Source organism: Muscardinus avellanarius (assembly GCF_963383645.1).
Source record: "Muscardinus avellanarius genome assembly, chromosome: 16".
Lineage (NCBI taxonomy): Eukaryota > Metazoa > Chordata > Mammalia > Rodentia > Gliridae > Muscardinus > Muscardinus avellanarius.
The window spans coordinates 1190202-1257233 of NC_137802.1; the positions used below are offsets into that span (position 1 = coordinate 1190202).

General features: G+C 62.1%; 6 protein-coding genes across 6 annotated transcripts in view; 5 read left to right on the forward strand and 1 right to left on the reverse strand.

The window, feature by feature from the left end:
* Window positions 1–9681, forward strand: part of SEMA6B (semaphorin 6B) — a gene marked incomplete at both ends in the record, with an annotated part of 9692 nt that extends 11 nt beyond the window's left edge. The window contains 16 exons of the mRNA XM_080713039.1: window positions 1–131; window positions 208–331; window positions 1703–1763; window positions 1901–1963; window positions 2427–2528; window positions 2776–2866; window positions 3287–3406; window positions 4394–4482; window positions 5427–5644; window positions 6561–6692; window positions 6862–7011; window positions 7577–7759; window positions 7840–7989; window positions 8272–8349; window positions 8468–8526; window positions 9158–9681. The exon at window positions 1–131 is cut by the window's left edge and continues 11 nt beyond it. Of these exons, the coding sequence (XP_080569165.1) occupies window positions 1–131; window positions 208–331; window positions 1703–1763; window positions 1901–1963; window positions 2427–2528; window positions 2776–2866; window positions 3287–3406; window positions 4394–4482; window positions 5427–5644; window positions 6561–6692; window positions 6862–7011; window positions 7577–7759; window positions 7840–7989; window positions 8272–8349; window positions 8468–8526; window positions 9158–9681 (2275 nt within the window). The remainder of the gene's footprint in view (window positions 132–207; window positions 332–1702; window positions 1764–1900; window positions 1964–2426; window positions 2529–2775; window positions 2867–3286; window positions 3407–4393; window positions 4483–5426; window positions 5645–6560; window positions 6693–6861; window positions 7012–7576; window positions 7760–7839; window positions 7990–8271; window positions 8350–8467; window positions 8527–9157) is intronic.
* A 3518-nt stretch (window positions 9682–13199) lies between these two features.
* LRG1 (leucine rich alpha-2-glycoprotein 1) lies at window positions 13200–14351 on the forward strand (the record flags this gene model as incomplete). Its single annotated transcript, XM_080713040.1, has 1 exon — window positions 13200–14351. One exon carries the CDS (start codon window positions 13200–13202, stop codon window positions 14349–14351), a length of 1152 nt encoding a protein of 383 aa, XP_080569166.1.
* A 3255-nt stretch (window positions 14352–17606) lies between these two features.
* Window positions 17607–25769, forward strand: PLIN5 (perilipin 5; the record flags this gene model as incomplete). Its single annotated transcript, XM_080713041.1, has 6 exons — window positions 17607–17666; window positions 18129–18324; window positions 19364–19446; window positions 19961–20141; window positions 21124–21404; window positions 25260–25769. 6 exons carry the CDS (start codon window positions 17607–17609, stop codon window positions 25767–25769), a joined length of 1311 nt encoding a protein of 436 aa, XP_080569167.1.
* A 3753-nt stretch (window positions 25770–29522) lies between these two features.
* PLIN4 (perilipin 4) lies at window positions 29523–37351 on the forward strand (the record flags this gene model as incomplete). Its single annotated transcript, XM_080713042.1, has 8 exons — window positions 29523–29573; window positions 30132–30234; window positions 30474–30536; window positions 30761–30822; window positions 31837–36007; window positions 36106–36293; window positions 36871–36954; window positions 37025–37351. The coding sequence occupies 8 exons, from the start codon at window positions 29523–29525 to the stop codon at window positions 37349–37351; spliced, it is 5049 nt and encodes a 1682-aa protein (XP_080569168.1).
* Window positions 37352–39055: 1704 nt separating this feature from the next.
* Window positions 39056–53266, reverse strand: HDGFL2 (HDGF like 2; the record flags this gene model as incomplete). The annotated part of the gene is made up of 16 exons (XM_080712868.1): window positions 39056–39152; window positions 39307–39433; window positions 39855–40068; window positions 40176–40277; window positions 40442–40512; window positions 40602–40675; window positions 41120–41202; window positions 42922–43216; window positions 43291–43366; window positions 43448–43613; window positions 44890–44961; window positions 45033–45149; window positions 46768–46962; window positions 51162–51300; window positions 51390–51466; window positions 53195–53266. The coding sequence occupies 16 exons, from the start codon at window positions 53264–53266 to the stop codon at window positions 39056–39058; spliced, it is 1977 nt and encodes a 658-aa protein (XP_080568994.1).
* Window positions 53267–58102: 4836 nt separating this feature from the next.
* On the forward strand, window positions 58103–66658 carry UBXN6 (UBX domain protein 6; the record flags this gene model as incomplete). The annotated part of the gene is made up of 11 exons (XM_080712879.1): window positions 58103–58185; window positions 59606–59769; window positions 60358–60422; window positions 61717–61845; window positions 64268–64365; window positions 64725–64800; window positions 65018–65102; window positions 65218–65437; window positions 65648–65778; window positions 65852–66000; window positions 66530–66658. 11 exons carry the CDS (start codon window positions 58103–58105, stop codon window positions 66656–66658), a joined length of 1329 nt encoding a protein of 442 aa, XP_080569005.1.
* Between the last annotated feature and the right edge of the window lie 374 nt (window positions 66659–67032).

A 67032-nucleotide genomic window follows, 5' to 3' on the forward strand; every position in this document is an offset into this window, starting at 1 on the left:
GCGAGCGCCCCCTCCCGGCCCGGCCCTGCCGCTGCTGCTCCTGCCGCTGCTGCTGCTGCTGCTGCTGCTGGGGGGCGCGCACAGCCTCTTCCCCGAGGAGCCGCCGCCGCTCAGCGTGGCGCCCAGGGACTGTGAGTCGGGGGTCCCCGGGGCGGCGCGCCCGGCTCCCCCGGCCCCGCTCACTCGCCGCCCCCTCTGCACCCGCAGACCTGAGCCACTACCCCGTGTTCGTGGGCAGCGGGCCCGGGCGCCCGGCCCCCCCCGAGGGCCCCGGAGACCTGCACATCCAGCGAGTGCTGCGGGTGAACAGGACGCTGTTCGTGGGGGACAGGTAGGTGCGGGCGGGGGTGCGGGGTGCGGGCGCCGCTGCTGGCTCCGGGGGGGGGGGCACATGGACGAGCCTGGGGCGCCGAAGGCTGACTTCATTTTATTTATTTATTCATTCATTATTATTTATTGCGGTACTGAGGATGGAACCCAGGAGCATTCGACCTCCGAGCCACGCCCCCAGCCCTATTTTTTAGTCTTTGTTTATTTTTGCGGGTCTGGGGGATGGGACCCAGGGGCATTCCACCTCCGAGCTACACCCCCTGCCCTATTTTTGATTCTTTATTTGGAAACAGGGTCTCGCTGAGTTGCGGAGGGCCTCACGCAGTAGCTGAGGCTGGCTTCGAACTCCATCCTCCTGTCTCAGCCTCCCAGATGCTGAAATTACAAGCGGCGCCACCTCGCCGGCTAAGCAAGGCTGACTCTAAGGTGTGCCCTGCTCTGGGACCGGAGCCGGCTCCCACGACGGGGTGCTGAGGGGCTGGAGTGCAGTAAGCCAAGAAATAGCTGCGTCCTTGAAGGGAGGCCGGAGGGCCGGGGCAGGGCGTCCAGGGCCAGCCCCAGCGAGGCGGGAGCCTAGGTGGGTGGTGGGCGCCAGGGATGGGGCCTGGCTCACGTGGTCACGCCGCCCTCTGGTGGCTGCAGATGGACTAAGGAATCAACGCTCAGGGGAAACCTTCAGCACTGGGCATTTGTAATCCCAGTCCTCCGAGGCTGAGACAGGGGGATCTCGGTTCGAGGACAGCCTCAGCGACTTAGTGAGGCCCTCTGCAACTCAGTGAGACCCTGTTTCAAAGTAAAGAATAAAAAATAGGGCTGAGGGTGTAGCTCGGAGGTAGAACGCCCCGGGTTCCATCCCCAGTGCCGCAAAATAAATAAGTAAATAAGCCGGGCGTGGTGGCCACGCTTGTAATCCCTGAGCTTGGGAGGCGGAGACCGGAGGATCGAACAGGTTCGAAGCCAGCCGCGCTGGTTTAAGAGACCCTGTTCCCAAATTAAAAAGTATAAAATAGGTCTGGGAGCATAGCCCGGAGGTAGAAGGGCTTCCAGGAACCCCGGTACCACCAAAAATAAATAAGTAAATAAATAAATAAATAAATAAATAAATAAATAAATAAATAAATGGATGGGAGCATAGCTCAGCTTGGGGAAGATGGCGAGGCCCTCCGCGAGCTGGGAGGGCAGGAGCGGTGGGGGCCTGCGTGTGTGCTGGGGTCACCTGAGGTCACCTCGGCCCGCGCCGGGTGTGGCCCTGGGCAGCGGTGTGTGCCACGGCTTGGGGTGGGAGCGACGCGGGCCTCCCTGCGCGTGACCTGCTGGACGCCACGCTCGTAGGGATGGGGGAGCCGACCTCACTGCCCACGCCCCTCCACAGGGACAACCTGTACCGCGTGGAGCTGGACCCCCCCACGTCCACGGAGCTGCGGTACCAGCGGGTGAGGCGGGAGCCGAGGGGCGGGACCGGGGCGCCCATCGGGGGAAGCTGGGGGCCAGGTGGGCTCGGCCTTGCCCGGAGCGGGGGAGCCCGAGGACCCCTGGGGACCCCGCGCCCTCACCAGGTCTCTGCCCGCAGAAGCTGACCTGGCGTTCAAACCCCAACGACATCGACGTGTGTCGGATGAAGGGCAAGCAGGAGGTGAGCCTTCCCCGGCCCCGCCCACCGCGGCCAGGCCCCGCCCTCCTGGGGTAGAACACTGCTGTTGCCATGGTTATGCTGTCTGGCCAGGCCCTAGCCCCTCCCCCTTTGTTCATCCTGGCCACGCCCAAGAGGAATCTTCCTCCTCCGTTCCAGGCTAGGATACTGGTTGCTATGGTTATGCTCCGAGCCTGGCCACGCCCCCCAGTGGTCCTCAACCACGGCCACGCCCACGTTGTATCAGCCAATAGCGCCGATACGACGCATTTCCCGGTCTTGGGTACTCGGTTCGTGACCGCCCATTGGGCGGCCCCCGTGGTGGCCACGCCCCCGCCTCGGTCCCGCATTCCTGCCCCCTCCTTGCTCCTCTCTCTCAAGGCCCTGGACCGGCCCAGGCCCCGCCCACCACCACGCCCCGCCCACCGCCGGCCACGCCCACAGCGCTTCCTCCTCCCCACCTCAGGGCGAGTGTCGGAACTTCGTCAAGGTGCTGCTGCTGCGGGACCAGTCCACGCTCTTCGTGTGCGGCTCCAACGCCTTCAACCCGGTGTGCGCCAATTACAGCGTGAGTCGCCCTTCGAGCCCGCGCCCCATCTTGGCACGATCTGCCCGTCCTAGCCCCTCACCCCAGCTCAGGAGGGCTAGGGGTGCCCCCAGGAGGCTCGCATCTTAGGCTGCTCGGTAAACTGAGGCCCAGAGAGGTCGAGTAACCGGCCAAGCTTGCACAGCAATGCAGCTGTGCGGAGTGGGGAGGGGGCAGGGCCTCCAGGCACTGGCCGGAGACCTGCCCCTCAGGCCCCACCCTCCCGCAGATGGACACGCTTCAGCCTCTGGGGGACAACATCAGCGGCATGGCCCGCTGCCCGTATGACCCCAAACACGCCAACGTGGCCCTCTTCTCAGGTGAGCGTCCCCGCCCGGGCCGGCACCAGTGCGGCGACCATTTGTCCAGCCGTAGAGTGGGCAGGACCTCAGCACACGCAGGGGCTTGGAGGCGCTGAGGTGTGGATGGGTCTGAGCGGAGCAGGCTCAGGGACCAGCCTGGGACCCAGGCTCAGCTGGGCGTGGTGCCCATCCCGTGTCGGGGATCAGCCTGGGACCCAGGCTCAGCTGGGCGTGGTGCCCATCCCGTGTCGGGGATCAGCCTGGGACCCAGGCTCAGCTGGGCGTGGTACCCATCCCGTGTCGGGGATCAGCCTGGACTCGGGGTTCCTCCTGTCCTCGGTCTTTCCCGTGCTCCGGGCTCAGCGGCCCCCTGGGCTCAGGGTTCCATGTCTGAGAGTCTGTGGTCCAAGCTCCGGCCTTTCCCTACCCCATGTGCAGAAGGGATGCTCTTCACAGCTACTGTGACCGACTTCCTGGCCATCGACGCCGTCATCTATCGAAGCCTTGGGGACCGGCCCACCCTGCGCACTGTAAAACATGACTCCAAGTGGTTCAAAGGTGAGGCCTGGAGGGGCCAGGGACCCAGGACTGGCGGGGCTAACATTCATGGAAACCTCCCCACCAAAATAAAAATCCCAGAGGCACTGAGTACGTGTCTGGAGAATCTACTGACCTTTCGTACTTGTATATTTTCGGTGCTGGGGGATGAACCCAGGGCCTGTGTTTCACAGCTGAGTCATACCCCAGCCTTCTGTTGGCCTTTTGGAATTCAGAGCAGAAGGAAAGGTTGGAATCCAAGTCAGAACTTGCTAGAAGTGGGTGGCAGGAGATGGAGACGGACATGTGGGACGGGTATTGTAGGAGCTCAGCTCCCAAGCACAGGAGGGAGGCCGGGCGTGGTGGGCACGCTTGTCATCCCCGCACTTGGAAGGCCGAGACAGGAGGATCGCGCAGGTTCGAAGCCAGCCGCGCGGACTGGCTTAAGGAGAATCTGTTTCCAAATAAAAAATGTAAAAATAGGTCTGGGAGTGTAGCCCGGAGGTAGAAGGGCTTCCAGGAACCCCAGTACCACACAAAAAAAAATTAAAATAAAATAAAATAAAATAAAAATAAGCCAAGCATGGTGGCGCACGCTTGTCATCCCAGCACTTGGGAGGCTGAGACCGGAGGATTGAGGTTCATGGATAGCCTCAGCTTAGTGAGGCCCTTTGCAGCCCATTTTGAGAACATGTTTCAAAATAAAAAATAAAAAATAGGGCTGGGGGTATAGCTCAGAGGTCGAATGTCCCTGGGGGCTCCATCCTCAGTATTGTAAAAATAAATTTAAAAATAAAATAAAGTAGGGATGAGGGTGTGCCTCAGTAGTAGAATGCCCTGGGTTCCATCCCTAGTACTTAAAAAATAAATAAAATAAAAGTTGCGCCTGGGTTCATTTGGCCTGGGTGACGAGCCTAGCTCTCCCCTTCAACATAAACGTGGCCGCCCAGGCTGCTGTATTTCCCGCTTACGAGGACAGGGCGGGGCCTGACCCCTCCTCTCCTGCAGAGCCCTACTTCGTCCACGCCGTGGAGTGGGGCAGCCATGTCTACTTCTTCTTCCGAGAGATCGCCATGGAGTTCAACTACCTGGAGAAGGTAAGGAATGACTCCTCTCCAGAGACCTGCGCAGCGGCGCGCGGAGCCCGGGGCTCCGGTCGTGGGCTGCAGCGAGCAGAAGCGGGTCCCTGGGTCTCAAAGAGATGTAAGGAGCAGCGTGGGCAAGAGAACACGTGAGCAGTCCACACGGACCCCTAAGCTGTGGCCAGTCCCCTGGCACCACCAGCCACCCGCCACCCGCCTGCCCGTCCACGCCCACCACCCACCCACCTGCCCGTCAGTCTTCAGCCAACCCAGGATTCCGACTTCCTCATCTGTCTGCCCAGACGCTCTCCCACCGACTCCACCATCCCACATCCATCTACCCATGCACTCACCCACCCACCCACCCACTCATCCATCCACCCACCCACTCACCCATCCACCCATCCACCCACCCACCCACCCACTCACCCATCCATCCATCCACCCACCCACCCACCCACCCACTCACCCATCCATCCATCCACCCATCCACCCATCCATTCATCCATCCATCCATCCATCCATCCATCCATCCACCCATCCATTCATCCATCCGTCCATCCATCTATCCATTTACCCACTCATCCATCTATCCATCCACCCATCCACCCATCCATCCATCCACCCACTCATCCATCCGTCCATCCATCCATCCATCCACCCATCCACCCACCCACCCACCCATCCACCCACCCATCCACCCATCCACCCATTCATCCTCCCACCCACCCACCCACCGTCGCCCAGGCTGCCCAGGCATCCAGAACCACAAAGCCTGGCATCCGCTACTGGCGTGACCCTGGACTGGCCACTTCCCCTTGTCGTGCCTCGGTTTCCCCAGGGCGCCCTGGGGACGTCCGTGGCCCTCGGTGGAGCGCTCTGGAGCTCCGCGTGGCCTGCTGGGGGCTGGCGCGGCCTGCGATGGGCCTCGGAAGACGGCGCCCGTCCGCTCTGCGCAGGTGGTGGTGTCGCGAGTGGCCCGGGTGTGCAAGAATGACGTCGGCGGCTCGCCCCGCGTGCTGGAGAAGCAGTGGACGTCCTTCCTGAAGGCGCGGCTCAACTGCTCCGTGCCCGGGGACGCCCACTTCTACTTCAACGTGCTGCAGGCCGTCACCGGCGTGGTCAGCCTGGGCGGCCGGCCCGCCATCCTCGCTGTCTTCTCCACCCCCAGCAACAGGTCAGCAGACCCAACAGGGGTCAGCGGGGCATCTGCGGGCCCGGGCAGAGGGGCCCGGGCTCACTCATCCAACACGGTGACGCACGCCTGCAATCCAGTGCTTGGGAGCCTGAGACCGGAGGATTGTGGGTCAGAGGCCAGCCTCAGCAACTCAACAAGGCAGGGTCTCAACTTAGTGAGGCCCTGCTTCAAAATTTAAAAAATAAGCCAAGCAGGGAAGGTGGTGCACGCTTGTTACCCCATCACCCCATTGGGAGGCTGAGACAGGAGGATCGCGGTTCGAGGCCAGCCTCAGCTACTTAGTGAGGCCCTCTGCAACTCAGTGAGACCCTGTTTCAAACATAAAAAAGACTAACAATTACGGCTGGGGGTGTAGTTCGGAGTTACAGTGCCCCTGAGTCCCATCCCCAGTACCACAAAAATAAATAAATAAAATAAATAAAAATAGGAAATAGCACAGAGGATATAGCTCGAGGTGGTCACAGGGTCCCGCCGTCCCTTCCTTTTTTTTTTTTTTTTTAATTTTGAGGATGGAGCCCAGGGGCATTCTAAGTCCAAGCTACACCCAGCCTAATTTTTTCTTCTTTACTTTGAAGCAGGGTGTCACTGAGTTGCACAGGGCCTCACCAAGTAGCTGAGGCTGGCCGCGAACCGCGATCCTCCGGTCTCGGCCTCCCGAGTGCTGGGATGACCGGCGTGCAGCCAGATGGGCATCTTTGGGAAGGGCGGGGTGGGGGTGTTGATAAGAATGGTCGCCGGGAGACGGGCCGTCCAGGCGGCACTTGGCTTTGCAGACACGGAGCAGCGGTTCAGTGTGAGGGAGCCAGAAGATGGGGCGGCCGGCGGGGCAGGGGAGAAGAGGCGCGGGGAGCGTCTGCGGGACCAGACGCAGCGCAGCTCTCCGTCTGACCCCCAGCATCCCCGGCTCGGCCGTGTGCGCCTTCGACATGACGCAGGTGGCTGCCGTGTTCGAAGGCCGCTTCCGCGAGCAGAAGTCCCCAGAGTCCATCTGGACGCCGGTGCCGGAGGACCAGGTGCCGCGGCCGCGGTGAGAGCCCCCGGGGCCTGACGCGGGCGCCCAGAGGCCGTCCGGGTCCCGGGCTGGGGCGCGGGGCCTTACGGAGCTGCTGTCCACTCAACGGATGGGGACGCTGAGGCCCCCTGGGGTCCCGTGGTGGGGACGCCATGGCCGCCCTGACCGCCCCTCCCGTCCCCAGGCCTGGGTGCTGCGCGGCCCCCGGAACGCAGTACAACGCCTCCAGCGCGCTGCCCGACGAGATCCTGCACTTCGTCAAGACGCACCCCTTGATGGACGAGGCGGTGCCCTCCCTGGGCCAGGCGCCCTGGATCGTGCGCACCCTGACGCGGTCAGTGCTGGCGGGGGGGACGCGGGGGCACGGAGCCACAGGCACGGGCTGGGTCCTCTGGGGCCACCGGAGGCCAAGGGAGGGAGAGAGAGAATAGACAGACAGCTGCGCGCCGGTAAATCCAGGACTCGGAGGCCGAGACGGGAGGATCGAAGGTTCCAGGCCAGCCTCAGCTCCTTAGTGAGGCCCTTTGCAACTCAGCGAGACCCTGTTTCAAAATAAATAGGGCTGGGGCTGTAGCTCGGAGGTAGAACGCCCCTGGATTCCATCCCCAGTACCACAAATAATAATAATAATAATAATAATAATAATAATAATAATAAATCAGGGCTAACGATGTAGCATAAAGGTAGACCGCCCCTGGGTTCCATCCCTAGCACCATAATAAATAATAAACAAGTAAGTAAATAAATAAAATTTTAAAAAATCTTAAAAAACAAAAACAAAAACCAGAGACAGAGTGGCAGAGACGGCCAGCGCAGCAGCAGAGATGCAGGCCCGGGTGGCGCGGCCCCTCCGCCGGGGCTGTCCCGTGCCCGCCTGACCGCCGCCGCCCCGGCCTCAGGCACCAGCTGACGAGCGTGGCCGTGGACGTGGGCGCCGGCCCCTGGGGCAACCAGACCGTGGTCTTCCTGGGTTCCGAGGCGGGCACCGTCCTCAAGTTCCTCGTCCGGCCCAACGCCAGCGTCTCGGGGGCATCGGGGCCCAGCGTGTTCCTGGAGGAGTTTGAGACCTACCGACCGGACAGGTGAGCCAGCCGGGCCGGGCGGGGCGGGCCGCACCCCAAGGTGGCCGGCCGGCCCCCACTCACTGTCCCGCCCGCCGCAGGTGCGGGCGAGCCGGCGGCGGCGGCGACACGGGGCCGCGGCTGCTGAGCCTGGAGCTGGACGCGGCCTCGGGTGGCCTGCTGGCGGCCTTTCCTCGCTGCGTGGTCCGGGTGCCCGTGGCTCGCTGCAATCAGCACTCAGGGTGTATGAAGTAGGTGCCGGGGCCGGCTGCGGCGGGAAGAAGGGGGAGCCGGGTTCAAGCCAAGCACTCTCAGCACCCTGCTCCCCCCGGTGATAGAAGGAGGGCAGGACGGAGCTGGGGTAGGGAGGCCGGGGACGCTGGGAGCGAGGATGGCCGGTTGCCAGAGCCTGGACGGCTGCAGCGGAGGACTCTGGGCTCCTAGAGAGGGAGGCGGGAGCCCCGGGGACTGGGCAGAGGGCAGCAGGGCGGCGGCACACCGGCCCCTTTGTGACTCTCGCCCGGCCACTCCAGGGACTGCATTGGCAGCCAGGACCCCTACTGCGGGTGGGCCCCCGACGGCTCCTGCGTCTTCCTCAGCCCGGGCACCAGGTAGGGGCGGAGGGCGGGGCGGGGGGCGACTCAGGGGCGCTCACGGTGCCGCCCCGTGGCTGCCGCCGGGAAGACAGGCCCGGCCCGAGGCCCTGACCCCCCCTGTCCCCCGCTCCAGGGCCAGCTTTGAGCAGGACGTGACGGGGGCCAGCACCGCGGGCTTAGGGGACTGCACAGGTAAGAAGGGCCCGGGACCCCGCTAGCCCTGCAGGTGCGCCAAGGGGCCCCGGCCCCAGTCCCGGCCCTCACTAAGGAGCTGAGGCTGTCGGCGAACCGTGACGCAGCCTCCCGAATGCTGGGCTGACAAGTGTGTGTCACCACGCTTGGCTGTCCTCAGAAAAATAGTAATAATAATAATAACTATTATTATTATTATAATAATGATGATGGGGTAGCTCAGAGATAGAATGTGCCCGGTTCCATCCTCAGTATATAGTAATAATAATAATAATAACAATAATAATAATAATAATTGTAGTAGTAGTAGTAGGGATGGGGTGTGGCCCAGAGGCGGAGTGTGCCCCGTCCATCCTCAGTATATAATAATAATAATAATAATAATAATAATAATAATAGTAAGGGTGGGTGTGGCCCAGAGGCGGAGTGTGCCCCGTCCATCCTCAGTATATAATAATAATAATAGTAGGGGTGGGCGTGGCCCAGGGGCCGAGTGTGCCCCGTCCAGCCTCGCCACACAGCGATAATAATCTGGTAACAATCCAGCAGCAGGGGTGGGCTGGCCCGGCGGGCCCCGGGGCGAGCCCCTCGGCCCCCCGGCGGGACCGCGCCCAGCCTCGTCTCCCCGCAGGCCTGCTGCGCGCCAGCCTGGCGGAGGAGCGCGCGCGGCTGGTGTCGGTGCGGCTGCTGGTGAGCTCGTCGGTGGCGGCCTTCGTGGTGGGCGCCGTGGTGTCCGGCTTCAGCGTGGGCTGGCTCGTGGGGCAGCGCGGGCGGCGCGGGCGGCGCGGGCGGGCGGCGCGGGCGGGCGCGGTGCTGAGCGTGAGCCGGCTGGGCGGCGCGGGGGGCGCGGGCCCGGGGGCGCCGCCGGGGGCGCTGCTGGTGCCGGGCGCGCACTGGGGGGCGCACGAGCTGGGCGCGGGGCTGCTGCCCACGCCCGAGCAGACGCCGCAGCCGCGCAAGCGCGCGCCGCCGGGCTGGGGGCCCGAGCCCCCCGCGCCCCCCACGCCGCGCCCCAGCCCCGAGCGCCGCCGCGTGGTGTCCGCGCCGTCGGGGCCGCCGGGGCCGCCGTGCGCCCTGCGCCGCGCGCACACCGTGCACAGCGCGCGCCCCCTCCCCTATGGGGCGGGGGACCGGACTGCGCCCCCCGGGCCCTAGCGCGCGGGCCTTCTGCAGATTTTCTACACAGTTGCACAACTCCGTTCTCGGGGTGGCGGCCCCCTCCCGCGGGAGACCCAGAGAGAGAGAGAGAGAGAGAGAGAGAGAGAGAGGGGAGGGGAGGGGAGGGGGCGCGCTGCAGACCTGAGCCCCCGCCCGCCGGCCCCGCGTGTGTGTGTGCGTGTGCGTGCGTGCGCGTGTGCATGCCTGTCCGTGCGAGGGGCCGGGCGAGCGCGTGGTGTGAGCCGGGACACGCCGTCTAAAGGGCTCGGGGGCCGGGGGCCGGGGGCGGGCGGGGCCCCCCTGTAAATACGGCCCGGGCCGCCCGCGCCCTCTGACCTCCGGCTGACCATGCATGCCACGTGGCCGGCAGCGTCCTGGGCCTTTCTCCGGAGTTTGCCAACCCCAGCTCCTTCCACATCAATAAAACTGTTTACAACCACCGGAGCCGCGCGGGTCGGCTCTGTTCCCCGGGGGCGGCCAGGGACGGGGTGGGGGGCGTCCTGGAAGACCCAGGCCCCGGAGGAAGGGAAGGGGGAGAACCTGCACCCGCGTCCCAGGCCAGCAGCCTCAGCTGCGGAGTGAGGCCCGCACCTCGGGGGCCCCATTCATCATCAACGACAGGGCTGAGCGCAGCTCGGAGCTGCCCCCGGGGGCCATCTCCAGTGCTCAGACAACAAACAAGGAAAGCCACTGCGAAGGCCGGCAGCCTCTCCCGCGGGCCTCCACCTGCCGAGGCTCTGCGGCCCCGTGGTCTGTGCTGAGGCCACTGCGTCTCTGGTTCTGGGCGTCTTCACCCACACCGGTGCCGTCTGGACCTGTGCGTCCAGGCGTGCACCCCGCTGCCTTCCCTTATCTGTACCTACCTAGCAGTCAGGGATGAGTCTGTGTCACACTGAGGCGAATTCTTAGCCAATGGCCATATGACGATTAAAAACAAATTTTTTTTTTTTTTTTGGTGGTACTGGGGTTCCTGGAAGCCCTTCTATCTCCGGACTACACTCCCAGACCTATTTTTACATTTTTATTTGGAAACAGGGTCTCTTAAGCCAGCGTGTGCGGCTGGCTTCGAACCTGCGCGATCCTCCCGTCTCTGCCTCCCAAGCGCGGGGATGACAAGCGTGCGCCACCACGCCCGGCTTAAAAACAAATTTTTAAAATGTATTTTGTGGTACTGAGGATTGAACCCAGGGGATTCTACTTCCAAGCTACCTCCCCGGCCCTGTTTTTTATTTCTTTTGCTGCAAGCTCTCGCTGTTACAGAGGGCCTCGCTAAGTTTCTGAGGCTGGCCAGGAGCCGTAGAGCCTCCTGTCTCCATGTCAGTGCTGGCATTACAAAGGTGCCATTACGCCCGGCTCACCCTGGGACTGAACCCACCAGAGAATGGGCTGGGAGAAGGCACCGTGACGGAAATGTTGGGTACGGATAACGGTAACACCTCACACTTGAAAAGCTAAAACTTGCCGGGCGTGGTGGCGCACGCTTGTAATCCCTGCGCTTGGGAGGCGGAGACAGGAGGATCGCGCAGGTTCAAAGCCAGCCGCGCTGGCGTAAGAGACCCTGTTTCAAAAATATAAAATAGGTCTGGGAGTGTAGCCCGGAGGTAGAAGGGCTTCCAGGAACCCCAGTACCACCAAAAAAAAAAAAAAAAAAAAAGAAAAGCTAAAACTTGGTAAGAATGAAAACGCTACGTAGCCAAGCCTGCGCGGCGCAGCCGAAGCGGTTCCCAGAGGGAAACGTGCTGCCTCCAGATGCGTTGAATAGGAAATCAGAAAAACCCAGCACAATAGCATGTTAACTTCACACACACACACACACACACACACACACACACACACACGGCCAGGCGTGGCGGCGCACGCTTGTCATCCCGGCGCTTGGGAGGCTGAGACAGGAGGATCGCGCAGGTTGGAAGCCAGCCTCAGCTACTTAGTGAGGCCCTCTGCAACTTAGCGAGACCCTGTTTCCAAATAAAATATAAATAGGTCTGGGAGTATAGTCTGGAGGTAGAAAAGCCCCTGGGTTTCACCCCCAGTACCACCAAAAACCAAAAATAAATAAAGAATGGAAGGTAGGGCTGGGGGTGTAGCTTAAAGGTAGAATGCCCCTGGGTTCCACCCCTGGTTCTCCAAAAATAAATAAATAAATAAATAAATAAATAAATAAATATGTGTCTACGTGATAGGGCTTTTTTTTTTCTTTTCAAAACTTCCTGGTTGTTCCCGTAAATTATCTTCCTCAGAGAGCTGCCCCCTGGGCCAGGGATGAGGCCCTGCAACCTTGGCCTTTGAACCGAGGTTGGGGTGTGGGAAGGGGTGCCGGGTGCCCGGGTGCCGGGAGATTCTCGGGTGCCTCCCCCATTAGAAGGGGAAGGAAGGAAAGTGTTTGCAGAAGCCGGATGGGGGCAGGAAGGGGTGGGCAGGAAGCAGTTTAGCAATCCCGGCCCCTCCCCTCCTCTTCTCTGCCCCTACCGGGAACTGGCCCGGGTGGGGCCTCCCCGGGGTTGCCTCCCAGCCCCCAGCCCGCGAAGGTATAAGGCCTGACCCAGGCCGAGGGAAGTCACCAAGACGGACAGAGCCACCATGTCCTCTCAGGGCGGACAACAAAAGCCAAGGTAGGTCGCCCCCCCACGTCCATCCCAGAAGGCGCAGAGACCCATGGCACTGAAGCCACGGGGGCGGGTACGGCCTGCGGCCTGGAATGGATCAGCCCTGGCCACACAGGACTCACTGGCGCCCCCCCAATTCCTTGGGGTTTTTTGGCATTTTTTTGTGTGTGTGTGGTACTGAGGGTGGAACCCAGGGGCATTTAACCTCCAAGCTCCACCCCCAGCCTGATTTTTTATTCTTTATTTTGAAACAGGGTCTCACTGAGTTGCAGAGGGCCTCACTAAGTAGCCGAGGCTGTCTGCGAATCGCGATCCTCCTGTCTCAGCCTCCCGGATGCTGGGATGACAAGCGTGCCCACCGCGCCCGGCTTCCGTCTGCGCAGGATCCCTCAGAGGGAGCAGAGCGCAGATGACTGAGCCCTAGTGGTCAAGGGTGGGCAGGGGGAGCAGGGGCCCTTTGTGGCTTCCTTACTCTGAAGGGTAGAGGAAGCTTCCTAGCAAGGGGGACACTGAGGCTAGGGCTTTGCAGGGTAAGGAGGAGTTAACTGGCTTTGCCATCAAAACACAGAGATAGTGAAGAACTGACCCAGAAAACAAATCTGGTCAGAAGTTGTTACCAGAGCCGGGCGTGGTGGCGCATGGCTGTTATCCCAGCACTCGGGAGGTTGAGACCCGAGGATCGCGGTTCGAGAACAGCCTCAGCTACTCAGTGAGGCCCTCTGCAACTCGGTGAGACCCTGTTTCAAAATAAAGAAGAAAAATACATATATAGGCCTGGGGGTGTAACTCAGGGGTAGAATGCCCCTGGGTTCCATCCCTAGTTCGGCAAAAAAAAAAAAAAGAAGAAGAAGAAGAAAGAAAGAAAGAAAAGAAAAAGAAGGCGTAGGCTAGGCCCCGCGCCCTGGCGAGATGGAAGGAGCCCCGTCCCGGGTGGGGCCGAGTGTATCTGCACTGCCGGTGGCTCCTCGAGCGCCGTGGCCGTGGCTAACGCCCAGGGGCCCTCACTGCTGTCTCTCTAGAACCCTGCTCCTGCTCTGGCTCTCGGTGGCTTCGGCTCGGGGGGTCACCCAGAGCCCCGAAAGCTGCCAGGCTTTCCAGTCGGCCAACGGCAGCTCCATCCTCTGCCACCAGCCTGCCGAATTCCCCGGCCTCCTCCCCGCCGACACCGCGCACCTGGCCGTGGAGTTCTCCAACCTCACGGAGCTGCCGGCCGCCGCCCTCCGCGGCGCCCCCGGCCTGCGCGAGTTACACCTGTCCAGCAACCGGCTGGAGAAGCTGTCCCCCGGCCTGCTGCTGCCCGTGCCCGGGCTGAGGGTGCTGGACCTCACCCGCAACGCCCTGGCGGCGCTGCCCCCCGGGCTCTTCCAGGCCTCGGCCGCCCTCCACACCCTGGTGTTGAAGGAAAACCGGCTGGAGGCGGTGCGGGCCCCGTGGCTGCGCGGACTGGAAGCCCTGGAGATTCTGGACCTGTCGGGGAACCGCCTCCGGGCACTGCCCCCCGGCTTGCTGGCCAACCTGAGCGCCCTGCGCGCCCTCGACCTGGGGGACAACCGGCTGGAGGCCCTGCCGCCGGACCTGCTGAGGGGCCCGCGGGCCCTGCAGCGGCTGCACCTGGAGGGGAACCGGCTGCGGGCGCTGGCCGAGGCCCTGCTCGCGCCCCAGCCGGCCCTGCGCGTCCTCTATCTCAACGACAACAAGCTGGCCGCCCTGCCTGCGGGCGCCTTCCGCGGCCTGAAGGAGCTGGACATGCTAGATCTTTCCAATAACCTGCTGGCCGGCGCGCCCGCAGGGCTCTGGGCGGCCCTCGGAAAGCCCTCCCGCGAAATGGAGCACGGTTTCGACATCTCCAGTAACCCCTGGCTCTGCGACGGGAACCTGGGTGACCTCTGTCACTGGCTGCTGGCCAATAAGGACAGAATGTTCTCCCAGAACGACACCCGCTGTGCCGGGCCCGAGGCTGTGCGGGGTCGGCGTCTCCTGGGGGTGGCGGGTCCCGCCAAGGCCGATGTGGGGGGGCCCAAGCTCCCCGTGGGCGCCGGGCTTCCCGGTTTCTGCAGCTAGGCCTTCAACACCATCCCCGATTTTCTCAATCTCTTGGTGCCATCCTCTGGCTGCGTCCTGGCCACACAGGGGTGAACCTCGGTTTCTAAGGGGGTTCTCCAAGTGCTGGGCTAAGTTCTCGCTGATCCAGCATCTCCCCAAGGATTTGGGGGGGGGGTCTGGGATAGAACCAACGGGCATTCGACCTTTAGCTACACCACCAGCCCTAATTTTTATTCTTTATTTTGAAACAGAATCTCACTAAGTAGCTGAGGCTGTCCGCGAACCGCGATCCTCCCGTCTCAGCCTCCCCGGTGCTGGGATGACGAGCGTGGCCACCACGCCCGGCTCTCCCCAAGGATTTAATAAAATAAATACCTGTGGGGCCGGGCGTGGTGGCGCACACGTTTGTCATCCCAGTACTTGGGAGGCTGAGACAGGAGGACCGCAGGTTTGTGGCCAGCCTCAGCTACTTAGTGAGGCCCTCCCAAGTCAGTGAGACCCAGTTTCAAAATAAAGAATAAAAAATAGGGCTGGGGGTGTCACTTGGAGGTAGAATGCCCCCGGGTTCTGTCCCCAGTACCGTAATAAAGGAATAAATAAATGGATAAAAATAAAAAGCGAATGGGCTTGGAGCGTAGTTCAGAGGTAGAAAGCACCTGAGTTCAATTCCTAGTACCACAAATAAAAACACCTGTGGAACAGATTCCTGAAATCAGCGCTCCTGTCTTCGCTGTTATCGCCCAGGATGACTTCTAGGTCACCGGGACCCAGGAGCCTAGAAGATATGGGAACCAGAGCCGGGGGCAGGACATGGACCCCCAGGCAGATGGCGACTGGGACTGGATGGCCACTGACTCCACTCTCCCTCCCCATCCGGGACGCCAGTGGAAATAAAACCCTGGCTCTCACTGGGTATCACTTTACCGCTGGATGCTGCCAGAGCTTGTGGCCCAGGCTGCCAGCTGTCCAGTGCTGGTCTGTGGCACCTAGTGGGCACCGGCCTGGGGCAGGCTCAAGGGGCCCGGGCGTGGTGGGCACGCTCGTCATCCCAGCATTCGGGAGGCTGAGACCAGAGGATCGCGGTTCGCAGACAGCCCCAGCTACCTAGTGAGGCCCTCTGCAACTCAGTGAGACCCGGTTTCAAAATAAATAAATTAAAAAAAAAAATAGAAGCTGGGCGTGGTGGCACACGCTTGTAATCCCCACGCTTGGGAGGCGGAGACAGGAGGATCGCGCAGGTTCGAAGCCAGCCGTGCTGGCTTAAGAGACCCTGTTTTCAAATAAAAATATAAAATAGTTCTGGGAGTGTAGCCCGGAGGTAGAAGGGTTCCATCCCCAGTACCACCAACAAAACAAAACAAATAGGGCTGGGGGTGTAGCTCAGAGGTAGAATGCCCCTGGGTTCCATCCCCAGTGCCACATAAATAAATAAATGATAGCTAGATAGACAGATAGATAGATAGAATCGGAGCCGGGCGTGCGTGGTGGCGCACGCTTGTCATCCCAGCATTCGGGAGGCTGAGACAGGAGGATCGCCACTCGCGGCCAGCCTCAGCTACTACTTAGTGAGGCCCTCTGCAACTCAGTGAGACCCTGTTTCATAAGAATAAAAAATAGGGCTGGGGGTGTATTTCAGAGGTAGAATGCCCTTGGGTTCCATCCCTATTATCGCAATAAATAAATAAATAAATAAGAATAAAAATTAGGGCTGGGGGTGTCGCTCGGACGTAGAATGCTCCTGGGTTCCAACCCCAGTACTGCAAAACAAATTTTTTTTAATTAAATTAAATAAAAAAAGCCGGGCGTGGTGGTGCACGCTTGTAATCCCTGCGCTTGGGAGGTTGAGACAGGAGGATCGCTCTGGTTCGAAGCCAGCCTCGGCTACTTAGTGAGGCTCTCAGCAACTTAGTGAGACCCTGTTTCCAAATAAAATATAAAAATAGGTCTGGGAGTGTAGCCCGGAGGTAGAAAGCCTCTGGGTTCCACCCCCAGTACCACCAATAAATAAATAAATAAATAAATAAAATAAATAAATAAAAAATAAAAAGGGGGCTGGGGGCATAGCTCAGAGGTAGAAGCCCTTAGTTGAAGCCTCAGTACCACACAGAGGAGGAGGAGGAGGAAGAGGAGGGGGAGGGGGAGGAAGAGGAGGGGGAGGGAGAGGAAGAGGAGGGGGAGGGAGAGGAGGGGAGGGGGAGGAGGAGGAGGAGGGGGAGGAGGGAAGGGGGAGGAGGGGAGGGGGAGATGGAGGTAAAGCAGTCATTGGGGAGTTGCCCGAGGTCACTGCAGAGGCCCGCGGGGCTGTGACTGTCCTGGTCTCGCGGCCCTAGGGTGAGCGAGGGTGCCGGGGACCGAAGCCGCTCAGTCTTGGGTAGCCAGCATCCCTGGTTGCTATGACAACGGTAGTCTGAGGGGAGTCCTATTGGAAGCGGGGGCCACGCCCCTGGACACGCCTCTCCGCGCTCTCTCCCTATTGGCCCGTCCCGGAGGCCCCGCCCCCAGGGCCGCTATAAGAGGGGCGGAGCCGGCAGAGGGCGGGGACTGGAGCCGCGGCTGGGGTCCGCGGAGGCGCGGGCCTGGGGGGCGAGACTGAGCGGGACCCGGTGAGTGGGGCGCGGGGCGTCCAGAAACCCGCCGGGGGCCGGCCCGGGGCCGGCTGGCTGGAGAGGCTGTGGCCGCGCGGAAGGGGCGCGGCGGGCCGGAGCAGGTGGCCGGGACCCTTGACCGACTTGGCCCCAGCTCAGGACCCAGTTGGGAGGGGACCAGGGCCCAGAGGCCACGGGGGGAGAACCGCGGCGGCGAGTCGGAGGCTTGAGGTCGAGCTGTGACCTTGGCGCCACGTGGCCCTGTGGGTGCCTCAGTTTCCCCGTCTGTCAAACAGTCTGGCTGATCGGACGGCAGCGCTCCCTCACACGGCTTGGGAGGGCTGTTCCAGGGAGGGGCAGCAGGGACCTTCCGCTGCTTCACAGAGGAGTGTGTCCGAAGTCACACAGCAGGTGAGGGGATGACGGCCAGGCCCACTGCCGCCACGGTAACCTACCCCGCCCCCAGGGTCTTTATTGTGCACCTACTGTGTGCAGAGCCCTGTGCAGACGTGTCTGTGCCCTGCGCAATGCCCCGGTCCGTAGACGAGTCCCCAGGAGGGAAGGAGACGTCTCCAAGTCACAGAGCCCAGAACGTCGGGGCGCAGGCCTGGACGGGGCGGGAGGGCTGGTATGCAGAGGGCCCCTCACTCTGCCCTCTCCCCCCAGGGTGACCCCGTGTGCTGCAGCCATGGCCGAAGATGAGCCCGCTCAGGCCCCTAGCCCCGATTTAAGTGGGCTGGAGCAGCCGGTGAGGGGCGCTGGGGTGGGGAGGGCGCTCTCCCTGGGGAACCCCGATTCTGAGGGCTTTGCAGAACGCAGGGCTGCGAGGAGACCAGGGGAGACCTCCCGCAGGCCGCCCAGCCCCGCCCAGCACCCCTCTGCGCCCCACGCGCCCCCTTCTGTCTCCGTGTCCACCGGCACCTTTAACTTCCAGGACAGCAAGACACTCATGGCTGAGCGACAGAGGGGGAATCCAGGCAGCACAGGGCAGGAAAATCACCTGCCTGGCGCTCACAGCCCCGAAGGGCCGCCAGGACCCAGGCCATGTTGTCCAGGGCCGAGCTCTTAGCCATTAGACCCTCCCCTGTGCACCCCGAGACCCAGGGCGGCTCTAGGCAGCCACACGCTTCTCCCCAGCTCCCTCCCGACCCCGCCGGGACACCCGGCTGGGGGTGCGGCTCCCCGGGCCCTGACGCCTCCCCTTCCCCAGAATGTGGTGCAGCGCGTGGCCGCCTTGCCCCTGGTCAGGACCACGTGCACGGCCGTCTCGACCGCCTACAACGCGGCCAAGGACCGGCACCCGCTGCTGGGCTCCGCCTGCCGCCTGGCCGAGACCTCCGTGTGCGGCCTGACCGCCTGCGCCCTGGACCGCGCCCAGCCGCTGCTGCACCGCCTGCGGCCCCAGTGTGAGTCCCGGGCCGCTGGGATCGCGCCCTCCTGACCCGCCGCCCATCTGTGCCCCACAGCTTCCGCTGACCACAGCTCAGGGGCCACCCCGGAGGGACAGAAAGACCCTCCGCCTTAGCCGGGCAGGCGGCACAGCCCGAGAGCGGACTTGGGAGGCTGAGTCAGGAGGATCACAGGTTTCAGGCTGGGCTCAGCAACTTAGTGAGACCCCGTTTGAAAAGAAAAACATCGTGTGTGTGTGTGTGTGTGTGTGTGTGTGTGTGTATTATGCCCTGCATGGTGGCGCACACTTGTAATCCCAGCATTTGGGAGGCTGACAGTCTCAGCTACTTAGGCCCGCCGCAATTTAGTGAGACCCTGTTACAAAACAAAAAATAAAATATAGGGCTGGGGGGTATAGCTCAAAGGTAGAATGCCCTGGTTTCCATCCCCGGTACCGCCAAAATAATAAATAGATAAATAAATAACTAAGCCGGGCGTGTAACCCTAGCTAAGTGATAAAAGGCCTCTGGGTTCAATCCCCAGTACCGCAAAAATAAATAAATAAATAAATAAATAAGTAAGTAAGTAAGTAATAGGAGGCTGAGGCCGTGGCTTGGAGGTAGAATGCCCTCGGGTTCAAGCCCCAATACAAAATAAACAAACAAACAAACCCTTCACTGTCGAAGAAGCCGCCTGGGCGCAGCCGGCAGCGCCCGCTCCTTCTGAGCCAGCTCCTGTGACCTTGGGCTGCTGGCGGGCGCGTCTGAGCTGGGCAGGCTGAGGGGTGACCTGGAGGCCCGGGGCGGGGCACGGCAGGGCCACCCTCTGGGGTCCCCCTCGCCTCCCTGGGCGACAGCTGCTTGCCCGAAGGCCCCGTGGTCCAAGTCCTGACTCCAGCGCCCTCTTCCCGGTCCTGCTGCCGCTGCCCCCGCCTCCGGCTGCCTGGCTCTCTTCCTGCCTTGTCTGTCCATCTCTCCCCCTGTCTGTCTCTCGCACGCACTCCCTCCCTCTGCATCTTTCCGTGTGTCCCTAGTTCCATCCCCCCTCTCTCTTCAGTGGCCGCAGTGAATGATGTAGCCTGCAGGGGCCTGGACAGGCTGGAGGAGAAGCTGCCCTTTCTCCAGCAACCTTCGGACACGGTACCGGGGCGCCCCCCGCGGGGACCCCCAGCGTGGACGAGGGGGGGAAGAGTGCCGTCCATTTTCAGGACAGCAGTGTCAAACCTGTTAACTAAAAAAAAAAAAAGAGAAAAGGAAGCCGGGCGTGGGGCGCACGCTGGCCATCCCAGCATTCGGGAGGCTGAGCCCGGAGGATCGTGGTTCGCGGCCAGCCTCAGCTACTCAGCAAGGCCCTCTGCAACTCAGCGAGACCCTGTTTCAAAATAAAGAAGAAAAATAGGGCTGGGGGTGCAGCTCGGAGGTAGAATGCCCCTGGGGTCCATCCCCAGACCCGCAAAAAAAAAAAAGAAAAAAATTAGATAAAATAATCAGACCCACATGATGGCGTCAGTAGAACCCCTTGAGAAAGGTCTTATTAGCCCCCACTTTATAATGGGGGGGCTGAGGCACAGGGTCAGAAAGGGGTCCACAGGTCTCGAATCCCAGTCCAGGGAGCTGGAGACCTGCGGTCCCTCAGCAGGGCCCTCCCCGCCAGGTGGTGACCTCAGCCAAGGACGCGGTGGCCAGCAGCGTCACGGGCGTGGTGGGCCTGGCCCAGCGGAGCCGGCGCTGGAGCGTGGAGCTGAGGCGCTCCGTGAGCCACGCCGTGGACGTCGTGCTGGGCAAGTCCGAGGAGCTGGTCGACCACTTCCTGCCCATGACGGAGGAGGAGCTCGGTGAGGCCGGCGGCCTCCCCACCGGGCCCCTGAATCTTCCTGCCCAGGGAGCGTCTCCCTGGCCGTCCCGATCAGAGAGGCCTGGCACTCGCCCAAGGCCACACGGAGGCCTGGCCTCCAGGCCCTTCACGGCCTCGCCACCTGCCTCCTGCCAGGAATCAGCCCACCCAGGCCCCAGGCGCATCCAGGGCTTAGAGGTTTGGGACCAGACCCTTAAACGCTGGCCGTTTAGGAAGACGCCCATCAACCTCCTGGGACCCTGTTTCAAAACAGAAATTAAAAAGCCGGTCGTGGTGGGCGCCCTCGTCACCCCAGCACTCGGGAGGCTGAGACAGGAGGATCTCAGGTTCAAGGACAGCCTCAGCTGCTTAGCGAGGCCCTTTGCAACTCCGTGAGACCCCGTTTCAAAATAAAGAATAAAATGTCAGGCTGGGGTGTAACTGGGAGGTCGAATGCCCTGGGTTCCATCCCCAGCACCGCAAAAGTAAATAAATAAATAAATACAGTAAAAAATTTAAAAGCCCGCCGTGGTGGCGCACGCTCGTCACCCCAGCGCTTGGGAGGCTGAGACAGGAGGATCGCAAGTTGGCAGCCAGCCTCAGCTGCTCAGTGAGGCCCTCTGCGATTCAACGAGACTCTTTCAAAATAGAGAAGAAAAAATCGGGCTGGAGGCGTGGCTCGGTGGAAAAATGCCCCTGGGTTCCATCCCCAGTACTGTAAAAAATAATAATAATTAGAAGCTGATTAATAGGTGGTTACGTGCTGTCTGGCGTCAGCTCGCCTGGCTTTGAATTCGGGGTCTGCCCCTTGGGCACTGTGGGACGGGTCAGTCGTAGGGCCTCCGTCGCAGGGTTTGGGTCGACCAGACGAGTCGGCGCTTGCGTGTGCTGGGGAGGCCGCGGCCCGTCTCTGGAGGGCGGTGGGCGTCTCTGCGGGGCTTGTCTGCGGGGGGCGGCCTTGTTCACCGTGCCCCCTCCCCCAGAGGCGCTGGCGGCCGAGGCCCAGGGCCCAGATGTGGGCTCCCTGGAGGAGCAGAGGAGGCAACAGGGCTACTTCGTGCGCTTGGGCTCCCTGTCTGCGAGGATCCGCCACCTGGCCTATGAGCACTCTCTGGGGAAACTGAGGCAGAGCAAACGCCGTGCACAGGACACGCTGGCCCGGCTGCAGGAGACGCTGGAGCTGGTGAGGACCCCCCACCCATCCCGCCCCGGGAGACGGATGAGCGCCCGCCCGGCTGGTGGAGGGGGGCTGAGCCGGGCAGGGGTGCCGGGGGCCCAGGGCCAGGAACCCAGGGGTGCGGGGATGCGGTTTTGGGGGGAGGGGAGTGCGGGCTGGAATTCCCGGGGCAGGTCAGCTGGGGGTGGGGGCGCCCGCCTGTGATCCCTTGGGAGGCTGAGGCGGGAGGACGGTCGCAGGTTCGAATCCAGCCTCCGCAACTTACTGAGGCCCTCCGCAGCTTGTTTCAAAATACAAACTAAGATAGGGCTGGGCCAGGCGAGGGGGCGCGCGCCCCAGATCCCAGCCCTGGGGAGGCTGAGACGGGAGGATCGCAGGCTTGAGCCGGTCTTAGCAACCCAGGGAGCCCCTGCTTCCAAAAGGGCTGGGAGTGTAGTTGGCGGGCAGAACACTCCCGGGCCCGGTCCTCAGTACCCTCCCCTCCCACACGCGCAAAGTTTATCCCAAGTCGCCGCTTCTGGCCCCTCGCCCGGCCAGCTAGTCACCTGGCCCTCGCCCGGCCAGTGCTAGTCACCTGGCCGCCCGCCCGGGCTCTGTCCTACCTGAGCTGACCGCCAGAGGGCGCCAGTGCGGGTTATGAGTGTGCACCACCCGCCTGGCTCCCCTGCTCTTTTGAGTTGCGTTTGTTAGTTTGTTTATTGTGACACTGGAGCTTAAACCCAGGGGCATTCTACCTCCATGTTACACTCCCAGTCCCTTTTTTTTTTTTTTTTGTAGTGCTGGGGATGGAATCCAGGGGCATTCTACTTCCAAGTGACACCCCAGTCCTATTTTTTATTTTTTTGATGGCCCTGGGGGTGGAACCCAGGGACCTTCTACCTCTGGGCTATACCCCCAGACCTATTTGATATTTTATTTGAAAACAGGGTCTCTGTAGCCAGCTGAGGCTGGCTTTGAACCCGTGCGATCCTCCTGTCTCAGCCTCCCCAGCGCGGGGATTACAAGTGTGCGCCACCACGCCCGGCCCCTTTTTTTTTTTTTTTTTTTTGGTGGTACTGGGCATGGAACCCAGGAGCATTCTATCTCCAGGGTACACCCCAAGCGCTATTTTTATTCTTTATTTATTTTTGTTTATTTATTTTTTGCGGGTCTGGGGATAGAACCCAGGGACATTCAACCTCTGAGCTACACCCCCTGCCCTATTTTTTATTATTTTGAAGCAGGGTCTCACTGAGTTGTAAAGGACCTCACTAAGTAGCTGAGGATGTTTTTGAACTCTGATCTTCCTGTCTCAGCCTCCCCAGTGCTGGATGACAAGCGTGCGCCACCACGCCTGGCTTGTTTTTTATTTTAAAACATGGTCTCACTAAGTAGCTGAGGCTGTCTGTGAACCTGCGATCCTCCTGTCTCGGCCTCTACCCCTGGTTTGGTATTTAGTTTCAAAACAGGGTCTTGCTGCCGGGCGTGGTGGTGCACGCTTGTAATCCCCGCGCTTGGGAGGCTGAGACAGGAGGGTCGCGCAGGTTCGAAGCCAGCCTCAGCTGGCTTAAGAGACCCTGTCTCCAAATAAAATATAAAATAGGTCTGGGAGTGTAGTCTGGAGGTAGAAGGCCCCTGGGTTCCATCCCCAGTACCACCAAAAAATAAACAAATAAATAATAAAAAATAAAAATAAAAAACAGGGTCTTGCTTGGTGGTCCTGAGGCGGGTCTCAAACCTGCAATTCTCCTGACTCAGCCTCCCAAGGCTGATTGCTGGCGCCACGACTGGCTTTTATTGGTGTTTTCTGCGTTGAACTTGGGGCGCCCTACCACTGAGCTACGCCGCTCACCGTTCTGCCCACACTGCTGGCGGTGGCGTGCACACAGTAAGCGCTTACTGGACACTCACCAGGGAGATAACCGGAGGAGCAGCTCGTTGCCTGGTCTTCCCACGATGGGGCAACGGGATCTTGCGTTATCCCTGTTTTCTCAGCTGTGTATGTGGTAAAACGTCCCAAGCAGGAAGCTGGCCGCTTGGGTCACGGTCAAGAGCCCAGGCCGTGGCACCGGGACGTGACCCGGCTAGGAAGTCATCCCGCACCCACGTCCTGAGAGCCCATGGCCCCCACGTGAGCCCTGGCCCACCCGCCACGTCTCTGCCCTCCGCGCCCCGCACGCGCCAGGCGGCTCCCGTCTCTGTGCTCAGGGACCCCCTGCAGCCTGCGCCTGCCTCTTGGCAGGAGCTGGGATGTCCTCCAGACCCGGCCGTGGCGCATGCGTGTCATCCCAGGACTGGGGAGGCCGAGGCAGGAGGATCGCGGCTCGCGGCCAGCCTCTGCTACTTAGTGAGGCTCTCAGCAACTTAGTGAGACCCTGTTTCAAAATAAAAAATAAAATATAAAAAAAAATAGGGATGGGAGTGTGGCTTGGAGATAGAAAGCCCCTGGGTTCCATCCCCAGTACCACGAAAGAAAAAAGAAGAAAGAAAGAAAGAAGAAAGAAAGAACGAACCTCCAGACCCACCCACAGTGTAGGCATCAGGATTACCGGCCTCTCAAAGGCTGAGTAATATCCCAGCACACAGATGGACCCTGTTTGATCTTCATTTCCTTCTTTTCCTTTTTTTTTTTCCCTTCTTCTTTCGTGGTACTGGGGATGGAACCCGGGGCAGTCTACCTCCGAGCTCCACCCCCAGGCCTGGATTTTATTCTTTATCTTATTTTATTATTATTATTATTATTATTATTATTATTATTATTATTATTATTATTATTATTGGTGGTACTGGGGTTCCTGGAAGCCCTTCCACCTCCGGGCTACACTCCCAGACCTATTTTTACATTTTTATTTGGAAACAGGGTCTCCTAAGCCAGCGCAGCTGGCTTCGAACCTGCGCGATCCTCCTGTCTCTGCCTCCCAAGCGCGGGGATGACAAGCGTGCGCCACCACGCCCGGCTTTTATTCTTTATTTTGAAACCGGGTCTCACTGAGTTGCAGAGGGCCTCACTAAGTAGCTGAGGCTGGCCGCGAACCGTGATCCTCCGGTCTCAGCCTCCCAAAGCCCTTCCTCCTTCTTCCCTTTTTCTTTTTATTTATTTTTTTATTTGTGTGCGGTACTGGGGATGGAACCCAGGGGCATTCTACCTCTGAGCTACCCCCCGTCCCCAGCCCTATTTTATTCTTATTTTAAAACAGGCTCTTGCTAGGTTGACTGGGGTTTCACTCTTCGCGAGGCTGTCCACAGCCTGCGGTCCTTCTGTCGCCGCCTCCCCAGTTCTGGGATGACAGGCCGCCCTCGTCCTTTACCACCTGCCCGGCAGGCCCTGCGTGGACGCTGAAGGCGCAGTGTCCCTCTCCGTCCACTAGGGGGCGCGCTGTGTGCTTGGGACCCAGAGGTTGGCGAGGGGGCCAGGCTTCCTGGAGAAGGTGACCCCAGACCAGCGATCCGGACAGGGGAAAGTGTCCTGAGAGTGGTCAGCGAGCGCCAGGGCCGGACAGTGACCCGGAGCTCCAAGCACAGGGGGCAGGGCGGGCCGAGGGCCGTGTATACAGACAGTGCTCACTGCGTGCTTACTGAGGCCAGCCAGCTTGGGGCTGGTCCTGGGTCACCGGCGCCACTGCAAGTCCTCCAGCCCTGGTCACGCGTCCCTGTGCCCCCAGATCCACCGCTCGCAGTGTGGGGACAGCCCGGCCACCCCGGCCACCGCCATGGAGACGCCCGCACCGCGGAAGGGCTGCAGCCCGCGGCCGCTGGAGAACTGCCGCAGCCAGGTGAGGCGCTGGGGCCGGGGAGCGGACGGTCCCCTGCTCGGCAGACGTCAGAAGGGGAATGGACGGCTCTTAAGCTTCCCGGGGTGCAAGGCCTGGGGAATGGACGGCTCTTAAGCTTCCCGGGGTGCAAGGCCCGGGGTCAGTGGCTTGGGTGCCCGGGGAAACCGAGGCACGGGCGGCCTCCCCGCAGATGGAGCTGGAGACGCTGCTGCTGTCCCGGGACCTGACCCTGGAGCTGCGGGGCGCGGTGGAAGCGCTGGAGGCCGGTGTGCGGGGCCTGCCCGCCGGCGCCCAGGAGAAGGTGGCCGACGTGCGGCGCAGCGTGGACGCCCTGCAGGCCGCCTTCGCCGACGCGCGCTGCTTCGGGGACGTGCCGGCCGCCGCGCTGGCCGAGGGCCGGGGCCGCGTGGCCAGGGCGCAGGCGAGCGTGGACGAGCTGCTGGAGCTGGTGCTGCGCGCCGTGCCGCTGCCCTGGCTCGTGGGGCCCTTCGCGCCGGTGCTGGTGGAGCGGCCCGAGCCGCTGCTGGACCTGCAGGACTGGGTGGACGAGGTGGTGGGCGACCCCGACCCGCGCTGGGCGCACATGGACTGGCCGGCCCAGCAGCGGGCCTGGGAGGCTGAGCACGGCGCCGGGGCGGGCGGGCCGCGGGAGGACGGCGGCCCACGCCGGCACACGCTCATGCCCGAGCTGGACTTCTGACCGCACTGCCGGCCGCACACTCGCTCTCGAGTCCCGGGATGCGAACTCAGGACTTAGGTGTCCTGGAGCGCCCGGCCCCGGTAGGGGCAGGGCCCCAAACACCTCTTTGTGGCCCGTGGTCCTGTCCTCTTCCCCTGTTCCAAAAGCCAATCGGAGCACCCCGGTGTCGGGGGCTGTTTTGGGAGCTTTAAAAGGGGAGCCCCAGGTCCCCCAGGTCGGAGGGCCTGGACTGAGTGTGCCCAGAGACGCCCGGCCGCGTGTGCGCTCCACAATAAAGGTGCTTCCTGTGTCAGCGACGCGTGGCGTCCGTCCCAGCCGAGGGGTCTCAGAACTGGGGCTCCCGGAGGCATGGGGCTTTGGGGACACGGGGAGGGGGTATTTCAGGACCAGAGGCTGAGCCGGGCATGGAGGCACATGCTTGTAATCCCAGGACTTGGGAGGCTGAGGCGGGAGGATCGCAGGCTTTCAGCCAGCCTCAGCTACTGAGTGAAACTACTGACTTCTGCAACTCAGTGAGACCCTGCTTCAAAATAAAGAATAAAGCCGGGCGTGGTGGCGCACGCTTGTCATCCCCGCGCTTGGGAGGCTGAGACAGGAGGATCGCGCAGGTTCGAAGCCAGCCTCAGCGACTTAGTGAGACCCTGTTTCTAAATAAAATATAAAAATTAGGTCTGGGAGTGTAGCCCGGAGGTAGAAAGCCCCTGGGCTCCACCCTCAGTACCACCAAAAACAAAACAAAATAAAGAATAAAAAACAGGGCTGGGCTGGGGGTGTAGCTTGGAGGCAGAAAGCCCCTGGGTTCCAGCCCCAGTACCACACACACACACACACAAAATAGAGGCCGAACAAGAGGACGGAAGACTTGAGGCCAGCCTCCGCAAACAGTAAGACTCTCCTTCACTTAGGGAGACCCTACTGCAACACAAACAGATAAAATTGGGCTGGGGCAGCTCAGAGGTAGGACGCCCCTGGGCTCAGTGCTCAGTGCTACCGCCACTGCAGGCCTGCGATCCTCCGGCCTCAGCCTCCCGAGAGCTGGGGTGACCGGCGTGGGCCCCGCAGCTGCCCGGCCGGATGGAGACAGGCAGGGCAGGGGCCGCGGCCGGTCTCACGGGGCGCTCCGGCCTCTGACCACATTCTCGGCCGCTCCTCGGCCTCCTCTGCCCGGCGGGGTGTGAGGCAATCACCCTCTGGCGATGAGGTCAGGGCGGCCCCTGGCTTCCCTGGGCCCCGGTCCAGGGGCGGCTCCGGGAGCCCCAGCGCGTTCGCGTCTGCCGCGTTCCCTGCCATCCCCGCTCCAGAACCTCTGTGGCTCCCTAGGGCCCCCAGACCGACCAGCCGCTTCCTGTCTCAGCCTCAGCCTGGGGCCGGGCCGGGAGCTGCACCCCGGCCGCCGCGCTGGGCACCCGGGCGACGCCCCCCGTGCGCCCCCGTTGTTTTCTCCTGAGTCCCCGTAAACACAGCGGCACCGCGCGGCCCTGGCTCATTCGTTCTCACGACGGGTCTTTACTGAGCGCCTGCCGTATGCCTGGCGGTCCCCGGCTCTGGGCTCACGGCCGGGAACTAGGCAGCTCCCGTCCTGCAGGTTTCACCGAGCAGTCAGGGCGACAGAAAACCAGAGAAGTTATTATAAACCAGAAAAGTTATTATAAACCAGAAAAGTTATTATAAACCAGAAAAGTTATTTTCATGTTAGTAGGCGAAACAGGTGGACGGGGGACTGGGAGGGGGTCGGGTACGAGGAGGGGAGACGTTTTGTTTTGGGCAGAGCTGGGGATTATACTCAAGGGGGGACATGCTACTTCTGCGCTGCACCCCCAGTGCTTTTTAAAATTTGAAACAGGGTCTCACTAAATCGCGGAGGGTCTCACTAAGTTGCCGAGGCTGGCCTCAAACCCGGGATCCTCCTGTCTCAGCCTCCCAAGGACTGGGATGCCAGGCGTGTGCCGCCCTGCCTGGCTGAGGGGCGAATGTCTTAAGCAGGGGGGGCCCTCGCTAAGGCCTCCCTAGGAGCTGATACCCGCGGTGAGGGATTGGGGGGGGGCAGCTCAGGCAGAGTGGGTGGCCCGGACAAAGGCCCTGGGGCAGGCCCGAGTGAGGAACAGGGCCTGAGGGGAGAGAGGGCGGAGGGAGGCAGGGCTCTGGGGGCCAGGGAGGACTTGGGCTTTGACCTGGGCCAGATGGGAGCCACGGAGGTCTGTAGGGGGGGGGTGGTGAGCATTCATGGACAGATTCATCTTCCTCTGGGCCGACGGGGGGTGGGGGGCGCTTCCCGCACCTCCCGCCACCCTCGGGAGCCTCAGCTTCCCTTGGGGGGAGAGAGGGAGGGAGGCAGGGGCTCCCCAGCTGTTTGTAAACATCTCCAAGGGGATGACCTGGGTCACCAGGCCCCCTCCTGCTCTGGGACTGGCCCTGCGCCCTCACCCCAGAGCACGCGGCCAGGATCCCCGCGGGCCGGAGAGATGGGGCGCGGGACCTGGGTCTGCGCCAATCCTCCTGCAGCCTCGGGGTAGAACACCAACTCCGTGGAGCCCCCCTGATCAGGCCCGGCCGCCAGGCCAGGATCTCGACTCCCAGGTGCCCGGATCCCTCCTCCTCCTCCTCCTCCTCCTCCTCCATCTCCTCCTCCTCCTCCTCCTCCTCCTCCTCCTCCTCCATCTCCTCCTCCTCCTCCTCCTCCTCCTCCTCCTCCTCCATCTCCTCCTCCTCCTCCTCCTCCTCCTCCTCCTCTTCCTCCTCCTCCTCCTCCTCAACCTCCTCCTCCTCCTCCTCCTCCTCCTCCTCCTCCTCCTCCTCCATCTCCTCCTCCTCCTCCTCCTCCTCCTCCATCTCCTCCTCCTCCTCCTCCTCCTCCTCCTCCTCCATCTCCTCCTCCTCCTCCTCCTCCTCCTCCTCCTCCTCCTCCTCCTCCTCCTTTTTTTGCGGTCCTAGGGATGGAACCCAGGCAGGGGCATTCGACCTCCGAGCTCCACCCCCTGCCCTATTTTTATTCTTTATTTTGAAACAGGGTCTCACTGATGCGGAGGGCCTAAGTGGCTGAGGCCGTCCGCGAACCGCGATCCTCCGGGCTCAGCCTCCCGAGTGCTGGGGTGACAAGCGCGCCCCGCGGCCGGCTTCTCTCCTGCTTCTGGAGTCTGTAGTCGGCCAGGGTGCCCCCGCCCCTCCTCGCCGGGGCTGGGCTTGTGCGGGTGACTTCATTTCGAGCTCTCCCCCACCCACCTGGGTCCTGGCTCGGCCAAATGTTTCTTAAGCGCCAGCTGTGTGCCAGGCCGGCCCCGTCCCAGGGCTGGGCCGAGGCGAGGGACAGCGGGCGCCACTGGGGATCTGGGGGAAGGGTGTCCGGGGGGGCGGGCCCGCGCCGGCCCCTGGGAGCCCACTGAGGAGGCCGGGTGGCCTGGGACCAGGCAGCTAGGGGGACAACTGAGGCACACAGATGGGCCCGGCGGGGGAGGGCGGCGGGCAGTGCCCGGGCCCGGGAGGGGAGTCGGTGGCCCGGGCAGAGGCACTGGGCCAGGGCCCGCTGGCAGGCGACAGTCACGTGACCGCCCCGCCCGCCCGGGCCGCCCGCCCAGACCCTATAAGGCCTGGAAGCCGCGGCCGGTCGCCGGCGGGACCAGCGTCAACCGCCACCGAGCCAGGGAGCCCCCAGCGAGGTGAGCGCCGCCGGGGCCGCCGGGGGCTGGGGCGCAGCGGGGCGCCCGGGGACCCCCTCACGCCCCCCTTGGTCCTCGTCTGACCCCCAGGAGCACCACCATGTCCACTCCGGAGGAAGGAAGCCGGGACCCCCCCAAGCCCAAGGGCAAGGTAAAGGGCCGCGGAGGCGACCCCGCGTGGCCGCAGACCCCCAGCCTGGCCGGGCTCCACCCCGCGGCCCAGGGCTCAGGAGGCTCGGCCGACCCCCTGCCCCCCGCCCGGCCAGACGGGGGAGACAGTCCTGGCCAGCCACACCCTCCCGAGCCTCAGTTTCCCCATCTGCGCCAAGGGGCGGCAGGTAAGCCGGGCGTGGTGGCGCACGCTTGTCACCCCAGCGCTTGGGAGGCTGAGACAGGAGGATGGCGCAGGTTCGAAGCCGGCCTCAGCTACTTAGGGAGACCCTGTGTGCAGATAACATATAAAATAGGGCTGGGAGTGCAGCCCCGAGGTAGAAAGCCCCGGGGTTCCCCCCCAGGACCACAAAACATTTAATTTAATTTTAAAAAGGGGATGGCAGGTCATCTCCTGGGACCCTGGGGCAGCTCCAGCTGCCCGCTGCCCCCAGAGGAGGCGGCCGGGCGGAGGGACGCCCCAAGGTCGCGGGGAGCCCGGGGCGCCCCTCGCGCTGCCCGGCCGCGGCTCACCGCCCGCCCTGCCCCCTGCCCGCAGACCCTCAGCAGCTTCTTCGGGTCCCTGCCCGGCTTCAGCTCCGCCCGCAGCCGGGCGGCCAAAGCCCACGGCTCCACCAGGCCCGGCCGGCCCCAGACCCAGGGTGAGTGGGCAGCGGGACTGACCGCGGGGGCCCGGGGAGGGCCCCCTGGGTGCCACTGCCCTTTGGCGCCAGCCAGCAGGGAACCCCAGGTACCCAGGCTCCCGCCGAGTCCGTCGCTCAGAGCTCAGAGTGGCAGAGCCAGGCTGGGGGTGCGGACACAGCCCCTCAGAGAGGGGCCGCAGCCTGGGCAGCGGCCTCGCCCTGGACCCGGGCCCAGGCAGCTGACCTCTCCCTCACAGCCCTGGCACATGGGCAACTGGCAGCCGCGGCGGGCAGGACGGGCGGGCGGGGCCTGGTGGAGGGTACCCAGCACCCAGCACCCGGCAGAGAAATCCCCCACCTGCCGGGGAGGGTGGGTGGGAGACCCGCGGGTGGCGGCGGGGCGGCCGGCGGGTGGGCTGTCGTCCCGCTGGCTGTCCCTGGCGGGGCGGCCGGGACATTCCTGACCTTCCGAGCCCTGTCCCGTGATTGTGCAACCGGCCCGCGTGGTGTCCCGGGTCCGCCTCACCCGCCTCTGTCCCCGCAGTAGCCACCGACGCGGAAGAGAGGGCCCCGGGGACCGAGACGCTGGCGCAGACCTCGAAGGCGGTGAGAGGGGGCCCCGGGTGATCCTGGGGTGCGCCTGCCCCCCGGGGCCCGGGGTGGGCGTCCAGGGGGACCCTTTGGCTCCCGGCCTCAGTTTGACACATCCGTGAAATGGGTGCAGGCCCCAGACAGCCCGCGTCCCACGCCGCCCACACACACACACACACACACACGCCACGGACCAGAGGACCAGAGACGCCGGCCGCCGGCCCAAGGCCACACACTAAGTGACCCGCACTGCTTTACCCCGTCCCGAGGCCCGGGGTCTGATGGCGCTACTGTGGCCCCCAGGCCTGACCCGGCAGAGGGGCGCGTCTGCAACACCTGGAAGCCACAGCTGGGCGGGGCTCCAGAACAGTCCACACCGGGCATGCTGCTCCAGAGACTGCTTTTTTTTTTTATATTTTTGATTTTTATTTATTTTTGCAGTACTGGGGGTGGAACTCAGGGCCATTCCACCTCCGGCCCTATCTTTTGTTCTGTGCTTTGAAACAGGGTCTCAGCTGGGCGCGGTGGCGCAGGCTCGTCATCCCAGCATTGGGGGGCTGAGGCGGGAGGATCCGGGTGCACAGTCGCCCTGTTTCAAAATAAAGAATAAAAACTAGGGCCGGGGGTGGAGCTCGGAGGTGGACGCCCCTGGGTCCCAGCCCCAGAGCTGAAAAACAAAACAAAAAACAGGGTCTCGCTGGGTTGCGAGGCCTCGCGGAGTAGCCGAGGCCGGCCGCGAGCCGCGATCCTCCTGCCTCAGCCTCCCCAGTGCTGGGGTGACGTGTGCGCCGCCACGTCGGCTTGTTGACTTTTTAAACAAGCAATTCGGCCTCCCCACTGTCCCGGGGAAGCCAGGCTTGAAAGCGGCCATGGAGGACATCCAGGTGTGCCGGAGGCCGGGCGGTGGCCCGAGGGCCGCGCCCACAGCCCAGGGGCAGAGCGTGTGGGCCGCGAGGCTGGGGGCCAGGGCCGCAGAGGCGGCGGAGGCGGGCTGCGCTGTCCGGCTGACGCCGCCCTTTTCCTTACCAGGCCGAGAACCCGGCCGGCTCCGCGATGCCCGGGACCAAGGGCACCATCTCCTGTGGGGCGGCCGGCGTGGCGGACGCAGCTAAGGAGGCGCTGCAGGGCGGCCTGGGCCTAGCCAAGGGGGCCGTCCAGGGGGGTCTGGACGCCTCCAGGGCCGTCCTCGCAGGCACCAAGGACACGGTGGCCGCCGGGCTCACGGGGGCAGCGAACGTGGCCAAAGGGACGGTGCAGACCGGGGTGGACACCACCAAGACCGTGCTGACCGGCACCAAGGACACCATGTTTGCTGGAGTGACCGGGGCAGTGAGCATGGCCAAGGGGGCCGTCCAGGGGGGCCTGGACACTTCCAAAGCTGTCCTCACAGGCACTAAGGACACAGTGACCGCCGGGCTCACGGGGGCAGCAAATGTGGCCAAAGGGACAGTGCAAACCGGGGTGGACACCACCAAGACCGTGCTGACCGGAAGTAAAGACACAGTGTGTGCTGGGGTGACCGGAGCCATGAACATGGCCAAGGGGGCCGTCCAGGGGGGCCTGGACACTTCCAAAGCTGTCCTCACAGGCACTAAGGACACGGTGGCCGCCGGGCTCATGGGGGCAGCAAACGTGGCCAAAGGGACAGTGCAAACCGGGGTGGACACCACCAAGACCGTGCTGACCGGCACCAAGGACACTGTCTGCAGCGGGGTGTCTGGGGCCGTGAATGTGGCCAAGGGGGCCGTCCAGGGGGGCCTGGACACTTCCAAAGCTGTCCTCACAGGCACTAAGGACACAGTGACCGCCGGGCTCACGGGGGCAGCAAACGTGGCCAAGGGGACAGTGAAGACTGGGGTGGACACCACCAAGACCGTGCTGACCGGCACCAAGGACACCATGTTTGCTGGAGTGACCGGGGCCATGAGCGTGGCCAAGGGGGCCGTCCAGGGGGGCCTGGACACTTCCAAAGCTGTCCTCACAGGCACTAAGGACACAGTGACCGCCGGGCTCACGGGGGCAGCGAATGTGGCCAAAGGGACAGTGCAAACCGGGGTGGACACCACCAAGACCGTGCTGACCGGAAGTAAAGACACAGTGTGTGCTGGGGTGACCGGAGCCATGAACATGGCCAAGGGGGCCGTCCAGGGGGGCCTGGACACCACCAAGGCTGTGGTCATGGGCACCAAAGACACAGTGACCGCTGGGCTCACGGGGGCAGTGAACGTAGCCAAAGGGACGGTGCAGACCGGGGTGGACACCACCAAGACCGTGCTGACCGGCACCAAGGACACTGTCTGCAGCGGGGTGTCCGGGGCCATGAGCGTGGCCAAGGGGGCCGTCCAGGGGGGCCTGGATACCACCAAGGCTGTGGTCATGGGCACCAAGGACACGGTGGCCGCCGGGCTCACGGGGGCAGCGAACGTGGCCAAAGGGACAGTGCAGACCGGGGTGGACACCACCAAGACCGTGCTGACCGGCACCAAGGACACCATGTTTGCTGGAGTGACCGGGGCCGTGAATGTGGCCAAGGGGGCCGTCCAGGGGGGCCTGGACACCACCAAGGCTGTGGTCATGGGCACCAAGGACACGGTGGCCGCCGGGCTCACGGGGGCAGCGAACGTGGCCAAAGGGACAGTGCAGACCGGGATGGACACCACCAAGACCGTGCTGACCGGCACCAAGGACACCATGTTTGCTGGAGTGACCGGGGCCGTGAATGTGGCCAAGGGGGCCGTCCAGGGGGGCCTGGACACCACCAAGGCTGTGGTCATGGGCACCAAGGACACGGTGGCCGCCGGGCTCACGGGGGCAGCGAACGTGGCCAAAGGGACAGTGCAGACCGGGATGGACACCACCAAGACCGTGCTGACCGGCACCAAGGACACCATGTTTGCTGGAGTGACCGGGGCCATGAGCGTGGCCAAGGGGGCTGTCCAGGGGGGCCTGGACACTTCCAAAGCTGTCCTCACAGGCACTAAGGACACAGTGACCGCCGGGTTCACGGGGGCAGCAAACGTGGCCAAAGGGACAGTGCAAACCGGGGTGGACACCACCAAGACCGTGCTGACCGGCACCAAGGACACTGTCTGCAGTGGGGTGACCGGGGCCTTGAACATGGCCAAGGGGGTTGCCCAGGGGGGCCTGGACACTTCCAAAGCTGTCCTCACAGGCACCAAGGACACCGTGGTTGCTGGGCTCACGGGGGCAGCAAACGTGGCCAAAGGGACAGTGCAAACCGGGGTGGACACCACCAAGACCGTGCTGACCGGCACCAAGGACACTGTCTGCAGCGGGGTGTCCGGGGCCATGAGCGTGGCCAAGGGGGCTGTCCAGGGGGGCCTGGACACTTCCAAAGCTGTCCTCACAGGCACCAAAGACACAGTGACCGCCGGGCTCACAGGAGCAGCGAACGTGGCCAAAGGGACGGTGCAGACCGGGATGGACACCACCAAGACCGTGCTGACCGGCACTAAGGACACCATGTTTGCTGGAGTGACCGGGGCCATGAACGTGGCCAGGGGGGCCGTCCAGGGGGGTCTGGATACTTCCAAAGCTGTCCTCACAGGCACCAAAGACACAGTGACCACTGGGCTCACAGGGGCAGTGAATGTGGCCAAAGGGACAGTGCAGACTGGGGTGGACACCACCAAGACCGTGCTGACCGGCACCAAGGACACTGTCTGCAGTGGGGTGACCGGGGCCTTGAACATGGCCAAGGGGGCCGTCCAGGGGGGCCTGGACACTTCCAAAGCTGTCCTCACAGGCACCAAAGACACAGTGACCGCCGGGCTCACAGGAGCAGCGAACGTGGCCAAAGGGACGGTGCAGACTGGGATGGACACCACCAAGACCGTGCTGACCGGCACTAAGGACACTGTCTGCAGTGGGGTGACCGGGGCCTTGAACGTGGCCAAGGGGGCCGTCCAGGGGGGCCTGGACACTTCCAAAGCTGTCCTCACAGGCACCAAAGACACAGTGACCACTGGGCTCACAGGGGCAGTGAATGTGGCCAAAGGGACAGTGCAGACTGGGGTGGACACCACCAAGACCGTTCTGACCGGCACCAAGGACACTGTCTGCAGTGGGGTGACCGGGGTCTTGAACATGGCCAAGGGGGCCGTCCAGGGGGGCCTGGACACTTCCAAAGCTGTCCTCACAGGCACTAAGGACACGGTGGCCGCCGGGCTCACAGGGGCAGCAAACGTGGCCAAGGGGACAGTGAAGACTGGGGTGGACACCACCAAGACCGTGCTGACCGGCACCAAGGACACCATGTTTGCTGGAGTGACCGGGGCCATGAGCGTGGCCAAGGGGGCTGTCCAGGGGGGCCTGGACACTTCTAAAGCTGTCCTCACGGGCACCAAAGACACAGTGACCACTGGACTCATGGGGGCAGTGAACGTGGCAAAAGGGACAGCGCAGACCGGGGTGGACACCACCAAGACCGTGCTGACCGGCACCAAGGACACCATGTTTGCTGGAGTGACCGGGGCCGTGAACGTGGCCAAGGGGGCCGTCCAGGGGAGCCTGGACACCACCAAGGCTATGGTCATTGGCACCAAGGACACCATGTCCGTTGGGCTCACGGGGGCAGCAAACGTGGCCAAAGGCGTCTTACAAACTGGACTGAACACGACCCAGAACATCGCCGCTGGCACCAGGGACACTGTGTGCAGCGGGGTGACTGGGGCTGTGAGTGTGGCCAAGGGGGCCATCGAGACCGGGGTGGACACTGCCAGGACTGTGCTGACGGGCACCAAAGACACTGTATGTACCGGGGTGAGCGGGGCCATGCATGTGGCCAAGGGTGTTGTCCAGGGGGGCCTGGACACCACTCAAGCCATGCTGACCAGCCGCAGGGATGAGGTGTGTGCTGGGCTCCCTGGGGCAGACACAGTGGCCGCAGGTGCCGCCCACAGCGCCAACTGGGATTGGCTCCCTGGGACCAAGGGTGATGCCCGGGCCGGGCCTCATAGCACCGGGGCCACGGATGGCTCCAGGGGCCTCTGCCTCCCAGACGCCCCTGGCTCCGGATGGGAGCCTGTTCTGGAAGCCACGGCCAGCACCCAGGGCCTCCTGGCGGACGTGGCCACGCGGGCCTCCGGCGGCCAGGGGGAAGCCAGAGGCGTCCAGGAGAGAGCCCCCGAGGTGGAGAGGCTGGGGGAGATCTTCCGCCCCATGCAGGCCGAGGAGCAAGGTGAGAGGAGGGGCCGGGCCGGCGACCTCGCTCGCGCTGGGCGCTGACCTTGGAGACCCCCGGCCCTTGGCCTGAGCCTCCTGTCCTTTCCCGTCCAGCTCAGCTGGCGGCCTCGGAGCCGGGGCCCAAGGTGCTCTCAGCCGACGGGGGCAGCTACTTTGTCCGGCTGGGTGACCTGGCCCCCGGCTTCCGCCAGCGGGCTTTCGAACACGCCGTGAGCCGCCTGCAGGACAGCCAGTTCCAAGCCAGGGACGCGCTGGCCCAGCTCCAGGAGGCCGCCCAGGAGGTGAGAGCCCTGCAGCCTCCAGCTGGGGGGCAAGGTCACCCCGTGCAGAGAATAGGGTGGGGAAGGGTCCCTTGGAGCCAGGTCCCGGCCAGTAGGGAGCCTGCCCCGGAGAAGGCAGCCACAGCAGGAAGGCGGGGGCCCCCAGGAGGTCCTGGCTGGGAGGAAGGGTGTGGCGGGGAAATAGGGACTGGGTGGGCGTGACCCCAGGGGCGTGGCTAGTCAAATGAGCACGGTTGGTGGTTTGAGGGCGTGGCTAGAGAGCAGGGTGTGGCCGGAGAAGTGGGAGTGGCCGAGCAGCAAGTGGGTGGCAGCCAGACCTAGATTGTATCCACTGGGAGCTGGGAAGCCTGGGAGGGCTCTTCCCCCCCAGTACGGAGGATGGAACCCAGGGGCATTCTACCTTTGAACTACACTCCAGCCTATTTTTTATTATTTTGAAACAGGGTCTCCCTGAGTTGCAGAGGGCCTAAGTAGCTGAGGCTGTCAGCAAGCCACGATCCTCCCATCCCAGCCTCCCGAATGCTGGGATGACAAGCGTGCGCCCCCACGCCCGGCTTCAGCTGGCTTCTCTTTCTAGGTCGAGCTGGCCATGCAGGGCCCTCAAGGGCAGCGGTGTGCGGGCCGGGACTCCAGCACCAGAGAGGACAATCGTACCCCAGAGGTGCGTGGGGCACGGGGATGAGCCCCCTCCCCTGGGCTCCGGGCCCACTCATGTCTCCTTCCTCCCACAGGGCCCGGATGCCCTGCCCAGGATCTGCACCCTCCTCGGGCAGCTGCACAAGGCTTCCAGCGGCCTGGCCTCTGGCCTCCAGGGGCTCCCGCCCGAGCTGCAGCGGCAGGTGGGGCGCGCACGGCACAGCCTGTGTGAGCTCTACGGCACCGTGTCGTCGGCCGGGTCTGTTGAGGAGCTGCCGGCCGAGCGTCTGGCTCAGAGTCTGGCGGGCGTGAGCCAGGCCTGGCAGGCGCTGGACCAGCTGCTGGATGGCCTGCAGCACAGCCCTCCACTCGGCTGGCTGGTGGGGCCCTTCGCCCTGGCCCCTGGGGAGAAGCAGCCCTAGGCGCCTGCAGGCCGGGCAGGGGCTCTGCCTGCCCTGTCCAGGACCCTGCTCGGACTTCCTCCCCGACCCCAGCTCCAGTCCCCTAAAGCTCTGGGCGCTGCCGGGAGCATGGCACCCCGGCCACCACGCCCCAGGCCCGGCCCTGCCTGAGCGCTGCCCTCCCAGGGCACCGAGCTGGCCCCTCTCCTGACCTGCACTTGCTCAGAGCTGACCCAGGGCTTCCAGCTGCAGGGCTCGGGGAAACCGTCCAATCAGCAAAGCAGCAGAAACATGGCCGTCTAGAAGGCTCCCCACCGGGCCGCACTAGGAACTCTAGGCTTCGGTGCGGTTCTGGCCCGGTCCGTCCCACGCACGGCTCCGGAGCTCACCCTGCTCTGAAGCACAGCTCCTGCTCTCAGTGTCCACATGAGGTGTCTTTTTTGTAGTACCGGCGATTGAACTCAGGCAGTTCACCTCCAAGCTATATCCTCAGCCCTACTTTATCTTTATTTTAAAACAAGGTGTTGCTAGGTGAGGGGGCTGTCCTTGACCTGCGATCCTCCTGTCTCAGCCTCCCGAGTCCTGGGATGATAGGGGTGTACCACCACACCACCACGCCAGACTTTTGTTTGTATTTTGACAGATCTTTCTAAGTAGCTGAGGCTGGCCTTGAACCCGCGATCCTCCTGCCTCAGCCTCCTGAGTAGCTGGGATGACAGGTGTTCACCATCATGCTTAGCACATCAGACACCACGAGAACTTGTTCTCTTGTCTCGGAATGTATGAGACCACCACGGCCTCCCGAGGCAGGCGCCTGCCTGCTGTTAGCAGCAAGGCTGGGAAAGGGCTTTGTGAGGACAGAGCTGTCCTTGGCCTGGAGGCCACCGGCTGGAGACCTGCTGCCAAGACCGTGGAGGCCCTGTGGTCCTCAGGAGGCTGGCAGCCCCCAGGCCCCTTCCTCCCGGCCAGGCTCCCCGCGGCCCTCGGCTGCCCTGATGACCTGCCAGGTGACGGGCGGCCCACCTCTGGGGCTGGCCCTATCCCGCCCACAGGATGGGTGCCCAGGACTCAGCCTCTGCGTCACTGCAGTGAGGAGTAGCCAGCGGCCCCGGAACCTCGCACCTCCCTGGGCACCCTTCTCAGAGGCCCGGGGACCCGCAGAGCGGGCAGGCGGCGGGGACGGCGCTGGGCTACTATGGGCAGGGGACGCACGCTAGTGGCCACTGCTGAAGGAACAACTCCCAGGGGTGCCAGGTGCGCCTTGCCTGGCCGTCATGGAGCCCCAAGGCCCTGTGGGACAGGGAGGAGGTTGGGGAGGGTGGAGGCAGGGGCCTCGAGGAAGGCCAACTCTGGTGGCCAGAGCGGGCCCTTGCTGGCCGGCCACCTCACTCCTGCCTGGGCGCCTGCTGCCACCCGCGAGCAGGCCCATGCGCCGGCAGCCTGCTGCGCAGCCGGGTGGGCTGGGCCAGAAGCTGGGAGCAAAGTCCCCGCTCCTGCTCGGAGGCCCCGCCCGCACGGCCCCACGGCCCCGCGCCCCTGCACCTGCGCCGCTAGGAAACCAATAAAATGATCTTTCATTATAAAACCCTTTATAGTCATTTCATGTCGGTTGGAAATCACAGAATTAGGCAGAAAACCCCTGAGGGGACAGATACAAACAGGCCGCACGTGGCCCCAGCGCCTCGCTCCGTGGCACACCGGCAGGCGAGGGCCGGCGGCAGCGGCTCAGCTCTCCTCGTCCAGGGACTCCGAGTCCAGCTGTGCCCGCTCGAGCTCCTGCTGGCCACTCCCGGGCCTGTCGGGGTCGCGGCCCTCCCGCGGGCTGCTGGGGACACGCAGAGGGGTGAGCATGTGCCTCCGAGCCGAGGCCTGCGCGCTGTGGCCGGTCCCCGCCACCCCGGGGCCACGGGCATGTTGGAAGCGCAGAGCCTGTCCACGCCTTGCCGGCCCGCGCTCAGCCCTGGCGGGGCACTCACTCGTCCTGCAGGTCTTCTGAGGAGTGGTGCCCCAGGCCCTCCTCCGAGTCCCGCCCGTCCTGCTCCTCGTCCTGCGCGCTCTCCCCCTTCTGGGAGGCGGCCTCGCCGTTCACGGGGCCAGTGTGATCTGGGGGCAGAAGGGTCACGGCGCTCTGCTGGGCTCTGGTCAGGGCCCTTGCCTCCTCACACGGTCCAGCAGCGGCCACTAGTGTGCGTCCCCTGCCCACAGTAGCCCAGCACTGTCCCCGCCGCCTGTCTGCTCTGCGGCTCCCCAGGCCTCCACATGGGGAGGGTGCGCTGAGGGGCCTTCGAGGTGCCCGTGCCCCAGGGGTCGCAGTGCCCTCGACCGCAGGCACCAGCCCGAGAAGCAGCAAGGGGCAGGGATGTGGGTGGAGCCGTGGACAGGGAGAGCCCGGGGCGGGGACGCTACCCCAGGCTGGCCAGACCTCAGCAGGGTGGGTTGGGGCGGCCCCGGCAACGCAGGCAGCACCCCAAGACCAGCCACAGGGGACACTGGGAGGGGCAGGCCCAGGGCTACCCGCGCTCACCAGTGCCCGGCTCGTCCTCAGCCCTCTCCTCGGTGACCCGCGGCCTGGCCGGCTTCTCCTCCGCCTTCTCGGTCTCTGCCTCCGCCTTCTCAGCCCCAGCTCTGCCTGCCCTCTGGGCCGCCTCGGTCCTGGGGCCCAGGACGCGTGACTTGAGCCGAGTGTAGACCTCTGCTGCCTTCTCCATCACGCCTGGGTTGGCTTTGTAGCGACGAATCTGCGCACCAAGAAGCCCAGCTCGCCCAGGCTCGCCTGCCCAGGCCACCCGCTCGACAGACAGGGGGACAGACAGATGCCAGGCTGGGCCGGGAGGCCCCGCCGTACCTTCTTTAACGTGGCCACCACGTCTGTGTTCTTCTGCAGGATCTGAGAGGTCACCTGCAGGGCCCCCAGCTCCTCCAGCGCGCTCAGACACCTCTTCACGTCCTGAGGGCAGAGAGGAGGTCAGCCAGGCCAGGGGCCTGGAGGCCAGGAGGCCCCTGCTGCGCGCGGGGGGAGGCCCGATGCCGGGCGCTTCCTGGGCCCTCCGGGTGCGCCTCTGTGTCTGAGCCCGGCCAGGCAGGGCGGCCAGCGTGCACCGGGACGCGTACCGGGCTGTCCACCTTGAGGGCGAACTTGAGCTCGCTGTGCAGTTTCTGGAGCTTCTCCTCCACGGAAGGCTCTGGGTGAGAGGACGACAGCACGGCCTGAGGGGCGCCGCCCTGGAGGAGCCGGGGCAGCCCGCCCCCGGCCGCCTCGTCTCACGCTCACCTCTCTTCCTCTCCACCTTCCTGTCCAGCTGGAAGCCCTCCGACCGCTTGCGGGGACGCTCCACCTTCCCGGGCCTGTGGAGAGGCGGGTCCTCAGATGGCCCTGCGCCCAGGAGGTTGGTGCGCACCCCGCGGGCAGGAGCCAACACCACGCGGCCCACGGCCTCCCGTCCTCCGTGGGAAGTCGACCCCGCGGGCTCTCCCCTGTGTGAAGGCAGAGCTCTCTCCTGGTGGACCAGCGGCTAGGAGGTCCGAGTGGGGCCGACGGGCAGCCCACAGGCCACTGCACCCCATCCGCCCTGCACGCTGGCAGCTCGGGGCCACGTGGCTAGAGACAGCTGGAGGCCCAGCCAGCGAGTGGGCGGCTCCCCCGCCTCACTGGGCCTTAGGATCAAAGCCGGGTGGCTCTCTGGGCCATGTCGCAAGCACTGTGGGGTGCTGAGCAGCCCTGGGCCAGCCCCACAGGGCCTTCCGAGGGCCCTGGGTGCCTGGGGCTTTGTGGCAGGGGCTGGGGCTCACCTGGCGCGGGGCTTCTCCTTCTGGCTGGGTCTCCTCGTGGGCTCTGCACTCTGTGGCTGCGACTTCTTGGCTGGCTTCTTGGCCTACACAGCGGAGTGAGGTGGGGTGCGGTGTCGGCCTGGGGCCTGCTGTCCCAGAGCCTGCTCTCTCCCCAGGGGCTGTCATGGCGCAGGGCTGGCTGGGGATGAAGCGTGCGTCCAGCCTCGGGCCCCCAGCCCAGGGCTGCGGGACAGAGGGGCAGCACTACCCCACTCCTGCAGGCCGCTCGGCACGGGGACAGGCCTCCTGATACACTGGTGACAAGGACTGCCGCAGAGACAGAGGCATTGGGCCTGCCTCCCCCAAGGTAGGCACAGCGTGGGGTCTGGGCCACACTGCAGAATGCGGGGATCAGGGAGCTGGGTGGGCGCAGAGCCCACCGTACAGTGGCCTGGCGCCCCACACGGCTTCCCGGAGGACGGCACCGGACACACCGAGTCGGCCACTTCCCTCCTCCCCACGGCGGCACCAACCTCGGCCCAGGTGCTCAAATCCCACTGGACGCTGTGTGGCCTGCCCGTCTCCTCCCCCACCCCTGGCTCCCTTTGTCCTGGCAGTACGCGAGGCTGTCCTACCCCAGGGCCTTTGCACAGTGAGGACAACTGCCTGGAATGTTTCCCTCCCCAGGCTCCCTCTCAAATGCCCCTGCTCAACGGAAGCCTTTCAAGTCTACCACTAGAACAGAAGAGGGGAGCCAGGAGGCTGGCTCACGCCTGCAACCCAGTCCTTGGGAGTCGAGACAGGAGAGCCTCGGCAAGTAGTGAGACAAGCAGCAACCCAATGAGACCATTTCCAAAAATAAGGGGGGGGGGAGCCAGGTGTGGTAGTGCACACTTGTAATCCTAGTACTCAGAAGGCTGAGACGGGAGGGTCTGGGTCCACAGCCAGCCTCAGCTACTTAGTGAGGCCCTCTGCAACTTAGTGAGACCCTGTTTTAAAATAAAGAATAACGCCGGGCGTGGTGGGCACGCTTGTCATCCCAGCATTCGGGAGGCTGAGACAGGAGGATCGCGGCTCGTGGACAGCCTCAGCTACTTAGTGAGGCCTTCTGCAACTCACTGAGACCCGGTTTCAAAATAAAGAATAAAAAATAGGACAGGAGGTGTAGCTCGGAGGTTGAATGCCCCTGGGTTCCATCCCCAGACCCGGAAAGAAAGAAAGAAAGAAAGAAAGAGAGAAAGAAAGAAAGAAAAGCGGGGCATGGTGGCGCACGCTTGTAATCCCCGCGCTTGGGAGGCAGAGACAGGAGGATCGCACTGGTTCAAAGCCAGCCTTGCTGGCTTAGGAGACCCTGATTCCAAATAAAAATATAAAATAGGTCTGGGAGTGTAGCTGGGAGGTAAAAGGGTTTCCAGGAACCCCAGTACCACCAAAAATAAATAAATATAAATAAAATAATAAAACAGAAAAATAGGGCTGGGGGTGTAGCTCAGAGGTAGAATGCCCTTGGGCTCCATCTCCAGTATCACATACACACACACAAATAAATAAATAGGGTTGGAAGATGAAGTTAGAGGGAGAATGGCCGCAGGCTCAATCCCCAGTGCCACGAAAAATAAATACACCAGGGAAGGGGCAGGAGGTGTGCCTCAGCGGTTGGCAGCTGCCGGGAACGCCTGGGTCTGGCGTCCATCGCCAGCAGCCATGAGAAGAAAACCCAGCCACAGTCAGTCCTTGCTGCCAGAACCTGAACTCTGTCCGGCAGGCCTCTGCCCTGGCGCCCAGCTCTGGCCCCGCGGGCGCAGACCCTGCCGCGCACGCACCTCTCTCTCCTGCTCAGCCTCAGCCTCTGAGTCAGAGGAGGACGGCGGGCCCCGGCCCCGGCCCCGGCCCCGGCGCTTCTTGACAGGCTCGCCGTCCTGGAGCTCCTCGCCACTGCTGGCCTCGCCTCGCTCTGCCTCCGCCAGCTCGCGCCGCCGCTCCCGCTCCTCCTTCTCTTGCTCCCGCAGGCGCCGCAGCTCCTCCTCCTGCTCGCGCCGCCTCCGCGCCTCCAGCTCGCGCCGCCGCTCCTCATCCCTCCGCTTCCACGCACTGATGCGGTCCACCTCGTCACTGTCGCTGCGGCAGACAGGCCGTGGGACGGGGCCCTTTGCCCCCGGCCACGTCCGCAGGTGCCCGGGACTCGCACCCACCTGTCGCTGCTGGAGGAGGACGGGGGCCTTTCCACCTTCGGTTTCCGCCCTCGGGGCTTTGGGGGAGGCTTCTCGGCTGCAGAGAAGAAGGGGTGCGTGTCTTGGGGGCCACGGCCCGAGCAGAGCCGGCGCCCCGGGGCCACAAGAGCAGCTCTACCTGGCTTCCGGCCCCGCGTAGGTTTCTTGACCGACTCTTCTGAGTCCGAGGAGGAGGGCGAGGAGGAGGAGGAGGACGCTGCCCTCGCGGGGGCCACCACCACGGGCTCCTCCTTGGCGCCCCCGGAATCTGCTTTGGAGTCGGAGTCAGAGGCTGACTGCGCCTTCTGGGGAGAGATGGAGTCAGGAACCCGAGGGGCCCCGCAACCCCCAAACCCTCCTCCATCTCTAAAGCATGCCCTGGGAGAGTCAAGGAGGCCCCGGCTTCTCCTACTGAGGTCACCTCCTCCCGCAGAGTAGGGCAAAGGAGAGCCCTGGTGTGCCCCAGGCACAATCTTTCTGTTGGGCGGGGGTCCAGGGGATTGAGTCCAGGGTGGTTCTACCTGAGCTGCACTGCCAGCCCTATTTTATTTTGCATTTTGTACAAACAGGGTCTTGCTAGGTTGCTGAAAAGTCTTGCTGCTACAGTGTTGAGAACAGCCTTGAACCTGTCATCCTCCTGTTTCAGCCTTCCAAGTACCAAGATTACACACATGCACCACCACAGCCAGCTTTTTTTTGGTTCTTTTTGGTGGTACTGGGGTTCCTGGAAACCCTTCTACCTCCGGGCTACACTCCCAGACCCATTTTTATATTTTTATTTGGAATCAGGGTCTCTTAAGCCAGCGAGGCTGGCTTCGGACCGGCACGATCCTCCTGTCTCCGCCTCCCAAACATGGGGATTACAAGTGTGCGCCACCACGCCGGGCTCAGCTTTTTTTTTTTTTTAACTTATGAAATAGGGTCTCAGCCCAGCATGGTGGCGCATGTGTGTAATCCCAGTAATTGGGAGGCTGAGACAGGAGGATCCCAGGTTTGAAGTCAGCAAACCTTGGGAAGCCTACTGTCTGGGCCTCCCAGTCACTGGGGGTACAGGCGTGAGCCATCGCACCTGGCCCAGTAGCAGGATTTTTATACAAAATCACACATGGGAGCCAGGCGTGGTGGTGCGCACTTGTCATCCCAGCATTCAGGAGGCTGAGACCGGAGGATCACAGTCCGTGGACAGCCTCAGCTACTTAGTGAGGCCCTCTGCAACTCAGTGAGACCCTGTTTCAAAGTAAAAAAGAGCACAACGGGTCTGAAGACTTGGCTGGGGGAGAATGCTCCTGAGTCCCATTCCCTATACTGCAAAAATAAATACGCCTCACGTGGAGGCCCACCTAGACAGGTAACTCTCCTCCACCTTCACCCTCTGCCTTAGCCCATCGGAAGCGCACGTGTGCGCACACACAGCGCATAGGCGCGTGGGTATGAACACTTGTACACACTCTGCTGCATATGCGACACATTTGTACCTACACAACATGCTGGCGCGTGGACAGACGCACCCACAGCTCTGCACGCACACGCACACACGCTGGCTGTGAATACGGCACACGGACACAACGCGGAACGCTCTACCTTCTTCTTTCGTCCTCCCGGGGGGCCCCGGCGCGGAGCCCGCACGGCCGCCTTCTTCTCGGGCGTGAAGTCCTGGGTGGAGGAAAGGCGCTGTGGGTGCCCGCCGCCCACCCCGCGCCCCCGGAGCCGCCGCCCGCCCCTACCTGGTCACTGGTCTTCTCCGACTCAGACGAGCTCTCCTCCTCCTCCTCCTCTGACGGGGACGCGCTGGCTCGGTCCAGGTCGCTGGAGGCCTTTCGTGCTCGCTTGGAGACAGACATCTGGAAGGGAAAGGCTGCTACGCGCTTGACGGGAAGGCGGGGGCTGGGGAACAAGCTCTGCTCCCGCCGGTCTAAATGGGGCTGTGCGTGGAGGGAGGGTCTTTAAAAGGTCGCCAGGAGCTGGCGTGGTGGCGCACGCTTGTCATCCCCGCGCTGGGGAGGCTGAGACAGGAGGATCGCGCAGGTTCGAAGCCAGCCTCAGCTACTGAGTGAGGCTCTCAGCAACTTAGTGAGACCCTGTTTCCCAATAAAATACAAAATAGGTCTGGGAGTATAGCCCGGAGGTAGAAAAGCCTCTGGGTTCCACCCCTAGTACCATACACACACACACACACACAAAATAATAAAAATAAAAATAAATAGGGCTAGCTAAGTGTGGTGGCGCACGTTTTTAATTCCAGTATTTGGGAGGCTGAGACAGGAGGATCTGGGTTCGCAGCCAGCCTCATCTACTTAGTGAGGCCCTCCTTAACTTAGTAAAACCCTGTTTCAAAAATAAAAAATTGGGGTTGGGGTGTAGCTTAGAGGCAGATTGCCCAAGTTCCATACCCAGCACCAAAAAAAAAAGAAAAGAATAGGGCTGGGAGTGAAGCGCTGGGGCAGAATAGCCATGGGTTCAATTTCTAGTATCACAAGAAAATAAAAACACCAGCAAGGGCTATGTTTCCTATATCCGAGAGAACTGAACACGCATCCATCCGCAGACGACAGCGGCAGCTCCAACAAAGACACAAGGCAGTGGGGGCCCGCGCGCCGTCAGCGCGTGGTGACCACGACCCGGCCCCTGCCTACAGCGGAACGTCTCACGGGCGCGAAGGGGAGCGAGGCGCTGACAACGCTAGCACCTGTGTGGGCCCGAGGACTGGTGCTAGGGAAGGCCGCGGACACAAAGGCCACGGGGCGCGGCCCCACCAGGAGCAGATGCCCACAGCAGGCCCCGAGACAGGAGGCAGACAGGTGGGAGCCGAGGGCTGCAGAAGGGACGCAGTGAGCACCCGTGGCGATGGGGTGCCTTTTGGGGTGATGAGAATGTTCTAGAACTAGTAAGAGATGACAGTGTTGAGCCCTTTAAATACACCCCATGTCCTCGACTCGTATACTTCGAGAGAGTGAATTCTGTGGCACCTGAGTTTTATCTCGAACTCTGCTAAGAATGCAATTTGAATGTTAGTGGTGATGCACACCTACGATCCCAGTACTGTGGAGGCTGAGACGGGAGGATCGTGCTTGGAGACCAGCCTTGGCAACTTAGGAAGACTCCAACACCATACGGAGACCTTGTTTCAAAACCAAAAAACTGAGCCGGGCGTGGTGGCACAAGGGAGGCGGAGACGGGAGAGGTGCAGATTCAAAGCCAGCCTCAGCTACCCGGTGAGGCTCTCGGCAGCTTAGTGAGGCCGTTTTCAAATAAAAAGTTAAAAACGGGTCTAGGAGTGCAGCCTGGAGACAGAAGCCCCCCGAGTTCACGCCTAGTACCACAAAATAGACAGATAAATAGGTAGATAGATAAGAGAGGGCTGAGGTGCAGGCTGGAGGAAACACCCGTGGGTTCAATCTCCAGCAACGCACGCACGCGCCCCGCAGGAGGCTGCTGGGGGCGCTGGGAAAGGCCGTGTACCTTCAGTGCCGATGTCTTCCGTTTCAGGCCACCAGCGTCGCTGCTCTTGTCGGAGTCTGAGTCGCTGTCCATCCTGTCGCTGGCGGCCGCAGCGGTCACTGCCGTGACGGCCATGACCCCCCGGGCGTCCGCGTCCGCGTCGCTCCCGCCGGCCGGGTCAGCCTCGGGGGCCTCGCTGTCTGAGGAGCTCACAGGCTTGGGGAGGGTGGAGACCAGGGGTCACTAGGAGTCGTGGAGACTGCCCAACCAGGACGTGACCCGGGGGCAGTGCCCGCCCTGGGGTCTCAGGTGTCAGGTATGGATTTCTTACTTTACAAACGGGGGAGCCAGAGAACGTGGGCAGACGGGCAAGATGGAGTAGGTATGTGGGCACTGATGTCGGGCCTGTGGGGTTCGTGACGTCAGCCTAGCTGTGCCCCAGTTTGCAGGTCCCAGCAAGGGGGATCGCGGTTTTGGCTGCAGAGGGCTGAGGTTAAGATTAGAACTCATGGCGGGCGTGGCGGGCACGCTCGTCATCCCAGCACTCGGGAGGCTGAGACTGGAGGATCGCGGTTCACAGCCAGCCTCAGGTACTTAGTGAGGCCCTCTGCACCTCAGTGAGACCTTGTTTCAAAATAAAGTATCAAAAATAGAAATGGGAATGTAGCTTGGAAGTAGGTAGAAAGCCCCTGGGTTCAATCCACGATACTGCAGTAAGAAAAAACAACAAAGGACTGGGGTGTAGTTCAGAGATAGAACGCCCCTAAATTTTACTCCCTAGCACCACACACATACACATGAGAACTGAACTGGCGTGGGTGTGGTGGTGCGTGCCTGCAATCCTGAGAGGCTGGAACAGGAAGACTGCAGGTTTGAGACCCCGCAACCTAGCGAGACCCTGTTTCTACACAATAGATAAAAAAAAGACTGGAGCCACGTGTGTTAGCACACACTTGTCATCCCAGCATCTGGGAGGTTGAGACAGGAGGATCGCAGGTTTGTGGACAGCCTCAGCTACTTAGTGAGGCCCTTTGCAACTCAGTGAGACCCTGTTTCAAACTAAAGAATAAAAAATAGGACTGGGGGTATAGCTCAGGGGTAGAGTGCCCTTGGGTTCCATTTCCAGTACTCCTTAAAAAAAAAAAGGAAAGGCACGCTTTCCTGGGTTGACCAGTCGCAGGCGATGGGTTAGAGTGCTAGCTCTCTGGCCAGGCCAGGAGAGGCATCGAGGGCCAAACAGGGCAGAGGAGCTTGCAAGCCCTCCCTCCCTGGCAGAGGCCCAGCCCGCGCGGTGGCGCGCACGGCGGCCAGGCGCTGAGTGAGGTCTCTGCACCTCAGCGTGGAAACTCCGGGACAGGACGGAAACGTGGGTGAGGGCGGTGGTCAGCAGGACTGGGCAGAGGGAGGGGCCGGACCTCAGCCGCCCTCCAGTCCCCGCCCCCAGGCGCCTTGTATGAAGCCCTTTATTCTTCCCCACCAGACTTGGGCCAACAATTCCGGCTCAACACACAAGAGAAATGAGAACCAGGTGTTGAAATGACCCTGCCGCTCAACATGGACGCGTTTCGTCTCCCCTCTCCCCCGTGGCCGGGGCCCTTCGAACGGAGAAAGGGCCCTGCTGATGCGATTTTTGACAAAATTAAAAAGGGTAATACTTAGGTCAGGCCCCAAACTGAAAACGCGAGGCGAGGAATCTCTCACTGGGCTGTGCGGCCTACGCCTGTCCTTCTCCTCGGAGCATCCCGACTGCGCAGAGAAGGGACAGTTCCTGCCACGGGCAGCGGCAGCTTAGAACATAGGGGACCGCGTGGCTGGACCAAGGGCCTCTTGCGGAAGGCACAGGCCTCGTCAGGATTCCACGAGGCCGAGCCGGTTAAGTGCCCCAAGCTCATCCCTGCTCGCCATGGAACAGGTGGGGATTAGAATCCTGAGTCCAGAACGCAGTGAGCCGGCACGGCGGCTCACACCTGCAATCCCAGTACCTGAGAGGCTGAGACAGGAGGATGGTGGGTTCAAAGCCAGCCTCGGCAATTTACGGAGACCTTGTGTCCAAATAAGAAATAAAACCAGGTGGGGGCATAACTTGGAGGTAGAATGCCTCTGAGATCAATCCTGGCAAAAAATAAATAAGTAAATAAATGAATTATAAAAAAATAAAATAGGGCTGGGGATGTAGCTTACAGGTAGAACTCCCCTGAGATCAACCCTAGCACCACAAAAAATAAGACAACTTATTTATTTATTATTTATTTACTTTTATTATTTTTTATTTTTGCGGTACCGGGGATGGAACCCAGGGGCATTCTACCTCAAAGCGACACCCCAGCCCTGTTTTTTTTTTTTTATCCTTTATTTTTGCAACAGGTCTCACTAAGTTGCAAAGGGCCTCACTAAGTAGCTGAGGCTGTCCACGAACCTGGATCCTTCTGTCTCAGCGTCATGAATGCTGGGACTTCAAGCGTGTGCCATCATACCCGGCTAAAATAAAATATTTTAAAAAATGAAGCTATTCTCCGTGTATCGGAATGGATCAGTTGCCAAGAAATTATTAAATGAATATGGCAATGACCAGAAGAAGCGATGTATGAATCAGTATCCTTGAGGTCGGGTGCGGCGGCACACGCTGTAATCCCACACTGGCCGCACCACAAGCACACAGGACAACGTCTGGTCAGGGTGCCAGACCCGGCCCAACGCTCCATCTCCGTCTCTAGGAGGTGGCCGAGGAACCCATACTCTAAACACACGAGCCACGTGGAAGCACATCTGGATTATGCACCGAACAGTGGAGATTTGCGCCAGTACCCAGGGCCGCCTGGCCGGCCGGGGAGCAGAGGCTCAGTGCGAGGGTGCGCCGCTTGCGCTCCCTTCCGCAGCGGCAGGCGGCACTTCACCAGCCACTGGTGACCAATAAATATTAAGTGGTCTGATGATTTATCGGGAGGTAATAAGCATTGGACATAACCAAGGAGACCTGGAGCTGGGGCCGGAAAAGATCTTCAGAGCCACAGGAGGCCTGGGGAGGTGGGGCCGGGCAGGGACAGCCCACAAGCCTCACATGCAGGCCCAAGAGCCATCGGTGGAATACCCCCGCCCCCCCCCCCCCGAGCTCTCAGACAGGACGAGGCCATGAGCCCCTCCACGGCCGCTGCCCCGCCCCACCCATGGTGGGCACCCCTACACTGTGGCCGGGTCTCTCGGCCTACCCGAACTTCACACCCATGCCCCAGTGCCCGGCCACCCTGTCCCCCAGACTCCGCAGAATTCTCTAAAGCGGCGGGAACAGCAGCAAGGACCCCGCCCCCCCTCCGGCATTCCCTGGCCTCCCATGGAGACCTCTCTGCTCACACCTCCTTCTCTCCCCAGAACATTTCCGGGGGCGGGGAGTACTGCAGAGATGGAGCCATCCCCAGGTGTGATTTCCTTCTTCCCACCTGACAGAGAATGCTTGGATCCACGAAGCAAACTCGGAGCCTATGCTCCTGAGTCCAAATCGACCAGTAACGGGCCAGAGGAGGGTTGTTTGGGTTTCCCTGAGAAACAGTCTTATGAGAACTACAAGCCACGTACAGTGGCGCACACCAGCCCCGTCAGTACCTGGGGCCTGAGACAGGAGGGCCAGGCTTGCGGCCGGCCTCAGCAGGTTAGCGAGGCCCTCTGCAACCAGTGAGGCCCTGTTTTAAAATTAAAAATAAAATAGGGCCGGGGTGGAGCTCAGAGGGTGGATGCTCCCGGGTTCATTTTCCACTACGAAAACCAAGTGAGGAAACTAAATGAAGACGTACAACAGCCTACTGTAAATTCAGGCTGGGAGGCGGAGGCAGGAGACGTGAAGTCTCGAGGGTGGCCTCGCCCACTTAGCAAGACTCTCAGTAGCCTGACGAGGCCCCGTTCCAAAGTAAAGGTCTGGGCTGTGCCTCGGTGGTAGACTTCACCAGGCTTCAATCCCCAGTAACAAAAAGTGAACAAAAAATAAAACGGCTGTGGGTGCAGCTCAGCGGGAGAATGACCCCGAGTTCAGCCCCAGGACCACCAATAAATCAGTAAGCGAGTGGAGGCTTGCGGGTGAACAGCCCTGTATTCCGGTCCTAGAGAGGCTGAGACGAGAGTGCCGCAAGCTGAGGCCAGCCTGTGCACGCCAGTCCGTCCGTCCCACCATTAAAACTCAGAGAGCACTGTGCTTCAGCCCCGTACTCAACAAGAGCAGAACAGAACACAGCCTCCTCCACGAGGGCCATTCTCATCGGGGACCGTGCGCCGGCCAGTCCGGGGGCGCCTGTGGTTGTCCTGACCGGAGGTGCTCTTGGGGTGGAGTGGGCAGAGACAGGGTGCTGCTCAGCACCCAGGGCGCCCATCCCAAGCCACTCGGCCCGTGTGCTCGGCGGCTCCTGCTGAGGAGAGGGCCCGGCACTCACCGGAGGCGCGCTGTAGCTGGCGTGGGGGTTGTTCTGGATCTCCCACAGGCCCTCGTTGAAGCCTTTCCTCTTGTTGGGCTTCCCGTACTTATCCTTACATTTGTCGTAAGGGAACAGGTCCTTGGGCCCCAGGAAGGCTCTGGAGAGAGGAACCACGGGCGGTCTCAGGCGAGCCGGGCCTCCAGGACGCGGCAGGGCGGGAGCCAAGCCCCGGCTGGGGACACTTACGTTTCGTGCGTACCAAAGAAGAAGATGGGGTATTTGTTGGGTGGGGGCTTCACGGCACCGTCGGCAATGTCATCGATCTGCAGTGAGAGGCCAGTCAGGGGGTGGCTTAAGATGAGGCAGCTTCACACCTCGACCCAGGAAATCACTAAGCAACCAGCAAGTTGAAAAGCATGCTGGGAGGAGGGGAGCCTTCAACCCAGGAAGATGCAGCAGTCTTCCAGTAGGAATCTGCATTCCTCTGCACATCCTCCCCCTCCCACTGCAAACCTGTCCCAGACCTGGGCAACCGCCCCTCCCCAGGAAGAAGGCTGGCTCCCAGGCAGGTGCTTTACCTGAGGAACACCAAATACGGCCCCTGAAGCAACCAGGGGCGGGGCCCAGCTCAGCTTCTGTGAACTCCCAGGACCCTCCCCCAGGACCCCTCCTGCAAAGGTGAGGGCAGGAAGGCGGGCTCCCAGAGGATGCAGCTGGCAGCTCCAAGGATGCAGAGGGTGGGGGTGGGCTGCAGGAGACAGGCCCTGAGCATCCAGGAAGTCCCACCCTCTCCCCAAAGGCCCATGGGCTCCTGCAGCTGTCAGTCACCTCCCCACAGGAGGCTAGCAGCCCCTTCACTTCCAATCAGGTGCTTGGAAATGTTCCGGGCTCTCTGAGCTGGAGAAGGGGGGCCTAGGGAAGGAAGAACTAAGCTCTGGACAGGAGAGGACTGGACGGAGGAGGAGGGACGTGCCTGTAAAGTTTGGTCTCTGTCCTCCAAGAAAATGAGTGCAAGCACATCAGGATGGAGTGTCTTCTCTGGCCCCAAATAATGCCTTCCCCAGCTGCCTTTTCAACTCCTGAGTGGCTGCTGGAAGGACCTCACTGGCCCGCTCACCCAACTTCCTGCTCCCTCAGATCCTTTTTCAAAGTCTCTGGCCACTGGGATTGCCCGGGAGCACCCTGGCCCAGCACCCTCTTTCCCACAGAAGCATCCCAAAGCCAGGCAACCTGAAGACGGCCCGGCGTGCCTCCCGGCACCGCCTCTCCTCGGCCCCATCCTTGGAGGCCAACAGGCTTCCGTGTAACGCCTCGTATGCCCACCACGCAGATCCCACAACCCTGAGTCCGCGGCAGCGGGAGCCCTCACGGAACACAAAAACTGTTGTGTGGCGCTGTGCCCCCGACAGGCCCGCCCCATCCCCCTGCACACCTCGCACACTGGACCTGCTTCCTCCGGAGCGGAGCCCAAGTCCCTCGAGGCGCGCCCCCCAGCCTGCAGCCGCCCTCCCCCCGCGCCAGGGTCCCCCGAACCCCCACTCCAGGCTCTGGTGCCTCACGCACGGCGCAGAGACCTTGTGAACAGAGTCCCCACCCCTTTGCACCGGACCTCCATCATCCCCTTGGCCCTGACCCTCGGTCCCCTACCACGCAGCCCCCACAGAGGGCTTCTCAGGCCCCGCAAAGACCCCCACAGCCGGGGACAGCCCTTCCCGCCACACCTGCCTCCCTCCCTCACAGCCCCAGCGCCGCGGACGCGCCAGCACCGTCCCCTTGACCTCACCCCCTCCATCCTGAAGCCCCGCGCCCCCGGCCCCGCCCCGCCGCTCGGGGCTCGCAGGCTGGCCCCCCAGGCGCGCGGAGGGGCGCGGGGCTCCCCGACCCGGACCCCAGGGCCCCCGCCGGCTCTCCGGGCGGCTCCCGGGCCCCGCAGCCCAGAGCCCGGGCCGGCGCGGGGCGTCCCCAGGCTCCGACCCCAGGCCGGCCGCGCGCCCCTCAGGCCCGGGACCCCGCGGCCCCACCCCCGCCGGGCCCGCGGCGCGCGGCCTCACCCGGGCCGGCCAGTGCGGGTAGCCCTTCATCTTGGCGAACACCAAGTCCCCGGGCTTGAAGGCGTGCGGCATGCTGGCGGCGGGAGGCCCAGGCCGCGGCGGCGGCGGCGGCGGCGGCGGCGGCAGGAGAGAAGCCGGGGGCGGGCGGCGGACGCCGAGGGGCGGAGCGGCCGCACAGGCAGCCGGCCGGCGCCGGCTTATTGGGCGCGGCGTCGCCGGAAGTCCCGCCCTCCCGCCGTCACGGGCCCGCGAGGCTGTCGCTCAGGACCACGTGCGGCGACGGAGCAGCGCGGCGGCCAATGAGAAGAGGGGCTGGAGAGGAGCAAGTTAACGGGATTGGATAACGGGCTGTACCAGAGGGCGTGACCCAGAGAGAGGCCGAACGCGAGGGGCGGAGGTTAAGGGAGGTGAAAGGGAAAAGGTGTGAGGAGGGAAAAGGAGACGCGCCGGAGTGGAGGGGCGGGGCTTCGGAGGGAGGGGCGGGACCTAGGCTGCCACAGGAAGCCACACGGGAAAGAAGGCCCAATCAAAGTGGAAGGCGGGTGATTGACAGTCTTTCCCTCCCCCAAGGCGGGCTTATAGAGCGAGGCCAGGCACAGGCTACCACAGAGCTGTCCCTCAAGGTAGAAAGCTGGCATTGGCCACCACAAGGGGCGTGGCTTAATCGCCAGTTTGCTATTGGCTACCCTGAGAGGAGCGTTCGACTTGAAACAGGGAAGAGCCGCTGCCAGCCCTAGGAGGCAGGGCCTAGGAAGGGGCGGCTACGGCGAGCCGCTAGAATAAACAGCTATAAAATGCGTAGAACATTTATTTTGTGTACTTATTTGTGACGCCGGGGATTGAGCCCGGGGACATTCTGCCTCCAAGCTACCCACCCAGCCCTATTTTATGTTTATTTTGAAGCAGTGTCTTCCTGGGTTGATGACAATCTCACTATTTGCTGAGTCTCCTGGAACCTGGATTCCTCCTGTCTCATCGTCCCGTGAAGGAGGATTATAATCCAGCACATGGGAGCCAGGCTCTCATTAATCTAGCGAGACCTTGTTTCAAAATAAAAACTAAAATAGGGCTGGGGGTGTAGCTAGGAGGCAGAAGGCTTCAGAGTTCAATCTCCAGTCTCAGTCTGTCTGTCTGTCTGTCTGTCTGTCTGTCTGTCTGTCTCTCACACACACACACTCTCACACTCACACTCAAGGGGGATATACCCGTAGTCCCAGTACTTGGGAGGCTGAGACAGAGGATCTCAGGTTTGAAGCCAGCTCCAGCCATTTAGTTAGGCTCTCAACTTAGTAAGACCCTGTTTCAAAACAAAACAAACACACAAAATAAAAGATTGAGGGTGTAGCTTGGAGGTAGAAGGCCCCTGGGTTATCTCCCCAGCTACCCCCCCCCACACGCAATTTGAACAGAAGTGTAGATCAGATGTAAAATATTCCTGGATTCAACCCCCACTCCCATACACATACACCACAAAAAAAATTAGCGAAAGAGTTTGTTCTGGAAGATGAGAAAGCTCTGTAGCTGGAGGAGGGCAATGACTGGACCCCGGTGCCTGTGCTTCCTGCCACGGAACGTACACTCAGAGAGCAGTGGGAACGGGCGGGGTGCAGCTCAATCTACAGGGCGCATTAGCACGTGCTGCCCAGGGTTCAATCCCCAGCACCGGGGAAAGAGGATTAAAATGGTAAAATGTTACACCTATTTTACCACAATAAAATAATTATAAATGTAAAAATCAAATTATAACACCTAACATGTGCTTCTAAAAATGGTTAAAGTGGGCCATGCACGCTCGCAATCCCAGTACTTGGGAGGTTGAGACAGGACTGCCGGTTGGAGGACGGCTTCAGCCAGTAGCAAGGCTCTCAGCAACCTGGTGAAACCCTGTTTCAAAATTAATAATAAAATAGAGCTGCAGGAGCCGAGCGTGGTGGTGCACGCTTGTCATTCCAGCATTTGGGAGGCTGAGACGGAGGACTGTGGTTCCCTGACAGCCTCAGCTACTTAGTAACCCTGTGCAACTGAGACCCTGTTTCAAAATAAAGAATAAAAAATAGGGCTGGGGGTGTAGCTTGGAGATAGAATGCCCTTGGGTCCCCTCCCCAGTACCACAAAATAAATGAATGAATGAATGAATAAATATAAAATAAAAATAGAAATAGAGCTGCAGGTGTGGTTCAGAAGTAGAATGCTCCTGGGTTCAATCCCAGTACTGCAAATAATGATAGTCACAGTAATAATAATAGTAATAATAATAATAATATAGAAAGGCTGGGGCTGTTGATGAGGTAGAGTGCCTGCCTCCTGCCTCAGCCTTCTGAGTAGCTGGGATCGTAGGTGCCTGTCAGGTTTCTAGGCAATGGAAAGGTCCAAATAATAATCTTTTTTTTTTTTTTTTTTTTTTTGGTGTGTCTGGGGATGGAACCCAGGGGCATTTGACCTCCGAGATACACCCCAGCACTGTTTTTGTATTTTTATTTTGGGACAGGGGCTAAGTTGCAGAGGGCCTCACTAAGTAGCTGAGGCTGTCCGTGAACCGCGATCCTCCAGTCTTCGGGTCTCAGCCTCCGGAATGCTGGGATGACAAGCGTGCGCCACCAAGCCCAGCTATTATTCTTTATTTTGAAACAAGGTCCAAGTAATAATCTTGAAGTGGCCAGGAGTAAGCTGACACACATGCGCAGTCCTAGCTACCCAGGAGGCTGAGACCAGAGTATACTTTGAGTCAAGAAATTTGAGGCCAGCCTGAGTAACACAGCGAAACTCCAATCCAAAATAAAACAAAAGCCGGGCGTGGTGGCGCACGCTTGTCATCCCAGCATCTGGGAGGCAGAGACCAGAGGATCTCAGCTTGCGGCCAGCTTCAGCTACTTAGCGAGGCCCTTTGCAACTCAGTGAGGCCCTGTTTCAAAATAAAAAATAAAAAATAGGCCAGGGGGTGTAGCTCAGAGGTCGAATATCCCTGGGTTCCATCCCCAGACACCCCCACAAAAAATGACTAAAAAAAAATAGGGCTGGGGGTGTAGCTCAGAGATAGAATGCCCCTGGGTTCCATACCCAGTACTGCAAATAAATAAATAAATAAATAAATAAATAAATAAATAAAACCAAAGAGAATCTCAGAGCCTGGCATAGTGGCTTGTAAGTAGCCAGCCTCAGCTACATAGTGAGGCCCTCTGCAACTTACTGAGACTCTGTTTCAAAATAAAGAATAAAAAAAAAAAAATAGGACTAGGGGTGTAGCTCAGAGTTAGAATGCCCTTGGGTTCTATCCCTAGCACCGAAAAAAAGAAAAAGAAAAAAAAAAAAAAAAGCCGGGCGTACTGGTGAAAATTTGTAATCCCAGCATTTGGGAGGCTGAGACAGGAGGGTCGGGATTTTAGGACAGCCCCAGCTTAGTGAGGCCCTCTGCAACTCAGTGAAACCTTGTTTCAGAACAAAAAGCCTGGGATGTAGCTTTGAGGTAGAAAGCCCCTGGGTTCCATCTCTAGTAACAAAAAAGAAAAAAAAATGTTAAAGTTGTAAACAGTTTATCAGCTGACATTACAAACGTGCGTGCGTGCGTGCGTGTGTGTGTGTGTGTGTGTGTGTGTGACTAGAGATTGATCCCAGGGCATTCTACCTCTGAGTTATACTCCCAACCCAATTTTTTTTTTTTTTTTTTTTTTTTTGCGGTACTGCAGATTGAACCCAGGGTCGTTCTACCTCTTAGATACACTCCCAGCCCCATTTCTTATTCTTTATTTTGAAACAGGGTCTAAGTTGCTGAGGCTGGCTGTGAACTGCGATCCTCCTGTTTCAGCCTCCCAAGTACTGGGATTACAAGCCTGCGCCGCCATGCCTGGCTTAATTCTTTATTTTAAAACACGCTCTCACTAGGTTGTGGAGGGCCTGAGTAGCTGAGGCTGTCCGCGAACCTGTGATCCTCCTGTCTCAAGGGCTGTATCACAAGCGTGGGCCACGACTGGCTAAGAACTTTCTAATCTCATGATCATTTTTTACCATCCTGAATGGGGCAGGTCCGCGTCTATCCCCACGTCGTGGGGGGAAGTAAAGTTCTTACATCTTTCAAGGCCGGGGGTGACCTCAGATGCCTCACCTGAAGCCTTGGGAAGCAGAGCCCCCGCGGCTCTTCCTCCGCGTGCTCTCTCTCTCCCCTTCCTTCGGCCTCGCGGGCCTCTCTCCTCGCCTAGAGAAAGTTTGTGATATTTCTCTTCCAGCTTGGTGTTCCTGGCCGGGAGTCACCCCTCCCCCGGCCTCTGCCCGTGTCATCCCAACTCGCTGGTCGGGGTCTATTTTAGCGGTCACCCGGGTGTCGCCTTCGCGGCTGGCACAGGGAGTCGATCCTCTCGGTCTACGCCCTGGAGCGTCCCTGGCCCCAGCTCAGGCATCTTCCATGTCAGCCTTACAGGTTCCGGGCAGGACACTGCGGCCCGGACCAGGCGGCTGGGTCTTGGGGCCCTCAGTGCTCGCCCACTGAATTGGGACTTTGTTACGTAGGCGCCGGGGAGGCAGGGAGGGCTCCTGAGCCGGGCGGAGGACGAGCCGGCGCTTTCTCCGCCGGGGTCGGCCGGCCTGTCCTTCTGCGGCCCCTCCGCACCGGGGCGGAACGCCCCAGAGGGCGCCGGGCGCCGCCTCGGACGCGCAGCGCGCTCGTCGCCTTGGCAACGCATTCCGGAAGAACCACCGAGACGAGCCTCCAGCGTGCAGAGCGGCCGCTGCGAGCCAACGAGGCGCGGAGGGCTAGAGCGGTCAGCCCGGACGATTGTCACGTGGGCGCCCGCGCGGGGGCGGGACTTCCGGCCGCGCGGTATTTTCTTTCCGGTTGCCGGCTCCCGTCGGCTCCTCCCCGCCTGGGCCCCGAGCCCCCCGCCTCCCGCGGCCCCCCGCCGCCGGCCCGCCGCCACCATGAAGAAGTTCTTCCAGGAGATCAAGGCTGACATCAAGTTCAAAAGCGCGGGGCCCGGACAGAAGCTCGCAGACTCCGTGGGGTGCGTGACGGGCGCAGGCGCCCAGGCAGGGGCGGGACGGGCGGGGGGGCCTGGGAGCCTCGGGGCCGGGGGTCTTGGAGGGCGGAGGCGGCCGGGGGGGACGGGGACGGGGCGGGGGAGCAGGGGGTGGGGCTTGGCGCCGGCCGGGGCGGGGCTAGGTGGGGACGTGGGGCGAAGGCCGCGGAGGGGGCGGGAGAAGAGGAGGGACCCTCGCCGGGCGCGGGGACGGGAGTGATGGCCGCCGCAGGTCAGGGGTTGAGGGACGGAGGGCTGGCCGGAGGGGAAGCAGTGTGTGGCGTCGCAGGCCCGCGCCACAGGAAACGGGTTCGGAGCGAGACTTGTAGAGAATAAATAGATGTGGGCGGAGGTGGTCAGTCAGGGAGAGCCGCGAGCGGGCCGGGTGGTCCTGCAGGCCTCCCCGAGCAGGTGCCCCTGGAGCTGAGACCAGGCCCAGAGGCTCAGCCGCTCCCCAGGGCAGCCCTGGCTCCTAGACTCATCTCCATCCCCGCCTCGAGGGGACATCCTGGGGGACTTTCCCTGGGGACCCCAGGGGGACGAGGGGGCCAGTGAATTCAGAAGCCAGGGGGCCTTTGGGCGTCGTCCTAGGTGTCGCTGGAGGAGTGGTGGGTTGGCTCAGGGCTCAGTGGACTCCTCCAGCCACCCAGTGAGGGCTGGCGGAATGCCATCTTCACGGAAAGATCTAGACAGCGCCCGGGCCAGGCTGGTCCTTAGGTCCTCCTGGGCCTTTAGGAGGACTGGAGGGAAATGGGTGGACCGCAGTGGCTCCCACAGGCCTCGGATGGGACAGGACAAGCCTGCTGAGCATCTGAGCAGAACAGGGGCCGTAGGGGCCTGCGTGAGGAGCCAGGGCTCCCAGAAGGGTCTCTGGAACCAGGAGTGGCTGGGACCAGGAGAAGGTCCTGAGCCAGCTGTCTGAGCAGCTGGGGACAGGAGTCCCTGTGGGTTTCCTCTGTGCGAGGTTTCAGAGCTCCCCGAGCGGCCCTGCAGAGGCGAGGCCGCCTGGGGGTCCTGACCTTGCCACGGCTGTGGTAGAGGGCACCTTGCCCAGGCTCCTGTGAACCCAGGGTTGGTGGGTGGGGAGCCCTGGTGTGGCCGGGACTCAGGAAGGGAGGGTGGCGAGGTCTTTCAAGTCGCGGATGTTAGGGTCCTGTCACAGGGAGAGGGCGCAGTGACACCATCGTATAGCTGGGATGTTGAGGCTTGCCTGGGGCAAGATTTGCCCAAAGGGGCAGAGCTGGTGGAGTCCCCTCCTGCTTCAGGGCTCCTCCGTTGCCCTCAGACCATCTGGCTGCCACGGTGGCAGGGGAAAGCTCTGCGGGCCTCGCAGGCAGGACTCACTGTCGGTGGGGCGGTGGCAGGGGCTGGGAGGGCGGACGCTTACTCCCCCATCTCTGCCCAGGGAGAAGGCCCCCCGAGAAAGGGCCCAGCAGCCCGCCCCCAGGCCGCTGCGCCAGGGACCCACCAATGAGGCCCAGATGGCAGCCGCCGCCGCCCTGGCCCGGCTGGAGCAAAAGCAGCCGAGGACGCGGGGCCCCACGTCACAGGACTCCATCCGCAACCAGGGTGAGTGGACGCCGGCCTCCGGCAGGGCTTGAGCCTGCTGCTCGGCTCTAGCTGAGAAGAGCAACGGGACTGCCAGTGCCGGGATGGCTCCACACCACGGTGGACTTGGGAGACGGAAGATTTGAGGCCCGCCTCGGCAGTGTAGTGAGACCTTCAGCACCTTAGCAAGGCCACGTTTCAAAATAAAATAAAAAGGGCTGAGAGCCGGGCGTGGGGCACACGCTTATAATCCCAACCTCCGGGAGGCTGAGACTGGAGGATGGTAGTTCGTGGCCAGCCTCAGCTACTTAGTGAGGCCCTCTGCAACTCAGTGAGACCCGGTTTCATTAAAGAATAAAAAATAGGGCAGGGGCTGTAGCCCAGAGGTCAAATGCCCCTGGGTTCCATCCCCAGACCCGCAAAAAAAAAAAAAAAAAAAAAGGGCTGAGAGCATAGCTTTGTAAGTAGTAGAAGGCCCCAGGAGGGGGCAGTCGGCCTGATGTGTTAGGCACAGAGACAGACGCGGGGAGGGGGGGCTGAGGCCGAGGCCCTGGGGCAGGGTCTGCGCGGCTCATCCGCCCTCTTCCTCTGTTTGTTTCATGCTCCCAGTGAAAAAGGAACTTCAGGCCGAAGCCACCGTCAGCGGCAGCCCGGAGTCCCCAGGGACCCACGCGGTACAGCTTCCCGGGACCCGGGGTGGGCAGCCGGCCCCCGGGAGGGTGTGCGCAGAAACCTGCCCTGGCCCGGGCTCCAGGGAAGCCTCCGCGCAGCACGGGCTGTCTGGGCTCTTGGGCCCAGTGCCTGCGATGCCCCCGGCTGGGCCCCGCGAGCACAGGCGCCTCCTGAGGGTTCAGAGACCTGAGGAGCTGCCCTCGGTCCTGCTGCTCCCACAGCAGGGGTAGACCTGGAACCCCCAGCCCCTGAAGACCCCGGCCCGCCCTCGCTCACGGGATGGGCTCCTCCTGAGGACTCTGGACTTCAGGATGGACGAGGCCCTGGAGGGTGGGGATGAGCGCCCGGCCTGCAGTGGCCTGCAGGGACGCGTGTGTGTGTGTGTGTGTGTGTGTGTGTGTGTGTGCGCGCGCGCGCGCGTTTTGGGAATTGGATCGAGAGGCATTCTGCTCCTGAGGTACACACTTTATTTTTGTTTTGAAACAGTCTCGCTGGGTTGATGAGAGTCTCACTACTTGCTGAGGCTGTCCTCGAACCTGCGATCCTCCTGTCTCAGCCTCTCAAATACTGGGATCACAAGCAAGCGCCACCAGTTTCAGCGCAGCCCTTTTTTTTTTTTGGCAGTACTGGGGATGGGACCCAGGGGCGTCGTATCTCTGAGCACCACCACCAGGCCTATTTTTTATTCTTTCTTTTTTTCTTTCTTTATTTTTTGGTGGTGCTGGGGTTCCTGGAAACCCTTCTACCTCCGGGCTACACTCCCAGATCTGTTCTTATACTTTTTTATTTGGAAATAGGGTCTCTTTAAGCCCGTGTGGCTGGCTTTGAATCTGCGCGATCCTCCTGTCTCCGCCTCCCAGGCACAGGGATTACAAGTGTGCGCCACCACGCCTGGCTCCGGCTATATTCTTTATTTTGAAACAGGTCTCACTGAGTTGCGGAGGGCCTCACTAAGTAGTTGAGGCTGTCCGCAAACTGCAATCTTCCGGTCTCAGCCTCTCGAAGGCTGGGATTGCAACCGTACGTGACCATGTCCGGCTTCTATTTTATTTCTATTTTGAAACTGGGTGTTAATTGCCGAGGGCCTCACTGAATTCTCCTGTCTCAGCCTCCCAATGCTGGGACAGGTGTGCACCACTGTGCCTGGCTCCGCGGGGACGGTTTACAGATCTGCGGCCCTGTGAGGGTGGGCGCAGTCCTTTGGCCCTGGTGGCCCAGGCGCTGGCTCCATGGGCCACGCAGGGACACAGGTAGCCTGTGTCCCTGACCTGGGCTCAGACCCTCTCCCGCCCCCAGGTTTCTGAGCCCAAAGAGGAAGGCTCCGGGCCAGGGGCCGTGCCCGGCGTGTACTTCACCTGCCCGCTCACAGGTGCCACCCTGCGGAGGGACCAGCGGGACGCCCACATCCGAGAGGCCATTCTGTCGGTGAGTGCTCTCAGGCTGCCAGAGCCCCCGCGGGCGCCAGGCCTGCGCCGCTGCGGCCCACACACACTGCCTGCCCCTGCTGCTCAGGTGAAGATGGAACACGTGTGTGGGGGACACAGCCCCTAAGACTCCGAAGGAAAGATGGGTGTGGTGGTGCACACCCAGGATCCCGGGACCTGGGAGGCCAAGGCAGGGGGGTTCCAGGGTCCAGGCCAGCCTCGGCAACTCAATGAGATCGTTTTATTTATTTTTTTAATTTTAGTACTAGGGATGGAACCCAGGGGCATTGTACCTCCAAGCTCCACCCCCTGCCCTATTTTTTTTTATTCTGAAACAGGGTCTCACTAATTTGCGGAGGGCCTCACTACGTAGCTGAGGCTGGCCGCGATTCGCGATCCTCCTGTCTCAGCCTCCCGAGTGCTGGGATGACCAGCGTGCGCCACCGCGCCTGACTTGTGAGACCCTTCTCAAAAGCAAGGGAGAAGCCGGGTCTGACACACACTCACAACCCCAGTGCTTGAGAGGCTGAGGCAGGAGGATCGCAGGTTCCAAGCTGGCATCAACTTGGGCCCTCTGCAACTTAGTGAGACCCTGCTCCCCAACAGATAAGATCGCTCAGAGGTAGGATGCCTCTGGGTTCAATCCCCAGCACCAGAAATATAAAAGAAAACGGGCTGGGAGTATACTTGGAGTTCGAACACCCCTGGGTTCCGCCCCCAGCAAACCACACACACGTAGAAAAAAGCCAGCCTCCCAGCCCCTAGGCTGCCTCCCCACGGAGGCCACGGGCCACCGCTTTTTCTGTGAGGCGCGGCTGCCCGGGCGGGTCTGCGCCTCCCCCGCACTGTGTTCTTTTGTGTGAAGGTGACTCGCCATTCACACTTACCTTAGAAACTCCAGACGCGCTTTCAGCAGAATCAGCTGTATCTGGAGAGCGGAGTGAGCGCCTGCCGGCCTCTCGGGCCTGCTCACGTGGGCCCTCCGGGTCATCCAGGACACTGAGCCAGGAGACTTCTGCCGCCGAGCTGCGGCCAGCCTGTTTTTATGTAGTTTCTCTGTGGTGCTAGGGATGGAACCCAGTGGCATTCTGCCTCTGAACCACACCTCCAGTCCAATGTTTTAATTTTGTGTGTGTGTGGTACTGGGAATGGAACCCACAGGCATTCATTCTACCTCTGAGCTCTACCCTAGCCCCTTTTTTTAATTTTGAAACTTGGTGTCACTAAATTGTGGAGGGCCTCACAATTTGCTGAGGCTGGCTGCGAACTTCAGTCCTCCTGTCTCCGCCTCCGAGATACTGGGATTACAAGCGTGCGCCGCCACGCCAGGCTCCAGGTTTTAAATTTTGAAACAGGGCTTTGCTACATTGCCACAGCTTAGTCTCGACACTGTGATCTCAGATTCCAGGTACCACCATGCCTGGACACCCCCACCTCATTCTGCTTCTTATTTGGAATTAGGGTCTTACTAGGTGGTTGGGAGTCTCTCTGCTTGCTGAGGCTGTCCTCGAATCTTCGATACTCCTGTCTCAGCCTCCCCAGTAGTGGACTTGCAGACCACAGTACCTGAGAGTGCTATACTCTGTTTCCCCCCCCCCCCAGTACTGGGGATGGAACCCAGGGGTTTTCTGTCTCCAAGCTACACTCTCAGCCCTATTTTTTATTCTTTATTTTGAAACAGGGTTTCACTGAGTTGCAAAGGGCCTCACTAAGTCATAGCTGAGTTAAGTAAGCTGCTGAGGCTGGCACAAACCATGACCCTCCTGTTGACGAGTGCGCCACACGCCGGCTCACTCTGTTTTAAGATCGCTGCTTCGGAGCCCCATCCCAGCTGCTGCCTTCGTCCCCTTACCCGCGTGCCGCCCCGTCTCCCGGCCTCGGGTGCGGAGCCCACCTCTGCAGTCGACTTGCCTAGGCCTCCCACTCCTCCTCTCTGCCCTCCCGCGGGCCCTGGGGGTGTGCTTGCCCCGGGCCGGTCCTGAGCTCTCTGCAGGTCTGCTCGGCCACCCCCTCCCCGCCCCGCAGCTCAGCTGGCGGACAGGCCTGGTCCGCGTTGGAGGTGTGGCTGCCCCTCACATGAGCCCAGCTCAGTGCGCCTTGGCTGGCTTGTGGGTGGCCATCGCCCAGACATGAACACGCCGTCCCTGGTCCTGTCCCGTGTTCAGCCCCTACTGGCAGCGTAGGGTCTGGCTCCCGTGAGAGCAGCGGCCCTGGGGAAGAGGAGGGCTGGGCAGGTCCGGGGGCCACAGGCTCAGGTGTGTCCTCCCACGCGGGTGAGACTCGCCACCTCCCTCCTCACCCCACATCCGGAGCCGTCCCAGGGCGCCCTGGCCGGCCTCACTGGAGCGGCCTGCTGGGCCTGGGCTCCGCTCCTGGCGCCCGCCCCTCCTGGTCCTCAGTGCCTCCCCCACTGCCTCCTGCAGCACTTCTCCACCGACCCCGTGGCCGCCTCCATCATGAAGATACACACGTTCAACAGAGACCGAGATAAAGTGAAGCTGGGCGTGGACACCATCGCCAAGTGAGTGCGGCCCACGCCTGCAGGACGCAGGCAAGAGGCTGGCCTCAGTTTACCTGTGTGTGAAGCCAGGGGACTGGAGTCGAGGTGCCACACCCGTCCTTCCAGTCCTCGAGAGGCCGAGGCAGGTCTGAGGCCAGCCTCAGAAGCACAGTGAGGTGTTTCAGAAGTCTCAGAAGGGCTGGGGTACTTGTGGAATGCCCTGGACTCACTCCCCAGTCACAACAGGAGCTGGCTCCCCTCCTTGGGGCCTCCAGGGAGCCCGTCAGGGTCCTGCCGAGTGGTTGTCCACAGCGCTAATCACCCCCGAGGCTCGCTCTGGGGGTGTCCGCGGTGTGGCCAGCCGTTCCTGCCTCCTCCAGGTACCTGGACAACATCCACCTGCACCCCGAGGAGGAGAAGTACCGGAGGATCAAGCTGCAGAACAAGGTGTTCCAGGTGCGCCTCCGCCTCCCTTGTGCTCTTTGGGGACGTGTCATGGAGGGCTTTTCCGCCGCAGGCCCTGCCCGAGCCCGGTCGGCGCAGTGCGCCCACTCCCGGCCCTGGGCCTCCTCCCGGTGGTGCTCCTTCTCCAGTGTCCCGTCCTTCCTCCTGAGGGCCGCTGGGGGCTCCCGGGCTCCACGGCGGGCCCTGCTTGACGCCCCTCCGCCCCCAGGAGCGCATCAACTGCCTGGAGGGGGCCCACGAGTTCTTTGAGGCCATTGGGTTCCAGAAGACGCTGCTGCCGGTCCCGGATCAGGGTGAGGAGGGGCGGGGCCGGCCGAGCGAGGGCGGGGCCTGTGGGGGAGGGGCGGGGCCGCGCGGGCAGGGGCGGGGCCGCAGGCCGCCCGGGTGCCATCCCCTGTGTGGCGGCAGAGGAGCCGGAGGAGTTCTACGTGCTGAGCGAGGCGGCGCTGGCGCAGCCCCCGAGCCTGGAGCAGCACAAGCAGCGGCTGCTGGGCGCCGAGCCCGTGCGCGCCCAGCTGGACCGGCAGCGCCGCGTGTTCCGGCCGTCGCCGCTGGCCGCGCAGTTTGACCTCCCCGGCGACTTCTTCAACCTCACGGCCGAGGAGCTGAAGCGCGAGCAGAGGCTCAGGTGGGCGGCGGGCGGGCGGGCGGGCGGAGGGAGGCTCGGCGGGCGGAGGGAGGCTCGGCGGGCGGAGGCTCAGGCGGAGGCTCGGCGGGCGGAGGCTCAGGGGGAGGCTCGGCGGGCGGAGGCTCAGGCGGAGGCTCAGGGGGAGGCTCGGCGGGCGGAGGCTCAGGGGGCTCGGCGGGCGGGCTGCGCTGACGCCGACGCTCCCCGCAGGTCGGACGCCGTGGAGCGGCTGAGCGCGCTGCGCACCCGGGCCATGCGGGAGAAGGAGGAGCAGCGGCAGCTGCGCCAGTACACCTACACGCTGCTGCGCGTGCGGCTGCCCGACGGCTGCCTGCTGCAGGGTGGGCCGCGGCGGCCCCTGGCGGGCGGGGGGCGGCGGCCCTGGCGGCCCCCGTCTGACCGCCGCCTCCCCAGGCACCTTCTACGCGCGGGAGCGGCTGCCGGCGCTGTTCGCGTTCGTGCGGGAGGCCCTGCAGAGCGACTGGCTGCCTTTCGAGCTGCTGGCCTCGGGCGGGCAGAAGCTGGCGGAGGACGAGGGCCTGGCCTTGAACGAGTGCGGGCTGGTGAGTGCCAGCGGCCGGTCAGGGCCAGCCCAGACCTGGCGTGCGGTGGGATTGGGGTCGCCCCCGGCCATTGTCTCAGAATCATGCCAGCAGTTTTGTGACTGGGGCTTGAACCCAGGGGCGTCCTGTCTTGGAGCTGCCCGCCAGCCCTGTTTTATCTTTATTTGGAAGCGGGTCTTGCTGGGTTGATGAGTCTCACCGCTTGCTGAGATCCTCCTGCTCAGCCCCCTTTACCCCACACCCAGCTTGTTTGAATGCGACCTCACTAGGTTGTTGAGGACCTAAGTGTCCAGTGCCGGCCTTGAACCTGCGATGATCTTACAGGCACGCACCACCACACCGCACAGCCTCCTTCGACGCGATAAAGCTCGGCATGGTGGCACACACCGTAGTCCCAATGTGGTCTGTGATAGGAGGGTAGCAGGTTCAAGACCAGCCTCAGCAACTTTACAAGGCTGTTTCATGGTTCAGAGGCAGACGCCCCTGGGGAGCGCCGGCTTGCTCAGCTGCCCGTCACTGCCCGCTACAGGTGCCCTCGGCCCTCCTGACCTTCTCGTGGGACGCGGCTGTACTGGAGGACGTCAAGGCTGCTGGGGCTGATCCTGACTCCAGTATCCTGAAACCCGCCTTCCTGGCAACCATTGAGAAGCTCTCCTGAAATAAAGGCAGGCCAGCCTCAGCCCGGCCGTCTCGCTCTGCCTGGGCGCCGGGCCGTGGGCAGAGGCACACTGCGTGGCTGGAGGGCTGCGGGCCGTGTCCAGGCGTGGTCTTCGGGCTGTTGAGGGGCCTGCGCCCGCCTTGGGGTGCAGTGCAGTGCAGTGCAGTCTGCGTCCTCTGCCCGCTGTCTAGGAGACCCCGGGGCAGGTGTGGTCTGCCGCTGGGGCTAGGTCCCAGGTGCTGTGGATGGAGGGGCCCATTTAGTGCTGAGGCTGGTGCCGAGGGCAGGAGGGGAGGCGCTGGCCTGGTAGCACGTAGGTCTGTACGTTCTAAATTATGATCTGAATAAATAGGGTGTTTGAATGAGGCGTCCTG